The following is a 72,089-nucleotide window of genomic DNA, read 5'->3' on the forward strand; positions in this document are numbered from 1 at the left end:
GAAGCATGACGTCACCCTAATTCGTGGACGGCATAATTCCAGCAAATCGCTCGGAAAAATCGAAGCGTTTAAAATATGCAGCCCACGTAGGGCCACACTACCAGTTCGCCAAAACCACTACGACCTGCATAGCTCGCTCGATTGTTTCGACCACAAAAACAAGATCCGCTCATTGAATCCTCCTTAAGTCGGTCTCAATAAGTGGAAGGACTAACCATATGGGTTAAAATTTATCTATAGAATATTTAAGCTAAGATAATAGTAGAGAAAAAGTTCTCAAGTTGTCGCTTGTCGAAATGGCCCAAGAAAAGACGAAATTTGTGGTCGAAGAGTCAACAAAGGCCAAAGTCGAAGAGTCGACAAGGGTCAAGGCCGAGGTCGAGTACCTTTGACAGAGTTATAACGGATAATTTCAAGATAGGATATCAAAGAGAATATTCTAGTGGATATTCTCTACATTTGTACTACTAGAGTTTTTTAGGAGCATGTTCCCTATAAATAGAAAGAGACACAGTAATAGGGGACATGTGATATTCATTTGTAAAAATACACTTTGAATTGAGAAAGAGAATCGGATCTCATTTGCTAAGATGCAAACATCACCTTTTCACCAAGATTCTTATCTATACTTTTCTACTAGATCCGAGAATAACTCATCTATTCAAGGGATTGTCTATCATTCATCATTGTCATAAAGAACATCCACATATTTCATCCCTTCTTGGGTCACCCATTAATTCTATTTACTTAAATGTCATTTATTGTTATTCATTGATATTGAATGCAACATTATTGCTTCTTATTTCTAGAATATTTATTGTATGTCACCGCCGCTGTCCGACCATATTTACATAATATTTTTTGCTTCTTTAAGCGCTCCATCTGAGGATATTATTGTTAGCTAAGGTTAACCCTTATTGATATAAGTTTAGTTATTTGAACCAAGATCTATATTTTTTGGTAAAACAAGAATAAAATTAGGACATTAGGTCGTGAAATGCCTTTTGTTATTAGAAACAAAGTGAATCTTTTGAGAAAGTGAACACAATTTTGAAGTCTCCAAGATAAGAAGTAAGATATTACTCCCTCCCTTTCAAAAAGATTGGCACTATTTCCTTACTAGACTGTTTTAAAAAGAATGACACATTTTAATATTTTCTTAATAAGAATTATTTATAGTCACACCAATGCTATCACATGTTTCATACCACAACTTTCAAAAGTTTTACAACCATACAAATGCTATGGCTTACTTCAGACCACATGGCTCAAAAATCTTCCCTTCTTTATTAAAGTTTGTGTCTCAAACTAAGACAATTAATATTTTTGAAATAGAGGGAGTAATAATTTTCTATACAATCCAATACAATTCTAACTCAAACAATACCAGACCAAAAAATTACAACCGGCCCAACGGCCCAGCCAATAAACAAAACTCCATCCCCCACTCCTCAGTAACCCATTCCACGCGGCCCCAACCCAAACATAACGCCAAACGTAAGGCAGGAATGGGGCCTAATGAAACTGACGCTAACTTAATCCTTGGGCCACTCATTGGCACCTACAATGAGGCCCCTCCCCTAGCCCAATCCTTGACGCAAAAAATGTCAAACTTGGGGCATTGGATCACCAGACTGGTTCTGAACAACCAGTTGGAGCTCACACCCAATTGGAGACACCTAGCCTAAATAATCACCCCTACGCAAATACCTACATATCCCATACCTCTCTTTTAAAGAAAGGCTCTAATGGGGAAAACTCACCACACTCCATGAACACTCAAGTGCCTCACCTGAGAACCCACTCAAGCTCAGGTGAAAAGACACACTCCATCCACTCTAATAGATACCACATTAATTCTGAATCCCCCTCCCTAGATACAATAACTGATGCCTTTTCCATTGACTCATATTTGACACCAAGAGACACAATTATGAATCGGCTCATTAACATAATCCCCCCATTACCCAAAGTAGCAAATCCAAAAAATACAAAAATAAAAAAAAAAACTAAAAGCCACCCACCATTGTAACATCGTTACCACTACCACCAGACCACTTACCAGCATCCTAGCTGGAGGTGGCGTTACAGGGACAGGGTCTCGCCTATAATTTCACCATGAGAAATCAACCAGTGACATTGATTGTCCAGAATATGGAGCATCTAGCGAGGGTAACAGTGGAAGCCCTAAACAAGGCCTTCACTGCCTTTGGTCCATACCTATGGCAAACAATGACAAGAAATAGCAACATGCAACAAAACCTCGACCTCCATTGCTCAACACCTAATTTCCCAAGTGTTCCAGTCAATATCGTTCTTTCTAGATCCGACAACGGAAGACCCAGCAGTGTCTCCGGTCTTTGTGACCGTTGAACCCCAATTCCACCAGGCTCTATCATCTTCTATTCCACTAGAGAAGAACCAGTCACCACCGCTGGGAAACATTACAAGGAAAATCAACAAAGACCTAGATGTTCCGAAAAGGAAAAGCCCACCGTGAATAGAAGGAACAACCTATGGTCCCCTTCGTATAAACTCTCTACTACTAGACTCAGTCAGGACGATAGAGTTCAGTATGGAGACCAGCGAAGTAGTGGTGTTGTTGTGTCCAAAGACAATGACCAAATATGGAGTGAGCCTAGTGTCTCACCACACCTAGGGAGTGACCAAGCTGCTCTCAACTGACACCAGTCCTCAGCATGAGGAGAAATAACCAAGCTATTCTAACGAGGACTCCACAGGGAATGGAGAAACCTCAAAAAAGCCAGTCCCCACACCACCAACCACCCTTGATGAACTACATCATATGAAACGTTAGAGGTGGCAATAATGCTGAGTTTAAGAGGAACTGCATGGATATGGTTCAGCTCCAAAAGCCAACCCTACTAATACTGCTAGAAACTAAGATGGATGACCATAAAAAGCTGGCAGAGGAGATGCATTTTGACATGCTACTCCAATCTTCGGCTATTGGCCTATTTGGGGGATCGTGCTGATGTGGAGAGAGGATAGTGTTAGTGTGGAAGAGATTTCCACCACCCTTCAGGGCATCCATGCCATGGTAAAGGTACTCATTGACCACACCCCTTGGTTATTTTGTGCTATTTATGCTAGTAACATGTTAGCTAATAGAAAATTACTCTAGAAAAGCCTAGCCACTATCTCCAAAACCTACCTAAACAACTGGTTTGTGGGTGTGACTTCAATGAATTCCTAAAAGCTAGGGATAAATTTGGGGCAACCCAATTAACCCAAGTCGGAGTAACTTATTTTAGAATTGCCTTAATGAATGCAAGTTATTAGACTTAGGTTACAAAGGAAGTAAGTTCACCTGGACTAATAAAAGATACAAGAATAGGACTAGTCTGATCCTTGAGAGAATAAATAGGTGTTTTGCCAATGAGAGTTCGACTTCCCAGTACCTTGAGGCTACTGTGATACATATTCCTAGGATCCACTCTGATCACTGTCCCATTCAAGTTGTGCTAAAAGGGAATTCCCTCAATAACTCTAGTAGACCTTTTAGGTTTGAATCGATGTGGACTAGCCACCCATCATTTCCTAGTATCTTCAACGAGGCCTTCACCTTTAACTCCACCCTAATCCAATGTACTGAAACTTTTAAGAGGATTGTGACTCAACGGAATAAGCACATTTTTGGCAATATATTCCATAAAAAAGAAGAATCTTAGCCAGAATTGCTGGAATCCAAAAATCACCTAACTACCAGTTCATCAGCTACATGTTAAACCTAGAAAGCAACCTGACCAGTGAGCTTGATTATATCCTCAAAATGCGGAAGATTTCTGTAAACTCAAATCTGGGATTAACTGGCTAAATAAAGGAAATGCCAAAACTAGATTCTTCTATACATCCACTCTCAACAGGAGAAGAAGAAATAAGATCCTCTCTATCAAAGAGGAGAGTGGAAACTGGCTCTATGACCAATGGGACATTAAGATATCCATTTTGTCCTTCTTCAAGAATCTCTATACCTCCCCACACACGCAAGCTCCCATCTCCACTACCAACCACATGGACATGCCCTATATCCTATCTGACTCTCAAAGGAATAGATTGGATATGCCTTTTGAGATCAGTGAAATAAAATGACTATCTTCTCCTTCAAGCCTTTCAAGGCCCATGGGCCTGATGGTCTCCATCCCTTCTTCTATCAGAAGTACTGGAGCATTGTAGGAAACTCAATAATTGATTTCTGCAGGCAATGCTTCAATACTAACTCCATGAATGAGACTATGAATCAAACTTTGCTCTGTCTCATTCCCAAGTGCCCCTAAGCTTCCATGCTAAAAAATATCAGACCAATTGAACTTTGTAACACCATCTACAAGTCCATCACTAAGATTATTGTCAATAGAATCAAGCCAATATTTCCTGACATAATTGGCCCAATCCAGGCCAGTTTTCTTTCAAATAGGAGGGCTTCTGATAATGCTATCATTGTGCAAGAGTATATTACCCATGTTAGGAAAATGTAGGGGAGGCAGGCTCACATGATCCTCAACATAGATCTAGAAAAAAAATTTGACAGGCTAGACTGGTCCTTCATTACGGACACATTCTATGCTTTCAACTTCCCCCCTCGCCCAGGCTGACTAAGCTAATTATGTCTTGCATTAGCTCATCCAGCATCACAATTTTAGTGAATGGAGGTAAAGTTGAACCTTTTAAGCCCTCTAGAGGCATCAGACAAGGGGACCCCATATCCCCTTACCTATTCATTTTGTGTATGGAAAGACTCTCTAGGTTAATTAACCAAGCTGTACTAGACAACCAGTGGCAGCCTATCAGTATTAGTAGGTCTAGCCTGAGAATTTTCCACCTTTTCTTTGATGATGACCTTACCCTGTTTGCCAAGGCCAACAATAGGAACTGCACTACCATATATTCTATCTTGCAGACTTTCAATGAGAACTCTGGCCAAAACGTTAACCTCACTAAGTCCAGAGTTCTCTTCTCCTCTAATGCTAGCCAGGACACCATAAAATGTCTCACAAATGCACTGTCAATCCAAGCTACTTCTTCCTTTGGTAAATACCTTGGATTCCCTATGTTCTATAAAAGACTCACTAGTTCTGATTTCCAGTTCATAATAATAGATAATATGCAATTCAAGCTGGCTGGCTAGAAAATAAATTGTCTCAACATGACTTAAAGGACCATTCTGGCCAAGACATCCCTCAGTAGTATCCCTAGCCATGTCATGCAATACATTAAATTGCCCATAAAAATCACAAAGTAAATTGATAAAATCCAGAATTTTTTTAGCTGGGATAAGGTCACTAAGAAGAATATCAATGGTGGTTGGGCCTACAAAAAGTAGAGCTTAAAAATAAAGCTGCTCATGCAAGTCTGTCTTGGAGGATCTATCATAACACTTCCAGCTTATGGGCTAGAGTGTTGATCTCTAAGCACTGTAATTGGAACCATACCCCTAGGAAACCTAAATCTCCTATCTGGTAATGCATCCTCAAGGGATGAGATATATGCATGAAGGCTAGTAGATGGGTGGTCCATAAGGGCAACAGGGTAAGCTTCATGAATGATGATTGGATCCCTAACTAGACAGCCATTAGAGATATGATTGCATGCCCCCTAAACCCAAATGACATAGCTATCAAAGTAGACTCTGTCTACGATCAGGGATCTGGGACCTCTCTTCTATCTCTATGAACATGCCTGAAAGTATCTCCAACATGATCAATTCTGTTTTCACCCCTTCCAACACTATCAAGGAGGACATGCTAACATGGGGGTTGACTCCAAGTGGGTCCTTCACCAACAATTTAGCCTACACATTCTTTAGCAAAAACAAAGAGCTTTTTGGAAATAGGGAGGAAGGGACCTTCACTTGAATTTGAAAATTAAAAGCTCCTAACAAAGTTAAGAACTTCATCTGGCTTCTTGCCCAAAATAGGTTGCATACCGGAGCCTACTTGCGCAGAATTGGGGTTAAATGTAACCCACAATGCTGCTCATGTCAAAGCAACCAAGAAACTAGTGACCACATCTTCTTTGAGTGCATAAATGACACTCAGTTCTAGCAGGAGTTACTATCCAAGGCTTCGACTGAAAGGAAGCAGCTGAATCCCGTTTTCTCAGCCCAACCATGGCCATCAACATGGAATAAACTTAAGAACATACTCTTTAACGGAAACATTCCTTAGGAGAACACCATTCCCTTCTGTTTCTGGCACATTTGGTTAATTAGGAATCACAACCTCTTCAACAACAAAAAAAAGATAGCATCAGCATCACCAACACCATCTCAAAAGCAACAAAATACTTTATGTTGGTGAAAAATGACACCATCAAGAAGTCTTTCCAAACCAATGTGAAATGGGATCCCTCCAAGAGAGGACACTATAAAATGAATATGGATGGTGCCGCTAGGGGTAATTCAGGTATTGGAGGAATCGGTGGAGTATTTAGGAACCATAACGGGGATTGGATTATGGGGTATATGGAGAATATACCACATACCACCAATACCATGGTTGAGCTGAAATCTCTTGTGAAAGGGATACAACTAGCTGAGCAAAATGGATGAATCCCTCTAGACATCAATACAGACTCGGCTGAAATAATTCAAATGCCTTTTACGGGTAACTTAACCTATGATCCCATAATTTGTGAATGAAGGTTGTTAATGCAAAGGATGAACAAGGTCACGGTGAGGCACACGTACATGGAGCAGAATAGGGTGACCGACACACTGACAAAAGAGGCAGCAAAGTCAAGTTTTTGGGACGAACCAGCTTACTAGCAGTTCCTCCGATGTTTGCAAATGAGTATTTTGGGCAGACATTTTAGGGACTGAAGTTGTTAGAAAATTTTTGGCATGTAATATTGATACAGTAGAACAAAACATTGCAGTATTGGGGGAATTACAGTACCCCGCGGCACAGACAGTACTATGCATTGTATTTCCTAGTTTTCTTGCTTTATATATAAATATCCCTTCTAACCAAAAAAAAAAAAGACGTCCACAATTAAGCGTATAAGAACATGTAAAGTTTGAGTTATAAATGTTTTAAAACTGGATGCTCAAATTCTTTCAAGTAAGAAATATTTGTTGAATTTCAATTATTCAAATAAATGGATGTCAAAAAGATACATTTCTCAATTTTATCTTCCACTCTTTTCTTTAGAGTTTATTTTTAAAAAAAATTACATATTATTTATATTTAAATTGTTTTAACATTAAACTTTTTATTTTACCCTTAGTAACATGCTCTTTTGATCATATGAATGTCATGACATATTTAAGATCACAAGTTCAAAGTGTATTTTCTTTGACAATTTTTTTCTTTTTTTTTATTAAATTCCGTATCTAATAACATATCACCATATAAAATGAAACCAATATTATTTTTGCTTAACTTGGAATGAGGATTAAGTGTTCTGATTTCCTAATTAAAGATATGAGGAAAAAATCACCAATATTTTCACCAATTGTTCTAAAGGACGTCATCACTTCATCCTTCATGTTGCGTAACTATGTTCTGCTTTCGTTCTTAAAATTTACGTGCAAAACTAAGACAACATTTTAAACTCTTTTCAGCATTCCTAGGCCCAACGTTCAAAATAATCTGGGCCAAGATTTCCGGGAGAAATTCAAAAAGAATCAGATTTACAAGTGGTTGTTCAAAAATAGCCACAGTTTCAAAAGTAATCGAAATTTAGCCACTTTTCATGTAAAGATAAATTTGAACGAAAATACGGTTCAAAATCCAGAAAAATACTCCAGCATAATATACTGGAGCTCCAGTATAATATACCGGTCCAGCATAATATACTGGAGTTTGGAGCACCGGTGCTCCAGTCTCCAGTATATTATACTGGAACCAGCAAAGTATACCGGTCCAGCATAATATGCTGAAAGTTCATACAAAGGTGTACCGAACTCCAGTATATTATGCTGGACCGGTCTCTGTTGCAGCAAAATAGTGGCTATTTTTCATTGACTTGATAAACGCTGGCTATTTTTGAATGATCAGTCCAAAAACTGGCTAGACCGTGTTATTTTTACAAGATTTCTCTATAAATAATGGGCCTTCTACTTTGATAATATTGGGGAGCTCCCTCTCTTAGTTCTTCCCTTTCTAACTCCATTTGCAATGTCACTGGCTCACTGCCTACTCTTTTCTTTTAAGTGCCTACTCTTTTCCCGTAAGCTGCCCTCTTTCCTTCTCTCTTGTATATAGTTTTTCAGTTTTTTATTATTACTACTACCACTAGTAGTAGTAGTAGTATTTATAAAGCAATGCTACTAAATCCTGATCAATTCACAATTGGTTCATATTTAAGAGCTAATTAATTTTGAAGAATTTTGCACAATATTTTAAATAAAAAAAACATAGCCTTTTAATTACTTATACATACGAGTAGTATTTCTGCAAATTACTCTATACCTCTAGATGACTAATTGGAGCACAAATTAAGCGTGAATTTGAAAAGAAAGTAGTGATAAATGCTTCTTATTTTCTAAAATGTCAAATATTTTGAAGCAAATTAATTTTGCCAAGACGATTAATATTTGAGAGCAGAGGAATTATCTTCTAAATTCATTTGCTTATCATTTCTACATCGAACACGTTGAAACATCGTAGCTTCATGCAAGCTTAATTAAGAGAGACATGTTTTCGAGGCATCACGCAACTAAATGCTAATATCAGTGCAAAGATCCTTCTATCTCAAAAAGAAGCTGGAAAGTATGCAATTTGCCTCATTCCATTTGTTATTTTCAAGCACTGGTTCGTTACTTGATGGTTCAGAGCTTGATCCTTCCTATGCTCATTACATCTGTAGTATAGCATTATGTTTCCTTTTGCCTCTTTGTTGGATTTTGGTATTCAAGACCAAATTAGGTAGTGCTGGAGCAGCATTTCAATAGGTTTGTCGCATTCATTGAATGCGAGCTTGCTCTTAAAATATGTAAACCGTGTAATTACTAGTCAACCTGTAAAAGGACTCATCATCATACTCTCTTTCTAGTCCAATTTATGCCACACTGTTGTACTTAAATAACATCTTAAAATACTGAATACTATTTAATTTCGAGTACTTTAATTATTTCTTTTACTAGCATCTATATTACAAAGATAAAATTAATATTTTCAATTTTGAACCAATGAAGATAGTATAATTGGTATGAGACCAAACGATGAAAAGGTATAGTCGTAGAGCAAGTTAAGAGTTCGGATCCTCCGTTCATGTTCCTATTTATTAGCCTTCGTACCGTAAATATTCCATAAAAAATGACAAGTAGAAAAGCAAAGACTGTCAGACAAAATAACTTAGCTCTCAATGTTTAAGCTCAACCGATTAACGATACAAGCACTAGGAGAAAACATTACAGTAGTAAGCAAGCACAAAAGCTTGTGCGCAAATAACTGTAACCTACACATATGAATTGAATACCATGTAAGCTTCACCAATATCAAGTGTACATGGATGGACTTAATTCTTCACAAGGTGCATTATTCAAGTAGACAGTCCAATCTTCAGCAGTGTTTATCCAAGCTGCCAAGTAGTTATTTGCATAGCTGCCTCGTGATATACATACACGCTATTACCACCGCAAACTGGAACACCACACATACATCGGATATATTATCAGATCAGATATATTATCCATCCATCTCTAGATCACATGACCACCACTCTTTCCCACTCTCAGCTTGATTGTTCCTCATTCACATTCATACCTGGTTTCCAGAAATTATTGTAGTACAAGATTTCAATGCAGCGAGCAGGATTAAACTTCTATTTTAGAAGATATTCATCCAAAGGAGTATCAAGCAGCAAGCTCTTCAGAATTTTAATACTTCAACAGCTCGAGGTGAAGATAAGAATAGACCTCCACCAACAGAGCCATTAATTTTAGCAGATGACGATGGATCAAAACAATCAAGTCCGAATGTACCTTCAATTTTCTGTATTCACGCTAAACCTCTGTCTGTTTGCAGGTCCTTGTCGATATCGACCTGCGTAACGGGGCTCTGAATGCCTTCTCATTGGCATCTTTACTCTTTCCATGCTCTCTTCCAGTAGTGCTGACTGTTTTCTTGCAGAATACCTTGGTTTTGAGGAGTTCGATTTCTTCTGTCTGTCTGTTTCATATGACAAGGGCTGCAGCCCTTGTAAATCTTGCTCAGGAACATATCCAACTGGCCTTTTAGATTCGTCCATTCTTCTAAACGTGATTGAAATCCTATATAAAGTACCGGTTAACAAGATGTTAGCATAATGTGCAAGGACACAGAAGATTTAACTATGACTCCAGAGCTCTGAACATTCAGTGTGTACCTTTTAGTAGGCACAGCTGGCACACAGTGTTTAGCTACATCAGCTCCATTTCCATTCAAGACCAGTACAGATCTGGAGTAATATAATGTCAGTTATGATCAATCTTCCTAATTTCAGTAGTATGAGAAGAACAGCACACTCTCACTTACCCCACTGGCAACGGTATTGCAATTGCACCAGCAAACTCACCGGGACCCACTATTTTCAAGTTGGAACCGAACACAATGTTGCACTCGCTAAGGAATGAAACGGTACAAAAGGGGCGCACAAAATCATGATTGTCAATATGCAGTGGTATGCAATCTCCCTCTTCATAAATGTTGATAATACAGCTATCTGGAACACAAGTCGGAGGCATCACATGCCACTTTACAAGCCTTCTAATCATGACCTTCAAAAGATCAGGCAATGGATCAACAGTTTCACTTTTGAGGATCCCTGGGGGATTCCCAATCTTATCCTGCCATAAAGAAAATTCAGTCATTATGCTATGCATACATTCCACTTCCTTTCAGTGATTAACCCATATGCTACAATCCTATCAAAGAAGAAAGCTGTGAATTAGGGGAAAAGAAGTCTTTACTAGATTGTCACCTAATAGCCAATAGTTTAAGGCACTCCATTTACTGTTGTGAGCCACTGTATGTGTACGTGGGAGGGGGAGAGGGAGAGAGGGGGGGGGGGGAGGGGAGGGGGGTTTCTTTGTGGAGAGGGAGGGATTAAGATAAGATTGTAGAAGACTTACTGGTGCATAGTTGTAACAACAACCAAATTGGATTGTCACACGTCCTTTGCCCCTCATCCACTTTGCTGGCGCAGTATAAGTCCTCTCTAAACAATCAGCAAAGGCATGTAAGAGCCATGAGATAACTAAAAATGACTGAAAGAACTTAACAAACAAATTTAAATGGAAATTTAAGGAGGAAGCTAAAAAAACATCTTCCGCTTCACACTCTTCACAAGTATAAAGGAAAAACAAAACCAGATCAAACTAATTGATGAAGGGAGCCACGAGGAAGAGAAATGGCCATTGAACTATAGTAGAATTACTGAATTAGAATGAGTGGGAACTACTTTAGGAAAATCTTGAAAAAGAAGAGGTGCATGTCATTCTTAAAAAAAACCACAATTTAGTCAACGGAGTAAAATGTGCACCTTGTCAACTACTTCCACATTTTCCAATGAAAAGTCATAGTTATGCCTCAATTTTTACTTTGAAATTCTTCTTTCCTATACCATACTCACAAAATTCTATGATACCCTTGTTAACAAGGGAGAAATTTCTAAGCTGAATCAAGAAAAATTTGATGGTAAAACTCTAGATGTATTGGTATTACCAACATAGAAGCAGGCTCTTTTTTTATGAGTATAGGCACATTAAACAAGGAAAATTTCCTAATCATTGGATTTCTCATTTTGGCACACCATTAAACATAATCTATTAGAAATCCTATGCAATTAATCCAGGTATGTATAATGAATCTACACACATCTGACAGTAACACAAGCCATTTTTTTAATTCACATCAAATCCAAAAAAAGACGAAACAGATTTCTCATGCAGCATATTACCACCTTAAAAAGATATCACAATCTATTTTCCTGTTGACAGTTAATCTTATACATTGAATTTTAACCAGTTCTTTTTCTCAGCCCATCTCTTCTTTCATCTCTTTAATGTCTGGTAATTAACATAGAAGACATTGTGCTATCACTAAGAAAAAACTAAAATAGGATAAATTTACTAAGACAAGATTCCCCATTTCAACACTTGGAAGTCTGGGATGCCCAGACCAGCTTAGCTTTAACATACAATGATGAAATGTTTCACGTACTGTAACTCTCAATAACAGACAAAAGGAGAAATAACTAATAAGGTATTTGAAAGATACACAGCCACTAACGTTGAATCTGAGATCCTCTCGAATAGGTAGTAAGTTCTCTTACATAGGAGTCTTATAGTAAAAGATACTGATAGGTAGAAAAGGTGCAAGCCGATGCAATAGCTTCATCCTCTCTCAAGCAAAGCCGAATTCGTTTCTTACTTTTCCTATAGTTAAACTAATGCAATAACTTCATGTCAATCACCCTACTTGAAAAACATTAGCATCTAAATAGCATAGGATGCAAACTGGATGACCATCTGCCAAAATGAAGATAAAGGCATGAACAACAATAGTAACATTGAAAACGTAATTCCAGATCGGAATTGTTAGAAACACATATGCATTTGACAAATAACCTTGGTATCTATGCTAGAAATACAAATTATTTAGCCCTCTGGTCAATGAATTGGAAAAAAGAAGGGAATCCGCTAGCTTATACCAATCATCGAACACTCTACTAATTGTCTAATGTTAAAACAAGTCTAACAACAACAAAGTGGATAAATATGTGTGTTCTGGTTCACAGAAACACCTGCTCCATTACATTTGAAGATCAAACATCAACACAGCTAGACGATATCAATCAAGCAACTATGCCTGTCTTAAACTAGTTGGCCCCACAAGGGATGCCAATCCTTGTATCACTGCTGTCCAAGCACACATAACTCCGGACTTCTTATGTGATCCAGCAGATAAGTGCTGGTATCATCGCATCCCTCACATAATAAGATTATTGTATGTTGGCTGTCTAGCTAGTAGCTATTGCTCCCTGCTCCTTAATCCCGGCTTGGACTCACTATGCTTTGCCAAGCTCAATATGACAACAACATTCATTTGAAAATAGAAAAAAAAATGATTAAGAGAGTTGTATAAAGGATAAAATATACCTTTCAATTCACCATTCTTCCCCATCTGATCAAGCTTCTCTACATATTTAACTATTCTAATTTGCTCAGCAGCGCTAAAGACACCCTTATGCAGCTCCAATCCATCAAGTATGTTCACGAATTTCCCATTCACCCTCTCCAAACATATGAAATCCTTTTTCCTCTTCACATTGCAGAATCTAATGTACTCTCGTTGTTCCCTTGACAATTCTGTTTTTGGCTTACTCTCCGGAGTAGTAATTTCCTCTTCAGACACACCATTCACCTGACTACTCAAGGCAATTGACTCACTCACTTCCTCTGCTTGAAGCTCATCCTCCTGAGCCATATCTGCCCATGACATCTTCATTTTCGGGGTAGTCACAGGTAAGGATGAGCTGAATGCTTCACTTGTAGTTGCCTCTCCAACAGGCCGAGAAACGGAATCTGCACCATCTATACAACTGTCAGATGAATGCCTGTCCACGGAAGGCTCCTCAAATGGCTCCCCCCCACCAGCCCCGTCTTTCCAACTCCCCAATGAGTTTGTATCTGCATTATCATTCAAGTCGCCACAATCATTCCAACTTCCAAGTGAATTGTTGTCACAATTCTCTTGACTCCCATTGCATCCATCCGAGTCACAACGTTCCGGAGTCAAAACACTGATATTCTTTGGTTGCTTCAAGCATTCTGCATCACCACCAACTTCTGCAATCATACCAACAAAATCTCTGATCAGAAAAACTCACTAAATCAACAACTTTCACACTTCATCATTAAAGTATATCCAAAAACATAAGCAAGACAAAGCAGAATTCAATTTTGTTTGGCCCATCGTTATCTACCAAAGAAACTTTAACTTTGCATATGGTATCTACAACAATCTTCAAAAGTAAGTAATACCTCCCCAAAAACAACAACTTTAATAATAAATTTAATCAAAAGCCAAATAAATAAGCAAACTTGAATTAAGACACTGTCTCTAGAGGAAAAACTCGTCCAAGCACAAAAAGCAGGGAACTTAATGCAAATTGTGAGAATTAGTACATGAGCTACAGAGTTTATATCAATTGATTACACATGCATTAACACATATTAATGTAAAGAATACAAAAAATAGAGAAAGAGAAAGAGAAAGTACTAAAATTGAGGGATCGGATGCGATCGGAGAGGGTGTTGGTGCAGGAGTGGCAGAGGTCACGGGAGAGAAAGGGAAGCCAATTGGACAGAAACTCTGATGCGATTCGGAGTTCTTCGGGATTGTAATTGAGGAGGAACGGATCGTCCTTCTGAGTTCGCTGCTGGTCGGACTCGGACATGGCTGACGAGTCAACTCAGTGAAATGAAAGAATGTGCGAATTGTTGTGTTCAGTATAGATGCGGATTGTGGAATGGTGGAATTTGCGTGTGAAGCGCTGCAGCCTTTGAGAAGAAGAATAAGGTTTGTTGTTATTCTGTCGAATTAGCAGGGGTGTATTTGTCAATACATAGTGACAAAGATTAGACGGTTGAGCTTCCGAAGCCCAGTTTGATAAGCACAGTATTCCTTAAATTTTCTGACCGCAGACGCAACTACATTTTAGTTTTTAGACAATACGAGCAGGCGCCTTATAAAAGGAAATTTTAGAAACGGAAAAGACCGAAAAATGTCATTCTAACTTTTTGAAATGATTTATGTATGCCTTCCGTTAAAAAAATGCTATTTTTATGCCATTGCAGGTACAGAAATCACCAATCTATGTCATTATTTGACTAACGGCTGGAATTGTTTTTAAAAAATATTTATAAGACTTGAATTTCCACATGTCATATCGTCATTGGTCCGAATTAACCCATGCCCCATTTAATTTTACTCTTGGTTAGGTCCATCTAATTTTAACCTTACCCCAATAATTAACACAACCCAACCCTTCCAAATCCCTCTCCGGTCGTCTTCCCCAAATCAAAAATCCCTAAAACCTCCATTAAATTTAATTTCTGCCTAATCTGTTATGTTTTCTTTCTGAATTCAAAGTTTGCAGCTTCAGATGAGCACCTGAGGCAATTCATAAACATGCCAGAAGATGCACTTCAGATGGTTCTTTCTCAAGTCACAAATCAGAACTTAAAGCACACCTTACAATTTGAAATTGGATTGCACCGTGCTGGACTGAATGATAAAAACAGATCATTGGTCGATGAACTATTTGCAAACAACAAGATTGAGGCAACTAATCATCTGAAAATTTTAGATCTCTAGGAGCAATAATATACTGAAATTGAAGCTTATATTTGAGTCATTTTGGCTGCAAATTTCTAGTCGTTTGTCTGTACAAGTACGTTAGCATGGGGTGTAAACCTTCCTGCACATTTGATTATTATTAAGGTACGTGTCTGTACGTAGTCTTATCTGCTTTCTAGAATTTGATCAAAGTCAGGAATGTTAAAACCTCCATTGAATTTAATGGAAGTTTTAGGGATTTTTGATTTGGGAAGACAACTGGAGAGGGATTTGGAAGGGTTGGGTTGGGTTAATTATTTGGGTAAGGTTAAAATTAGATGGACCTTACCAAAGTTAAAATTAAATGGGGCATGGGTTAATTCGGACCATGACGACATGACACGTGGAAATTCAAATCTTATAAATATCTAAAAAAAAAATCAACCGATTAGTCAAATAATGGCATAGATGGACCATTTTTGTAACGGCAGTGGCATGAAAATAGTATTTTTCTAACGGATGGTATAGATAAAACCATTTCAGAAAGTTGAGTGACATTTTTAGGCCTTTTCCGTTTTAGAAATTGAGAAGAAAATTTAGAAAAAAGGAAGTGGAAGAAGTAATTTTGAGTTTTACTGACAGCACGTGCGAAGAATTTTGAATGTTCGCCAGCACTCCAATATCCGCCATGTTTGGTATGACAAGAAAAGAAATAGTTTTCCAAAAATAATTTCTAAAATAAGACTTATTTTTTTACAACTTATTTCTAAAGAAGTTTTTAAGTGAGTGGACAAAGAATAAAAAGAAAATAATTTTCTCACTTTTTTTCGCCTAAATCATTTTCCTTCATAAGTGTCTCAACTTATTTTTCAAAAAATATCTTTCATATTTCGTCATACTAGACATATTTTTAACATGACTTTTGTATAATTCTATTTTCCCTAGCATTTCTGTTGTTGGTAGAATTTTTTATTTAGTTATCACTTTTTAAAATATTTAACTTTAAGCAGCATATATAAGTGAGAGCATGTGTGATCACTAACACTGTGATCAGCATAAAATTCTAGGAGGAACAACTATCTAAGCAAATTTTTCGCATAAATTCTGTTTGACCAAAATTATAGATCTTAGTTTAACTAATTAGATTTAAATAAAGAAAAGTCAATTTTAGCTAATAATAATATCCTAAAGACAAAGCTATCGGTTTTATGACAAATAATTTGTATGTTTGTCCAGATGACAATGAACGTAAACAATAATGTCAATATTCAATGATCCAAAAAGATAAAATATGGCATTAAATAATAACACGCAACAATAAATGACATCTATATATAGTTGCCATATGAAAGCTATAAAGTTGCCATATATAATTGATTATGTAGTTAAGCCAAGTGGCAAATTAATAAATATCAATAGTATATGGTAACTTTATTCTATATTTGACTATGTTAGTCAAATATATATATATATATATATATATATATATATATATATATAATAAAGTTTTTAAATTTGAATTAAAATAAAAAAATATCTTTTATTACCATGTTATCATACTTAATTCGGTTAGTGGTCATATGCAATTATATTAGGAACTTTTGTTATCTTAATTCAAATTATGTAAATACTACTTCGCCTCTGGCAAAAAAAAAAAAAAATAATACTCCATATAACTATAAACTCTTTTACATTTAAATCCTATAATTATAATTATTTAAAACACTATAGCTATGTTTGAATAAAGCGAATTTCTTTTAAAATAAATATAATATATAAGGTACACGTCTATTTTTATAACAAAAAAAAAAGTTTAAATGTTGATAAAACTTCACTTGCATATATAATGAAGTAAACCTACATGCTAGACAAAGAACATTACAAAAATCAATCAATATTCAACACAAGTTGTTTTTTTCTTTTTGAATAATGTTTGTTTGAAGAGTCAATTTATATAAATGAACATCAAACAAATAACAAAACTTTGACTATATAATTAATTAATTTCTATTTAACACCTTCTAAGAATTGAAGAATATAAGCCGAAACATCTTCATTTAGTTGCAGTCAACCCAACATTGCAAGGGTATAGTATTTTTTTCATTGAAAAATATTAGTTTTGAATCATTAGATTATGTGAAAGATTTTTTTCTCGAATTCAAAATGAGGGATACTGGTTTCTAATTAATAGTTTCTATAGCGATTTTCAAGTGTAACGAAAAGTATATTTAAAAAAATTGGTATGACGTGAAATAGTTATTTTTAAAATGTAAACAAATTATTTCGAAATGGGATTATTTTTTAAATTATAATGTAATTTTTAAAATAAAAGATAAGATATTTTAAATTTTAGTAGAGAGTTTTTAAAATAATTATAATAGAAGTCATATCATGGATAAAATCAAGAAACCAAAATCTTATGGATTATTACATAAATATCCGACCAGATTTATTATTTACCTTTTATAGCTAATATACATAGATGATATACATATTACACACGATTATACACATGTTACATATGAATTATAAATAAATTACACATCCTCAATTTTTTAGTTTAAGTGGTTGGGTGAGCTCCTGTTTAAGTTGATAAGATAAAGCCAAAAGAAAAATATGACAAAATTTCAATGAAAGATTAAAAATATAAATAGAGCTCACATGTAGACAATTTCTATTAAAACTCATCATTTTATTACGAAATAACTTAATTTTGTGTAACAAAACAAAAGAAAGAAAAACATAAAAAAATAAGATAAAAGATAATAAATATAGAAAAAATGTATGAAAAATCTAAAAACCAGAAATAAGAGACGACAACGAATTTCTTCTTTTGTTTCATCTTTGTTGAGCCGAGAGTCTCCTGGAAATAGCCTATCTGCCCCTCGGGGTAGAGGTAAGGTCTGCGTACATATTACCCTCCCCAGACCCCACTTGTGGGATTACACCGGGTTGTTGTTGTTGTTGTTGTTGTTTGTTGAGTGTAAAAAATTTGGAAGATGATCTCATTGATTTCAAATATTTTTTTTCAACTCAAATATATAGATTATAAGATAAGACTATCTTAGAATATTTTTTTTATTTACATTGTGTGTCGTTTTAAAAAAAATCACTATTGCTAACAAAGTGATATGATATTCGAATTTGAATTTAATTGTAATTTAAGTAGTTTGCATTGAGGTTAAGCCAAGTATGGTGAAAAATGTGCAATGTTATATAATAGGCGAAATACATAAACAGCCCCTCCAAGTTGTCCATAACGGCCATTTGAATACCTTAACTGATCCCTTTTTCATTTTAGCATTTCAAGTGGCTATTAAATGTATCTTGTGAACACTCGAGTCTCGCAGACTATATGTGTGAATTGCACTCGCCAGTGACATGTCAAATGAACTAATTAAAGAATGACATGTGTAATATAATAATTTTTTTGATAAATATAAACTAAATACATTAAAATAATCTTTTTATTATTAACCAACCCCCCTCCTTCATCTTCTTCCTTCTCACTCCCCTCTCTCGCCCCCTTCCCCTTCCCCTTCCCCCCCAAATAACCCCTCTCACTGATTTTCTAGCACCTTCCATGAAATTGGATGATGAGTTCAGTTGAACGAATATCTTTCCACTTTTAAAGATCGCTGCCATAAAATCAAAAGGAGAAAGTTTCTCTGATGTAAACTCCATTTTTTTTATGTAATCAAGAATTCAAACTGAAAGTGGAAAATTTGAACTTTATGTGAATTTTGCTCAACTGGGTAAGCGTTAATTACCCAGTTGATGAGATTAACGTTGATGATTCAACCGACGACAAAACTGGAGAGAAGGCGATAAAAACAAGGGCAAAAAGAATGACAAAGTAAAAGCTTTTGGTTTAGAACTGAAAGTTTTTTGGCTGGTGAATTTGGTTAGGTTTGGAGAGACTTGCTGAGGAAATTAAAATGAGAGGGGGAGAGCAATATATGGAGGAGCTGAAAGGGGAGTGATGAATGAAGGAAAGAAGAGAGAAAGGGGAGAGCAATATTACACTTACAAGCATCGTCGACAACAGCCTCGCCGAGATCCTCCCTCTCTCCGACACCCTCCATCGTTGGCAATAACCTCCCCGTCCAGAATCGTGGTTATGGGGTGGTGTAATAGTGGGGTCCACATTGATTTTAGGGAAAAAAAGAAGATAAGCCTAATTTAAAGATCTTCACGCGCTTAAATGTAAGTGTAACACACAAAATTTGCCATATCAGCGTAAGGGGTTTAAGAGAATATACTTCTACCAAGCAGAGGTGTATATCTGGTCACATGACAAGTTAAGGTGTTCAAATGACCGTTGTGGATAACTTGGAGGGGCTGTTTATGTATTTCGTCTATATAATAATAATCAATTAATCTAACATTTAATGATTCAAAGAACAAAAAATCTATATATGTATAGGGTATTCAAATTTGAAATTTGTGGCTAGAGATATCGATAAATTCAAAATGGAGTCATACTGAAATAAAATTTACCGGCTAAAGAATCATTTAAATTTTTAGCTAGCCGATTAAAGTAAATTTTAAATTAAGGATAATATCTTCACTTGCATCATTATAAAAATAATTATTTTATTGAAATATATATAATGTTGTAGAAATTGAAATTTCAAAATAGAAATATTTTTTCAAACATAATAGCATACTGTGAGCACGTGATTTTTACTTCACAACAATTACTCCAAAAGAAATAAAAAAAAAAAGAAAGTAAAATAATTTTCCTTTACATGCAATTTTTGAGAATTTTTTGTGGTATTTTATTAATTATTTGCATTTTTGTGCGTGCATGTTTATATTTTCTTAATTAATGAAAAATACAAAAAATAATATATGTGTGTGTGCATTTAGTAATTAATTTTGCATTTTTAGAATTAATTAGTCATATAAAAGGAAAATACAAAAAAAAAATTACCTTTAGGATTTAATTTTATAATTTGTGGTTTAAAACTTAAATCATAACTTATTTGGCAATAATCGGAAAATCATAAAAAATAGGCATTTTGTATTTTTTGTGTTTAACTGTGATTTTGTACTTAAACTAATATTATTTAAGTTAATTTGGCTTTTTATAAATTAGAATAGGATTTTAGGCTTTTTAAAATTTCGAAAATTAGTTTGAAAAAGAAAAAGAAAAGAAACAAATTAAAAGAAGAGAAGGAAATTGGACCAGACCCAATAATCATCAGCCCAATTCAAACATCCCTTTACCCGGTCCAATTGGCCCAAGCCTCACAGATGTCCCAAACGACGTCGTTCCGTCATGCCCCATCTTGACCATTGATCTCGCTTGATCAACGATCCCGATCGTCCAACCCTCACCCATATCCATTATCGACCCTGACCCGTTACTAAACCGGACCACCCCATCATTTCTTTTAAATCAGATCCGTTGGATCCCATCACCCAACGACCCAGATTAAGCGACCAATTTTTAATGTGTCAAAAGACCCCCCAAACCCCTTTTACCCGTCTCATTTCCAAACACCCTCCTTTTCGTCTCTGAAAGAGACGAACCAAACGACCTCTGAACCCTAGCGCCGCCCTTCCACCCCCTCACCATAAACCCGGCGGCAACGACGTCGGAGACCGCCAAATTAACACCACGGAACCTCCATACCTTCCTCTTCCCAAATCCCGGACCCTTGTACCTCGAATCATCCCCCACCGTCTCGAATCTTCATTTGAAGATTTGATCGGAACCCTAAAGCCACCCCAACCAATCCCAAACTCACACCACGGGACCCCCGGACCTCCCCCATCTCTAGAACACTCTGGGTTTTGCTCGAATCATGCTAGAACGGTTCGAATCCCAAATTGAACCAGGGAACCCTAACGAAGACCAAAACCGGAATTGGTCCAAATTAGAAGAAATTTGGGGTTCATAATCGACCTTAGTCGAGTGTTCTCAGTCTAGAACACTCGATTAAGGTCCATTTGACCTCAAAATATTAGAGTCGGTTCAAGCCTTAGCCCGTTTGGTTTTTGATTTTTGTGAGGTATTGCTCCTTTCTCTTTTGCTCTATTTTCTTTTTGTGTTTAGTTTGTTGTATCAGTTTTTGGTTATTTTGTGATTTATCTTCTTCTCCTCCATTTATGGATCTTTTCTTTGGTCCGAATTTTTCTGACTATTGATTGTATGTTATAAACTACGTAGTCGATTAATTAAGTTTCGTCAATTAAGTGTTTGTAGTTTGTTTGTTCCCTTTGAAATGTTTGGTGCCAGTTTTGTTTATGTTGACATTTCCTGATTCAGAGTTTCAAGTTAGTTCGATTCTGCTGTCTGAATCCATTGGCATTTGAATTCACACTAGTTTCGAATTGAATTACAATTAATCAAGCACTTAGTTTGGATTGATATTGAATTGATAGCCTTGTTTTATGCACTTTAGATAGAATTATTGGCCCTGTTTATTCATTTTAGATTTTGGACATCAGAAAGCATGTGAATTGTAGTTCTTTAATAAATAAAAGGTAACTTGACAACATGTGCTGTCAGAGTATATTCATGCTGCCCATACTTGTTTAGTTTAATAAAAGGAATACCATTTTTTATAATGAAAAAGAGGGTTGTCAGGGGAATCTGATGGGAATACATTTCTGGTTGAGTCTTGAGTGAAAAAAACAGAGGGAATAACATGGAAGAGAATCAGTTTTTAATTGACTAAGTGCTCTAAGAGCTGGAAAATGAGGCCTGTTGTGATATATAAAAGGGAGGGAGTTTGGAGAGGAGGAGGAGAGTTTTTTTTAAGAACCTAAGGGAGTCTATTTTTGAACCAGTAAAGAGAGTTCATTCCGGACTTCAGTTCTACATAGAAAACAAACAAAAAGCAAAAGAAAAACCTCTGAAAAACTCTAAAATTCCAGAAAAAGACATTGTTCCATTGTTAAATTCACAGTTAGTTTGAGATTTAGGCCCAATCGAAGCTACTCTAGGCTGTTTGTTTAAGCTTTTGGTTTCAGATTTGTCCCAGCTGATTTCGAGTTGGTGTTTGGTTTATTTCCAATTGGTTTTGAGTCGATCTGTTTAGCTCTTTTGGTTTTTCTAAAACATTTCTGGATCTCTGAGTTTCACTGAGCTTGGTTCTTATTGTCCCATACTGCTGATTGTGGTGCTACTGCTGTTATTTGTTATCTGCTGCTGCTGATTTACCTCTCTTTCTTCTCACTTTCCAATTCAGGTACTTTTCCTTGGCTTTGTTTGAACTATGAAGGATATATGTGAATTTACTGATTTGGAGACTAAATGATGAAGTTTTGGAGTTGATTGTTGAATTACTTAATTCCTGTTTGGTATTGAGAAGAAACTTTCATGCTTATGTAAATTGGTATTGTCTGTAATGATTAGACTGCCTGACTGTTGTTTTTGGATCCATGATCAAGGTTTGAATGCTTAATTTAGTTTCAGTAGTTATAAAACAGGTTCAATGAGTCTCAATGTGTCATTCAGTAGTTCTATTAGAAATTGTGAATCATTGAAATGGATTTGAATAGCATATCGAAAAAATGATGGCAAACCGTCTTAGCTCTCAAATGTTAGTGGCTAATATTAGTTTTTTTATGAAGCTTGTAAACACTGATTCGACATAGGAATTGCAAAAAAACAAGTTCGAAGGTCCTGTGTCCATTAATCCAGTTAGATGTAAAATACCAAATTATTCGATTTGACTATCATTTGTCTTGTTCTGATCACTTAATGTCTCCTTTGTTAGCATAAGTAGCTCAAACCATGTGGAATAACCCTCTAATTCTGTACTGATCTGTGTGTTTTATTAAAATTAGAACTCCAGCAGGAATTATACATCAAGATTGGCCTTGAGATTTAAAGTCTCCATACACGCCTGGGCTAAAAATTTTGGCCCAAATACGGTTGAAATCTGATTGTAGCTATGAAGATTCAAAATGAAGTCTTGTGTAGTTTTGGCCTCAAGCTATCTGAAACAAGGACCCAGGTCTAGTGTTAATTTCCTACACGTTTGGGCCTGGGACAATGCCTAGTTTACCTCAGTATAATAACAAAGTATTTAGGACTTTTCTTGTGTTTTTTTAGAGACAAAAAATAATTAGAAGAATCATAGTTGCTTTAGGATCGGCCTTTAAATAAAAAATGAGACGAGCCTCGCCAAATAAAAATGCAAATTGTGGGGCCCTCAATAATTGGTTATATTAAAATACATAGAAAATCGGGATGGGCCGTTTAGCGAATTTCAGTGCCTTCCCCAAAATAATAACGCGTTAGACTCTTTAGGCGCGATATTAATCAAATTACATTCTTAAATACGGGTGTGCATTTCATGCAACCCAAAATCCAAATCCTAAAATGTTGTATAAAAAATGTGTCGAGGATCCGGGTGCATTTCATGTGACGTGATCCAAAAACACGTTTTTTTAAACAACGTTCACTTTCTTAAAAATTAACCAAAAGCGGTAAATGATTTAAAATTGCACTGTAGTATTGAACATTTATTAAAATCAGATTTTAGCCATTCATAACAATTTAAGCGACCGTGCTAGAACCACGAGATCCGTGGGTGCCTAACACCTTCCCTCGGGTCAACAGAATTCCTTACTTAGAATTTCTAGTTCGCAGACTTCATTTGGAAAGTCGAAAATTTTCTCGATTTGGGATTCAAGATAAACCGGTGACTTGGGACATCAAAAGCCAAACCTTTCCCAAGTGGCGACTCTGAAATAAATAAATAATCCCATTTTCGAATAATGTCACTTAAAATGGAAAACTCCCTTATACATTATCCTTCGGGGTGATTGTGTAAAAAGGAGGTGTGACAGCTCTGGCGACTCTGCTGGGGATCCAAACCCAGAACTTCGGTTCAGGGTTCAAGAATTCGAGCTTAGAATAACTGTTATAGTTGGCTTGTTTTATCTGATTTTTACATGTTGAGCCTACTGTGCTAAATTCCGCTTTTACCGCTTTGATATTGTTTGGACTGTATATAAATTGCTACGAAACCCTCCTCTCTCTGAGTCTTCTAAATCATCTGGGAAGTGTGCACTTCGTGTGACTTCTTTTCTGTTAGAGTCTTATCCCAATTTTAGAACGAGGTTCGGACAAGTTGCAAAGTCGGTGAAGCATCTGTATTCCCGGTACACTGCCCCCCTCGGCTCGAGCTGTCTGCTCGAGTAAGCCAGGTCTAGAACAATAAACCCAGGTTTTTAAACCTAGTATAACAAGCCTCATGCCGGATCCCTAGTAGGAACGTTTGTTTGCATCATATGCATTTGACCTTGGAGACTCAACACAGGGGTTGGGTCTGTCTAGGACAGGTGTACCCAAATAAAAAAGACCATCCTGACGCATCTTACGTGCTACTTGCGCATCTGTTTGTTTCGGCTTGCATGTTGACCGGCTTTCTAGAACAGAGGAAGAAAATCAAAATAAAAAAAAAATAAAAAAAAGAAGAAATAAATAAATAATAATAATAATATAGGAGTGAGAGGTAGGTATTTAGAAAATTCCGAAATCTCCAAATGAGCCAAATTTTTCAACTGCCATGTTCTGTCAAAACTGGCGAACTACGCAGGTCTAATTCTCACCGGATGTGAGATACGTAGGCAAACCTCATCGGTTCCGGTCCACCATTTTCAAAAACATCCAAAAATATTTTCCTTTACTTCCTTCTTTAGAAAAGTCTTTCTTTAAGACCTTAATTTAAAAAAAATCCAAAAATAATTTTTTAATTAATTTCTTCTCAAAATTCAAAAATATTTTCATTCTTCTTTCAAAATTGGAAAGAAAATGCAAAATTCAAAAATATGTCATTTTTAGAAGTATTTCTTTCATAAGAAGGTGATGTCATTCTTGTCTAAAATAGTTGAATGTCCCCAAAAGGACGCGGGAAGGCCGTTTTTGCAAGAACAACCACCTTTAGTAATTTTTTTAGGTTTTGGCCATTTAGCAAACACAACCTTAAAATCTTCTTCCCCGAAGTGCTAAAAGGCCGTATTTGCAAAGCCGGATTTTTATGGAATTTTGATAACCTTTTCTTAAGTCCAAATGAGTCATAACCTTTTAAATTAAATCACCCTAATAAATGTGCAGGATGAGCACAGATGAAAACGAATCCTTCGCAGCTCTTGAAGAGATCCCCTTATAGCTCCACATGTGGTGGAATTACCTAGGAAAAGGTAGCCGAGGAACTGTGATAAAAGTTTTGGGTGGTCTTGTCAGACTTTTAAACATCAAGCCAAGATTGGACGTGATTGAAGCCCTGATACCTTTTTGGGATCCGACTCTCAATGTGTTTCGCTTTTCTGATTTTGAGCTCACACCCACACTAGAGGAATTTGCGGGTTACGCCAGCCTTAGTGGAAACCTTAGAAGTTGGTACCCGGTATCACCAAGACCAGTATCTCCTCACAAGTTTCTAGATATGTTGAGTATTAGCTGGGATATTCAAGATGGGAATTTATCTGGAGGGTCTTGCACTTTCCAGTTCCTGTACCAACGCTATAACAATCCCCAAGGTTTCGAAGCACTGAATACTGGTCTGACCCATGCCGGAAATAAAGATAAATAGGAGGCAAAACGGGGTTTGGTTTTTATAGTAGCATTCTTGGGTGTTGTAATATGTCCGCGGAAAGACGGCAACATAGAATTGGGCCTCGTGGGAATGGTGGATGTCGCAATCAAGAAAGCTAATGGCACATTAGTTCCCCTGATCTTATCTGAGATTTCCCGAGCTTTGACCATCTGTCGAGAAGGGGGAAAATTCTTCCAGGGCTGCAACTTACTACTACAATTGTGGTTACTGGAACATCTCTGCCACCGTGTCGGGTATATGAACTACGACATGACCTGTTTGGATTGCATCGATGAATTTGAAATCCGAGTGGCGGGGGTTGAATTTCCAGAGGGTACCGAAGCTTGGTTTGCCCACTTGAGTTCTTTAACTTCGGATAAAATTGAGTGGACGTTTGGATGGCTCCCTGCCACCGAAGTCATGTACATGTCAGCTAAAGTGTGCTACTTTCTCCTAATGGGCATCCGGAGCATTCAGCCATATGCTCCTCACAGGGTTTTGCGCCAACTAGGAAGATTTCAAACCGTCCCCCATGATGAAGATTTGAGTATACATGTTGTCAAATTGGGCCCAAAGGCTGTATTTCCAGAAGGAAGAGTTCGCCAAGTTTGGAATGAGTGCAGATTTCTCGAACCCAAGACTATGGTGCGGGATCTAGCTAGAGGTGAGGTGGACCCCAATTATATGGTTTGGTTTGGCAAAAGATTTCAAATTCCTCAAGAGCCCGAGAGACTTGCTAAGAGACCTCATGTCCAACAATTCACTAACGACTCGCAGGAGCAGTGGGGCTGGTTGGCAAAAGAAGAAAGCTATAGGGCTAAGATAGGTAAATTAGAGGGACAAATTAGGGACCTCAAATTTGGCCACAGTATCCAAGCTGCCGCAGATGAATGGGAAAAGAAAAAGCTAACTCAGGAAAACGAAGCTCTCAAAACTCAAATCCATAAAATGAGAATAGCTGCTAGAAACCCGGAAAGAAGCCGGGCAGATGAAAGGCTTATAAGCGGTCTGAGAAGGAAAGTACTTGAGTGTCAAGATGACCTAGAAAAATCCGAGGCTAGTCTAGAAAACGTACGAGCACAATTGGCAGAGAATGCAGAAGGGCGGGCAGAGTTTGTGCGACAAATGAAAAGAGAATATGAGGGGACAATCGCCAATTTAAAGAGAAAGCTAATCACCCTTGAAAATGAGGTGGACAAACAGGCCAGGAATTTTAAAGCCGATAGGGAACATTGTTATGCTTTGATGGCCCAAATGGACGAAGATATACAACAATTGCAGAATCAAAATCATCATGACACTCAAGTGTTGGAAGCCCGGAATCAGCAAATCGGGCGTTTGCTTCAGGAAAAGGGTATTGTCCGAGAGAGGGTTAGAGTCATTGCCGACTACATCGTCATGAAATGCCACGCATGTGAGGATATGACTCATACCACTTTCTTCGCTGCTGTAATGACATTTGTCCGCCAGGTAATGAGTGATTTGAAGCGGCTTCAAGGGGATCTTGCACGTAGGCCCGTGAGACCGAATGATGTCCCACATGCCCCAGGAGTCGAAGCATTGATGTATTCATGATTTTTCACTTATTGAGTCTGTATTTTGGAAATTATTTTTTTTAGTCTGTTGGTAGTTTCAAAATTCCAAGAAGATAAGTGGTTTGAGGTCTTTTGTAACAGAAAGTTTAGGAGTTTTATTAATGAAAATTTGAAAATTCCCAAAATTGTTTCATTATTTTTCGCACTTGTTTCTCTTGAACTACGTAATGATCTAAGTCACGCGGCGTCGTGATACGTAGGCAATCCTCATCGAATCCGGTCACATTTTTTGTAAATAACTTCAAATAAGAGAGGGATGTGAAAAACAGAGCCAAAGAAAAACCAAAAGAAAAATGAAAAAAAAGGGGGGGCAAGGAAAGAGAGGAAAGAAAAGAGTGGAAAATGGAAATAAAAGGAGAAGTACAAAAGCCAAAAGTGAAAAAAAAGAAAAGAAAATTGGGAAAATAAACAGAGCCAGGATGAAACATGCAGCCGTTGCGAAACATGTAGAAATACATTTAACTGTATAGGTGCATCACACCCCAACGTGCGATTTCCTATGTGTTAATTGCTTCAAACTAACTGGTTTGTTGTCCCCTTTTCCAGAGTTTCTATAGTAAGGTGGTTGGTTTTGTGGTAGTCTGGCTTCACATTCATACTTCACAAGGTCAAAAGGAAGTGTTGAAATGTCTTCGGAAATTCCTTTGCCAACAGTTCCTATTCCAGAGGATAGTCTGATCTCGGTCATCCAAACTTCTGAGTCAGCAACGACTGAGGAAAATAGAATTTTGCGTCTCCGCATGATGGAAATGTGGGATGCCTGGGCCAATGGAAAAGAACCGCCAAGTGCGATCCCTGGATTCCCTGAGCTTTTTCCCAGGGAAAGTGGGACCTCCAACATCCCCATAAGTTATCCAAATACCCCACTGGTATATCCTACCATTTCAGCCCACTTTGCTGGAACACCTTCTGAGTCTCGCCCCCAGGTGTTAGCTTCAAGTGTGGCTTCAAACATATTCACCGCGCCACCTTGTTCAGCCACGACACAACCTGCTTTACTCAGGCCTAACTTTGATTCATCTTCCTTCACATTTCAAGCACCATCTTTCCCAGTTGAACCTCATCAGTTTCCTACTTATACTTACCCTCAACCACCCCAATTTGAGTTCACTGCGGGGCAAGAAAAGACCACCAAAACTTCTTAACAAGAAGAGATTGTGAGGAAAATGAGGAGTATGGAACAGAGTTTCAAAAGCATACAAGGCTTGAGTGGACAGAAAAGTGTATCCTATGCCGACTTATGCATGTTCCCTCATGTGCACCTATCATTGGGATTCAAAACCCCAAAATTTGAGAAGTACGATGGGCATGGTGATCCTATTACTCATCTCAAGAGATATTGCAATCAGCTGCGAGGAGCCGGTGGAAAGGAAGAACTACTCATGGCCTATTTCGGAGAAAGTCTGATTGGCATCGCATCTGAGTGGTACATGGACCAGGATATATCCCACTGGTACATCTGGGATGATCTTGCTAGAGATTTCGTCAGGCAGTTCCAGTACAACATTGATATTGATCCAGATAGGAACTCATTGACAAACTTGAAAAAGAAATCCTCAGAAAGCTTCCGAGAGTACGCAGTTAAATGGCGTGAGCAGGCATCCAGGGTAAAACCTCTGATGGATGAGGTTGAAATTGTCACAGTTTTCCTTCAAGCTCAGGAAGCTGATTACTTCCAGAATATGATGTCCGCAATGGGTAAACAGTTCGCTGAAGCTATCAAAATTGGCGAAATGATTGAAAATGGGCTAAAAACGGGTCGAATTCTAAGCCAATCTGCTATCAGAGCTACCTCCCAAGCCATTCAGGGTGGGTCTGGAGGAATCACAAAGGGAAAGAAACGGGAAGAAACATTCATGGCAGTGTCGGGTGCAAGGAGAAACTATAATCCCAGATCCCTTTTCTCAGAAAGGACCCTGCAGCACTATTACCCTCACCAAGATTTGGTCTATACTCCTCAGCCATACTCGGTCATGAATGCTCAGCCTTATGTCCGGCCACAACAACAAGCCAGCAGAAATCAAGCTCCATTTCCTAGAAACCAACCTCCTTACCAAACCCACTACAACCCCCGTCCTCCACAAAATAATTTCCACCCTCATGAACCGCCCAAGAGGCCAAATTTCACACCAATTGGCGAAACCTACTCCAGCCTGTTACCAAAGCTTGTTCAAATGGGTCTGTTACAGCCTGTTCCTCAAACCAGACAAAACCTAGCATCACCCGCTTACAGAGCCGGTACCCGATGTGCTTATCACTCGGGGGCAGAAGGGGATGAAACGGATGATTGCTGGACTATAAAGAGAGTCGTGGAGAACATGATAGAACAAAGAAAGATAGTACTAAGGGATGAAGATGTTCCCAATGTGACCAACAACCCACTGCCAGCCCACAACAACGGGCCGATAATTGGAATGATTTGTAAGGATAAGGAATTTGACCCAACATTAAAGGCCATCATTGCCATTGCTGACAAAGAAAAGAAACCAAAATCTACCTCGAAGCAAGATAAAGGGGAGAAAAATAAAGAAACCACCCCTCCAAAGTCAGAGAAGAAAATTGAAGTTGAGACCGGGGTAACGCCTCCCAAAGATGTTGTTCTCTACATCCCTCAAGGCCGTAAAGAAAAGCAGATGACGTTGAGTCCTCCCAGGAGATTCAAGCTAAACAAAGCAACCCAGATGTATGTGACCAAGGGGGTTTATGTGATGTGGGGGCCAATTAAGCCATCGAGGCTGAATGAGCCCGTGGTTATTAGACGCGCGCCACAGAAGCCCATGAAAGATCCTACTGCTGTGCCCTGGAACTACAACAAAATGGCGGTGACCTATAAAGGCAAAGAAATCCCAGGAGAAGTTCAAGAAAATAACCCTGTTGAAAAGTATTCCAATTTGGAAGAGGTGAACAACGCTACTAGAAAGCGCTTCCCACTTAAGAAGCCCGTGAGTGCCGAAGAAGCGGAGGCTTTCTTCCAAAACATGAAAATGGCAGATTATGAGGTGATTGACCAACTTCGAAAATTTCCCGAACAAGTCTCCTTGTTGGCTTTGTTGATGAATTCCGCCGAACATCAGAAGGTATTGATCAAGACCCTTAACGAAGCATATGTGCCTGTTGACATTTCTGTAGAGCAGTTGGAGAAAATGGCAGAAAGATTTTTTGCAATCAATCAGATCACTTTCAGCAAAAATGATTTACCCTCAGAAGGGGCCGCACATAACAAAGCCTTGCACCTAACAGTCAAATGCAAAGGGCACTACGTGAAAAGGGTGATGTTGGACGGGGGCTCTGGAGTAGACATTTGCCCGCTTTCAACTCTACAGCGCATGGAAATTGGGACCGAAATAATCCAACCCAACAATGTCTGTGTACGTGCCTTCGATGGCATCAAAAGGTATGCAATTGAAGAGATCGATCTAATTCTGACCATCGACCCAGTAGACTTTGAAGTAACCTTCCAGGTTCTAGACATGGACACATCCTACAACTTTATTTTGGGGAGGCCATGGATTCATGCAGCGGGGGATGTACCCTCTACTCTTCATCAGATGGTGAAGTTCGAGCATAAGGACCAAGAGATCGTGGTCCACAGAGAAGATGAGCAATCAATTTATCGGGACCCATCAGTCCCATGTCTTGAAGCAAGAGAGGGGAGCGAGCACATAGTTTATCAGGCTTTTGAAATTGTGGTTGCAGACCAGTACAAAGAAGGAAAACCTTGCCCCCAAACTTTCCTTTCTAATGCATCAATCATGGTGGCCAAAGAAATGATCCGACATGGCTTCAAACTGGGGAAGGGACTTGGGAAATCATTTGCAAGGGATGGTTGAACTTATCACCCTGCCCACCGTTGAAAAGTCCTTTGGGGTAGGCTTCCGATCCACTCTAGCTGATATAAGATGGGCAAATGATAGAAAGAATGACGGTTGGGTTTTGCCTCAGCTGGTTCCGCATCTTTACAGAACATTTGTCAAGCCAAAATACCAGAAGAAAGAAGAAGATGAGGCCTTTACTGCCGAAGAGATTGAAGAGATCTGTGGGGCAATGAGGAAGATACTATATGAAACCCACATGGTCCAGTCAGGGGAGGGTTCAAGCACCGCTGAGGTGCTATATATGGGACTCAATGCCAAGCTGCAGAATTGGAAGGCTACGCCATTCCCAATCAGGCGGGAGTCCCGGTAGACCTGTCCTGCTACTTTTTCTACATCACGAGTTATTCCAGGGTGTAACTCGGATGTTTTTCTTTTAGTTTCCTGTCTTTTAAGTACTAATGTGAACCCTGTTATCTTCAAAATTCAATGAAATGAAATTAATATTTCATCGTTCATCTCTTTTCATTCTTTCTGATTTTGTTAATTTTTCTTATTTCTTCTTTCAGTTCTAATAATGCGGCTTTAAATAACATGACATGCTTGCGGACTTCATGCCCAGATCCAAACACGCTGTCTAATTGCGAAATAATGAACCAATAACCCGAATATGATGAAGAAGAGGCTTTTAAGGAAATAAATCGAGAATTGAAACAATTTGAGAATAAACCTAAGCCAAACTTAAATGAAACCAAGCCAGTTAATTTGGGTAGCTCTGAAGAAGTCAAAGAAACCAAGATAAGCATTCATACAGATGAAAGAACCAGGGACGCATTGATCCAACTTTTGTTTGAATTCAAAGATGTGTTTTCTTGGTCATACGATGACATGCCAGGATTAAGTGTCGATTTAGTGGTCCATAAGTTGCCAACCTACCCCGATTATTCCCCTATCCAGCAAAAACAGAGGAAGTTCAAAGTTGATATCAGTGACAAGATTAAAGAAGAGGTCACAAAACAATTAAATGCGGGAGTGATCCGAGTGGTCCGATACACCACATGGCTGGCTAATATAGTTCATGTGCCAAAGAAAGATGGGAAAATACGGGTGTGCGTTGACTACCGACATCTGAACAAAGCAAGCCCCAAGGACAATTTCCCTTTGCCAAACATCCACATCCTTGTTGATAACTGTGCCAAACATGAAATACAGTCTTTTGTGGATTGTTACGCAGGATACCACCAGGTGTTGATGGATGAAGAAGATGCAGAAAAGACAGCTTTTACCACACCTTGGGGCACTTACTGTTATAGAGTCATGCCATTTGGTCTGAAAAATGCCGGGGCAACCTACATGAGGGCCATGACTGCCATTTTTTATGATATGATGCACCAAGAGATAGATGTGTATATGGACGATGTAATCATTAAATCCAAAACCCAGGACGACCACGTTCGGGACTTGAGAAAATTCTTTGGGCGGCTGCAAATATGATTTGAAGTTGAACCCAGCCAAATGTGCATTTGGAGTACCATCCGGCAAACTCTTGGGATTCATAGTCAGTCGGAGGGGCATCGAGTTAGATCCAACAAAGATAAAGTCTATTTGGGATTTGCCTCCTCCAAGAACCAAGAAAGATGTTATGAGTTTTTTGGGAAGATTGAATTACATCAGTCGTTTCATCGCTCAGTTGACCTCCACGTGTGAACCCATATTTAAGTTGTTAAAGAAAGATGCGGCAATCAAATGGACAGTTGAATGTCAAGAAGATTTTGATAAAATCAAGGAATATCTGTCGAATCCGCCAGTCTTGGTCCCACCTGAGCCAGGGAGGCCTCTGTTCTTGTACCTAACCATCTTGGAAAATTCTTTTGGCTGTGTCCTCGGGCAACATGACGTGACCGGAAAGAAGGAGCCGGCCATTTACTATCTGAGCAAGAAGTTTACTAGTTATGAAGCCAAATACACTTTATTGGAAAGAACTTGTTGTGCTTTGACATGGGTCGCTCAGAAGCTGAGGCATTATTTGCAAGCTTACACCACCTACCTCATAACCAGGCTTCATACTTGGCGATTAAAGTACATCTTGCTCACGGAGTTTGACATAGTCTATGTCACTCGCACGACAATGAAAGCCTAGGCATTAGCGGATCATTTGGCTAAAAACCCGATTGATGATGAGTACCAACCTTTGAGAACTTACTTCCCAGATGAAGAAGTAAATTCAGTTGAGGCAATATCTGAAGACACTCATGCTTGGAAAATGTTCTTTCATGGGGCGGTAAACGCAAAGGGTGTCGGAATTGGGGCAATTTTGATCTCACCCACTGGTCAGCACTATCCAGCCATAGCTCGGCTTCGTTTCTTCTGTACAAACAACACCGCCAAGTATGAAGCCTGTATTATGGGTATAAACATGGCAATCGACCAAAATGTCGAAGAGTTGTTGATCATGGGAGACACAGATCTGATTATCCGGCAAGCAAAGGAGAATGGGAAACCCGAGATGTTAAGCTTATCCCTTACAAGAAGCAAGTGGAAGACCTCAGCAAGCGATTCAAGTCAATGGAGTTCAGGTACATTCCTCGTTGTCACAACGAATTAGCCGACGCACTTGCTACTTTGGCCTCAATGCAGCCGTATCCAGGCAATGCTCACGTAGACCCCTTGGAAATTCAAATTCGGGAAAGGAATGGTTATTTTAATACAATTGAAGCAACACCAAATACCCAACCATGGTACCATGACATCAAAAGGTTTCTGAAAACTCAAGAATACCCTGAGCAAGCCAGTGGAGACCAAAAGAGAACCATTAGGCGGCACGCGAGTGGTTTCTTTTTGAGTGGGGATGTCTTATACAAGAGAACTCCGGACCTCAATTTGTTAAGATGTGTTGATGTAGAAGAGGCGAAGAATCATGCATGAGGTACACGCGGGAGTATGCAGTCCCCACATGAACGAGTACGTTTTAGCAAAGAAAATCCTTCGAGCGGGTTATTACTGGATGACCATGGAAAAGGATTGTTTTAGTTTCGTTCGGAAGTGTCATCAGTGTCAGGTGCACGGTGATTTGATTCATGCACCTCCCACAGAACTGCATCCCATGTCTGCACCTTGGCCATTTGTTGCCTGGGGCATGGACGTCATTGGGCCAATCGAGCCAAAAGCCTCAAATGGACACAGATTCATACTAGTTGCCATTGACTACTTTACAAAATGGGTCGAAGCAATCACTCTCAATTCTGTCACCAAGAAGCTGTGGTAGATTTTGTGCACTCCAATCTTATCTGCCGTTTTGGCATTCCTGCAACTATTATCACAGACAATGCTGCAAACTTGAATAGTCATTTGATGGGGGAGATATGTGAGCAATTCAAGATAATGCACTGGAACTCTACTCCTTATCGGCCTAAAGGCAATGGTGCCGTTGAAGCAGCAAACAAAAACATCAAAAAGATTTTGAGAAAGATGATTCAAAGTTCCAGGCAGTGGCATGAAAAACTGTCGTTTGCATTGTTGGGATATCGCACTACTGTGCGCACATCAATTGGAGCCACCCCGTACCTTTTGGTTTATGGCACGGAAGCTGTAATACCCGCCGAGGTCGAAATCCCCTCTCTCCGAATCATTGTGGAAGCCGAAATTGAAGACAGTGAGTGGGTTAAAACCCGTCTGGAACAATTAACCTTGATCGATGAAAAGCGAATGGCTGCGGTCTGCCACGGGCAGTTGTACCAGCAAAGAATGGCTCGTGCCTATAACAAGAAAGTGCGACCTAGAAATTTTGAAGTGGGGTAACTCGTTTTAAGGTGTATTCTTCCCCATCACCAGGAAGCAAAAGGAAAATTATCTCCTAATTGGAAGGGCCCATACGTCATCAGAAAGGTATTGCCGAGAGGAGCATTGTATCTGGGCGATATCAAAGGAAATGATCCTGAAGTAGCTGTAAATGCAGATGCAGTCAAAAGGTACTATATTTAGTCTTTCTGTAACAACAACATTATTCGATTGGGAGGACGAAGGCTTTTATTCTCGCTACCCAAACACTATCTACCCTTTGCAAACCCATTTGTACCGGTTACTCTTCTTTGATTGCCCTCTTTGGAACTTGAAAGTGTTGAAAAAAGAAGAAGATGTTTTTTCCTGAACTACGTTCGACTTGATTCCGAAAGGATACGTAGGCAGCCTCTCTATGGGGTTCAGTCACACCAAAATAAAAATCCAAATTCCCTCAAAAGTGAAACTGGGGCAGGTTTTGTAATGGTCCTGCGATAATCCCGTTTGAATGGTTCCAAAGTTGTAATTTGATCCAAATCATTTTCACCCAAATCCTTTCAAGTCCTTCCGATCAATCAGTGAGAATGTTCAAGGATCAGAGGATACAACTACTTGGATCTGATGCAATAAAAATGAGAGAAATAAAATGAGGGAGACTTATTGGTGAAAACTCACACGGGCACCATAAGGCGACGGTGAGCAGAAAAATTGAAAATGAGAGAGCCTGTTTAGTGAAAACTCGTAAAGAGTGCTATCAGGCGACGGTGAGAAGAGAAATGAGAGAGGTCGATTGGCGAAAACCCGCAAAGGGCGTCGTCGATCGAAAAGAAGACACCCTCACCACTGAAAGTGTCCTGGCCAGGTTTCTCGATTTGGAGATGTGGTTCACAATGAGTTGGATAGTTGTGCATATCGGGTATCCAGTCCAAGAAGCATGTCATGTCTATTGAAGTCTGCATGCACCCTAGATAAGTCCTTCTTTCCCCCAAAAGGGACGCTTCTCCTTAAATTCATTTTTTTCTTCTTCTTGTCCTTTCTTTACTTTTCCTTGAATCCCTTTCGGTCTAACTCTGTTCCGAAACTAATACAAAGAAAAGGTGGCAAAATTGGTTTTACAAGGTTTTTGCTTAATAAAGCCAAGTCCAAAGAAAGTACCCAGCCTCATTGGATGCATCAAGTCGATCCCAACTGGCCATGATAGCCGATTCTCTGAAATCAGAGTTATTGAAAATGAAAAGAAATCCAAAGTCAAAAGCCCCTAGAAGCAGATTAAAATGAAAAGGTTAAAGCCTTATACGGTTGAGCCGTCATGATAAATTTTGAAAAGTTGAGTTCCTCAGTTTTAGGAGAGAGACCAATCTTTAATAAAAGCCAGCAAGCGGCAGAGTTTCTCGCCAAAAGAGTTGGGCCGAAATCAAGTGATCAAAAATAATAAAGGCCACAAAATCGACCACCGTTTCAAACTAACAATTGTTCTTTGTTTGAAAATTGAAACAGGTGCAATCCAAAGCAATAGTGCAAGAAGCAGGTGTAACCAAAATGGAAAAAGAAATGTGCAAGCACTAGAAATAGCTTAGCAACAATAATCAACCCAAAAAGGAAGTCTCCTCCAAATTCTTTCCTGCATTTTTGTTACTAAAAAATAAATTGAAAGAAAATAGATAAGAAGAAAAAAAAAGAAGGGTATTTTAGAAGCCCCAAAATCAATCTTCGCCTTTTACCAACAATAGGGCTCCAATACCTGAGTTTAACCTTTTTAGACATAGGGCCTCCATTCCCTAGTCGCCTTTTACCAACATTAGGGCTCCAATCCCTGAGTTGAGATTTTAGACATAGGGCCTCCATTCCCTAGTCGCCCTTTACCAATATTAGGGCTCCAGTCCCTAAGTTGAGATTTTTAAACATAGGGCCTCCATTCCCTAGTCGCCTTTTACCAACATTAGGGCTCCAATCCCTGAGTTGAACCTTTTTAGACATAGGGCCTCCATTCCCTAGTCGCCTTTACCAATATTAGGGCTCCAATCCCTAGGTTGAGATTTTAGACATAGGGCCTCCATTCCCCAGTCGCCTTTACCAATATTAGGGATCCAATCCCTAAGTTGAGATTTTTAGACATAGGGCCTCCATTCCCTAGTCGCCTTTACCAATATTAGGGCTTCAATCCCTAAATTGAGATTTTTAGACATAGGGCCTCCATTCCCTAGTCGCCTTTACCAATATTAGGGCTCCAATCCCTAAATTGAGATTTTAGACATAGGGCCTCCATTCCCTAGTCGCCTTTACCAATATTAGGGCTCCAATCCCTAAGTTGAGATTTTTAGACATAGGGCCTCTATTCCCTAGTCGCCTTTACCAATATTAGGGCTCCAATCCCTAAATTGAGATTTTAGACATAGGGCCTTCATTCCCTAGTCTCCTTTACCAATATTAGGGCTCCAATCCCTAAGTTGAGATTTTTAGACATAGGGCCTCCGTCCCTAGTCACCTTTGCCAACATTAGGGCTCCAATCCCTGAGTTGAGCGATTTTCCTTTAGCCGACATTAGGGCTCCAATCCCTAAGTTGAGTGATTTTCCTTTAGCCGAAATTAGGGCTCCAATCCCTGAGTTGAGCGATTTTTCTTAGCCAACATTAGGGATCCAATCCCTGAGTTGAGCGATATTCCTTAGCCGACATTAGGGCTCCAATCCCTGGGTTTAGCGGTTTTCCTTAGCCAACATTAGGGCTCTAATCCCTGAGTTAAGCGGTTTTTCTTTAGCCAACATTAGGGCTCCAATCCCTGAGTTGAGCGTTTCCTTTAGCCAACATTAGGGCTCCAATCCCTGAGTTGAGCGTTCTTCCTTTAGCCAACGTTAGGGCTCCAATCCCTGAGTTGAGCGATTTACCTTAGCCGATATTAGGGCTCCAATCCCTGAGTCGAGCAATTTTCCTTTAGTCAACATTAGGTCCCCAATCCCTGAGTTGAACAGCTTTCCTTTAGTCAACATTAGGGCCCCAATCCCTGAGTTGAGCGTTCTTCCTTTAGCCAACATTAGGGCCCCAAACCCTGAGTTGAGCATTCTTCCTTTAGCCAACGTTAGGGCTCCAATCCCTGAGTTGAGCAACTTTCTTTAGCCAACATTAGGGCTCCAATCCCTGAGTTGAGCAACTTTCCTTAGCCAACATCAGGGCTCCAATCCCTGAGTTGAGAAACTTTCTTTAGCCAACATTAGGGCTCCAATCCCTGAGTTGAGCGGTTTTTCCTTAGCCAACATTAGGGCTCCAATCCCTGTGTTGAGCAGTTTACATTAGGTCTCCAATCCCTGAGTTGAGCATTTTCATTTTGTGAACATTAGGGCTCCAATCCCTGAGTTGCGCCTTTTAGATTTGGGGTTTCCAATCCCCTCATCGATTCCGCGAATTTTTATTGCAAATAACTCATGAAAATTTCCTAGTAAAACTGGGGCAGAAAAATTTTGTTTGGTTGTTTATTTTGGTGCTTGAGTAGCTTTGACCTCGAGGCACAGGGATCGAGATGACCTGCGGAGTGAGTCTCAATCCAGAATAAAGAAAAGAAGAAAAGAACAAAAAAAATGAATAAGCTCAAATATTGGAGCAATCAAAGGTGCGAATTGCTCGAAATCTGATAGAAGTCACAAGCTCCGCCAATCCTGTCGTACTCAATGCTGCAGAAATAAAAAAACACCTACAACTTGCGAGCATCAAGATTTAGATCAAAGTCTACAGCAAAATCAGCTAAGACTCAAGATCAAGTTTCAAGAGAATTGTAGATAAGAATCTTGTAACTCATAGTTGATAGGCATAGCTAGCTTAACTTCGATTTTCCCTTTTGGTGTAATGAGGAGGTCAACAAGCAGTAGTAGCAGCAACAACAGCGGTAACAATAAAACCACAACTCCTGTTAGTCCCAGCTACCAAAACTTTCCGAACTACATTGACCTGATTCCTTTTTAGCCAAGGATATGTAGGAAACCTTTGAAGCAGAGGTTCGGTCAAATCTTGCTTCACACGGAGTAGTCAAACGAACAAAAATCGCTCGTATCTGCTCACTTTATCTTTGTACGGAAACTCTTCGTGTTTTCGAACAAAGAGGGGCAACTGTGAGCACGTGATTTTTACTTCACAACAATTACTCCAAAAGAAATAAAAAAAAAGGAAAGTAAAATAATTTTCCTTTACATGCAATTTTTGAGAATTTGTTGTGGTATTTTCTTAATTGTTTGCATTTTTGTGCGTGCATGTTTATTTTTTCTTAATTAATGAAAAATACAAAAAATAATATATGTGTGTGTGCATTTAGTAATTAATTTTGCATTTTTAGAATTAATTAGTCATATAAAAGGAAAATACAAAAAAAAAAATTACCCTTAGGATTTAATTTTATAATTTGTGGTTTAAAACTTAAATCATAACTTATTTGGCAATAATCGAAAAATCATAAAAAAATAGGCATTTTGTATATTTTGTGTTTAACTGTGATTTTGTACTTAACCTAATATTATTTAAGTTAATTTGGCTTTTTATAAGTTAGAATAGGATTTTAGGCTTTTTAAAATTTCGAAAATTAGTTTGAAAAAGAAAAAGAAAAGAAACAAATTAAAAGAAGAGAAGGAAATCGGACTAGGCCCAATAATCATTAGCCCAATTCAAACATCCCTTTACCCGGTCCAATTGGCCCAAGCCTCACAGACGTCCCAAACGATGTAGTTCCGTCATGCCCCATCCTGACCATTGATCTCGCTTGATCAACGGTCCCGATCGTCCAACCCTCACCCATATCCATTATCCGACCCTAACCCGTTACTAAATCGGACCGCCTCATCATTTCTTTTAAATCAGAGCCGTTGGATCCCATCACCCAATGGCCCAGATTAAGCGACCAATTTTTAATGTGTCAAAAGACCCCCCAAATCCCTTTTACCCGTCTCATTTCCAAACCCCCCCCCTTTTCGTCTCTGAAAGAGACGAACCAACCGACCTCTGAACCCTAGCGCCGCCCTTCCACCCCCTTACCATAAACCTGGCGGCAACGACGCCAGAGACCGCCAAATTAACACCACGGAACCTCCATGCCTTCCTCTTCCCAAATCCCAGACCCTTGTACCTCGAATCATCCCCCACCGTCTCGAATCTTCGTTTGAAGATTTGATCGGAACCCTAAAGCCCCCCCAACCAGTCCTAAACTCACACCACGGGACCCCCGAACCTCCCCCATCTCTAGAACACTCTGGGTTTTGCTCGAATCATGCTAGAACAGTTCGAATCCCAAATTGAACCAGGGAACCCTAACGAAGACCAAAACCGTAATTGGTCCAAATTAGAAGAAATTTGGGGTTCATAATCGACCTTAGTCGAGTGTTCTCAGTCGAGAACACTCGATTAAGGTCCATTTGACCTCAAAATATTAGAGTCGGTTCAAGTCTTAGCCCGTTTGGTTTCTGATTTTTGTGAGGTATTGCTCCTTTCTCTTTTGCTCTATTTTTATTTTAGTGTTTAGTTTGTTGTATCAGTTTTTGGTTATTTTGTGATTTATCTTCTTCTCCTCCATTTACGGATCTTTTCTTTGGTCCGAATTTTTCTGACTGTTGATTGTATGTTATAAACTACGTAGTCGATTAATTAAGTTTCGTCAATTAAGTGTTTGTAGTTTGTTTGTTCCCTTTGAAATGTTTGGTGCCAGTTTTGTTTATGTTGACATTCCCTGATTCAGAGTTTCAAGTTAGTTCGATTCTGCTGCCTGAATCCATTGGCATTTGAATTCATACTAGTTTCGAATTGAATTACAATTAATCAAGCACTTAGTTTGGATTGATATTGAATTGATAGCCTTTTTTTATGCACTTTAGATAGAATTACTGGCCATGTTTATTCATTTTAGATTTTGGACATCAGAAAGCATGTGAATTGTAGTTCTTTAATGAATAAAAGGTAACTTGATAGCATGTGCTGCCAGAGTATACTCATGCTGCCCATACTTGTTTAGTTTAATAAAAGGAAAACCATTTTTTATAATGAAAAAGAGGGTTGTCTGGGGAATCTGATGGGAATACATTTCTGTTTGAGTCTTGAGTGGAAAAAACAGAGGGAATAACATGGGAGAGAATCAGTTTTTAATTGACTAAGTGCTCTAAGAGCTGGAAAAGGAGGCCTGTTGTGATATATAAAAGGGAAGGAGTTTGGAGAGGAGGAGGAGAGTTTTTTTAGAACCTGAGGGAGTCTATTTTTGAACCAGTAAAGAGAGTTCATTCTGGACTTCAGTTCTACATAGAAAACAAACAAAAAGCAAAAGAAAAACCTCTGAAAAACTCTAAAATTCCAGAAAAAGGCATTGTTCCATTGTTAAATTCATAGTTAGTTTGATATTTAGGCCCAATCGAAGCTACTCTAGGCTGATTGTTTAAGCTTTTGGTTTCAGATTTGTCCCAGCTGATTTCGAGTTGGTGTTTGGTTTATTTGCAATTGGTTTTGAGTCGATCTGTTTAGCTCTTTTGTTTTTTCTAAAACATTTCTGGATCTCTGAGTTTCACTGAGCTTGGTTCTTATTGTCCCATACTGCTGATTGTGGTGCTACTGCTGTTATTTGTTATCTGCTGCTGCTGATTTACCTCTCTTTCTTCTCACTTTCCAATTCAGGTACTTTTCCTTGGCTTTGTTTGAACTATGAAGGATCTATGTGAATTTACTGATTTGGAGACTAAATGATGAAGTTTTGGAGTTAATTGTTGAATTACTTAATTCCTGTTTGGTATTTAGAAGAAACATTCATGCTTATGTAAATTGGTATTGTCTGTAATGATTGGACTACCTGACTGTTGTTTTTGGATCCATGATCAAGGTTTGAATGCTTAATTTAGTTTTAGTAGTTATAAAACAGGTTCAATGAGTCTCAATGTGTCATCAGTAGTTCTATTAGAAATTGTGAATCATTGAAATGGATTTGAATAGCATATCGAAAAAATGATGGCAAACCGTCTTAGCTCTCAAATGTTAGTGGCTAATATTATTTTTTTTTATGAAGCTTGTAAACACTGATTCGACATAGGAATTGCAAAAAAACAAGTTCGAAGGTCTTGTGTCCATTAATCCAGTTAGATGTAAAATACCAAATTATTAGATTTGACTATCATTTGTCTTGTTCTGATCACTTAATGTCTCCTTTGTTAGCATAAGTAGCTCAAACCATGTGGAATAACCCTCTAATTCTGTACTGATCTGTGTGTTTTATTAAAATTAGAACTCCAGCAGGAATTATACATCAAGATTGGCCTTGAGATTTAAAGTCTCCATACACGCCTGGGCTAAAAATTTTGGCCCAAATACGGTTAAAATCTGATTGTAGCCATGAAGATTCAAAATGAAGTCTTGTGTAGTTTGGGCCTCAAGCTATCTGAAACAAGGACCCAGGTCTAGTGTTAATTTCCTACATGTTTGGGCCTGGGACAATGCCTAGTTTACCTCAGTCTAATAACAAAGTATTTAGGACTTTTCTTGTGTTTTTTTAGAGACAAAAAATAATTAGAAGAATCATAGTTGCTTTAGGATCGGCCTTTAAATAAAAAATGAGACGAGCCTCGCCAAATAAAAATGCAAATTGTGGGGCCCTCAATAATTGGTTATATTAAAATACATAGAAAATCGGGATGGGCCGTTTAACGAATTTCAGTGCCTTCCCCAAAATAATAACGCGTTAGACTCTTTAGGCGCGATATTAATCAAATTACATTCTTAAATACGGGTGTGCATTTCATGCAACCCAAAATCCAAATCCTAAAACGTTGTATAAAAAATGTGTCGAGGATCCGGGTGCATTTCATGTGACGTGATCGAAAAACACATTTTTTTAAACAACGTTCACTTTCTTAAAAATTAACCAAAAGCGGTAAATGATATAAAATTGCACTGTAGTATTGAACATGTATTAAAATCAGATTTTAGCCATTCATAACAATTTAAGCGACCGTGCTAGAACCACGGGATCCGTGGGTGCCTAACACCCTCCCTCGGGTCAACAGAATTCCTTACTTAGAATTTCTGGTTCGCTGACTTCATTTGGAAAGTCGAAAATTTCCTCGATTTGGGATTCAAGATAAACCGGTGACTTGGGACACCAAAAACCAAACCTTTCCCAAGTGGCGACTCTGAAATAAATAAATAATCCCATTTTCGAATAATGTCACTTAAAATGAAAAAACTCCCTTATACATTATCCTTCGGGGTGATTGTGTAAAAAGGAGGTGTGACACATACCAAATAAGAATTTAAGTAGTAGTAAAAGAGTCACGTCGTAACCAAAGAATCGTTCATATTGTGCCAACCTTTGTGCTTTTCCAAAGCTCATGAATACGAGTTATTATTTCGTGACTATTGTTTAGGTTCCAATGACACCAATAAGAATGGTGCAAAAATAAAATTATCACTACGAGATTTGAGAAAATGTTAGCCTTTTTTCATGTAGTGTTTCATAAACAATATCTAACGATTATCTATAATTACCTAGAACGTTTAAATTTAAAGGTTATTTACATATAATTCAAATAACTCACATATTTAACATGGTTAATGTCAAATATCAAAATAGAGTCATACTAGAAAGAAAATCACTAGCTAAAGAACTTTTTAAATTTTAGATAGCCGACTAAAATGAGTTTTGAATTAAGGATAATATTTTCACTTACATTATTATAAAAATAATTATTATTGAAAAATAAAATTTTAGAAACTGAAAATTTAAAATAGAAATAATTTTAGAATATATCAACACACCAAATAAGAGTTCAAGCAATAGTAAAAGAGTCAAGTCGTATCCAAAGAGTCCTTCATAATCTCAACCTTTGATTGTTTTGCCATAAATATGAGTTATTATTTTACTTCTTGACTATTTTTTTGATCCAATGACACCGACGAGAATAGTACTAAAAAAAGAAAAATAGAATTACAACTAGGATATTTGAGAAATGTTTAATCATTTTCATGTCTTAATTAATATTCAATGATTATCTATATTTATCGAGAAAGTTAAATTTTAAGATTTTTTACGTATAATCGAAATAACTCAAATATTTAACATGGTTAGTGTCCGCGCATCTGCACGGGTGCTAATACTAGTTAAAGTAAATAGAAACGTGTGAGTCACCCGAAAAAGGATGAGATTTGTGGATATTTTCTCTCACAATGATGAATGATATCGATCTTGGATCTAGTGGAAATGCTAGACAAGAATCTTAGTAAAAAAGTTATTTTTGTATGTTTGTAATAAGACCATATTCTCGCTATAAAGTCAACGTATTTTTTATAAATGAATATCTCATGTCCCTGTCACGATCCCGGTTCTCCCTCCGTGAACCATCGTGACCGCACCTAGTCTCTACGACTAAGTAAGCCTAAAACGCGGAAGATAAACCAATTTGCGGAAGAATACAATTTAAAACAGAAATAATATAATAAAACAATGTTTAAAAGTGTCGCTCGGCATACGAAATATAACTCTCAAATCTAATATATATCTCTCCCAAAACCCGGAAACCCATGAATCACAAGCTAAGAGATACATAAAAAACTCTAACTCCAGAAATGTCTAACAAAAGGGAAGTATTGAAGGGCTATACTATTACAGAAAGATAGAAAGGGACTCCTCGGTCTGCGGACGCGGCAGATATACCTCGAAATCTCTACAGAAGCGCTTTGCCTCAAGGATGATAAGACCGAGTGAAAGTACCTGGATCTGCACATGAAAAACATGCGCAGAAAGGGGCATGAGTACACCACAACGGTACTCAGTAAGTGCCAAGCCTAACCTCGGTTAGGTAGTCACGAGGAAGGTCAGGGCCCTACTGAGGTTAAATAAAATACAAAGTATAACAGTGTAGAACAAGACAATATAATTAAGTGTAACAGTAAGAAATAACATAGAATAAAAAGAGCAACAACAACTAGAACAAAGGCAAAATACTCACCGAGGGAACACAGCTCAACACAGAGATAGTAACCGGGGATCTACCAGGATACCGTCCTGTAGCCTCCAAATATAAATGTCCAGTGGATCTCCCGAGTGTCGTCCTGTAGTCCAACTCATAATGCGTCGGGGATCTACCGGAATCCCGTTCTGTAGTCCCCAAATGTAAATATCCAGTACTGGGGGAATCTACTGGGTGCAGTCCCGTAGTTCCATATAACTGTGCAGGGGGATCTACCGGAATCCCACATCCGTAGTCCCAAATAAATAGAATAGGGGGATCTACCGAAATTCCACATCCGTAGTCCCAAATAAATAGGCAGGGGGATCTACGGAATCCCACATCCGTAGTCCCAAATAAACAGGCAAGGGAGATCTATCGGAATCCCACATCCGTAGTCCCAAATGTAAATACACAGCAGTAACGTGGAAATATATTAAGCAAATGTCAGTTTCATATTAAGGCAAACAGGTAATTCTAGTCTAGCATGCTGCACAGAATTCAGGTAAAACAGTTTGAGCAAATAAAGCAATTAAATCACTTAGACATGCTTTCCTAAGCTAACAACAGGCTTAAAGTGCAAGTAATATAAACAGGAAAGGAAACATACTAGTAATTACTTATGAAAATCAGATTTTCAACAATTAGCACAAGTACGCACTCGTCACCTCACGTACAAGGCATTTCAATTAACAATAATACCAAATCTTAAGGGGAAGGTCCCCCATACAAGGTTAGACAAGCCACTTACCTCAAACCGGCTCAAAATCAACTCGAAACCACGCTCTTGCCACGAGTACTCGACTCCAAATGGCCCGAATCTATTCAATTCAATTTCATAATGTAAATAACAGTTCAAATAGCTGATTCTAAAAAGAAATTCTAAGCTAATATGTGAAATTAGATAAAATGACCAAAACGCCCATCGGTCCCATGTCTCGGAACCGGGTAAAATTTATATTTTCAGAATCCTCATAGTCTCACGAGTTCATGCATACCAAAATTATCCAAATCTAAGGTCAAATTCCCAATCAAAAGTCGAATTTTAGGTCTAAGAACTTTCTTCACATTTTCCCTCCAATTTTCATCTCCAATCCAAAATTAAATGATGAAACTAACTATAGATTGATGGAATAAAACTAGAAAGGGTTAAAGAATTGTTACCCAATGATCTCCTCTTCAATTTCCACCCAAAATCGCCCTCTCCTGAACTCCAGGTCGAATTTTCAACTTTTGAAACTAAACCCTCGAAATTTCATATTTTTGCCCAGCTATTTCCGCATTTGCAGTCAAATAATTGCATCTGCGATACCGCTTCTGCGGTTCTTACTTAAAATCCCAATCTCGCACCTGCGACCTCAAATTCCGCATCTGCGGTCATGCAGGTGCGGTTCCTTATACCGCTTCTGCGGTTCCTGGCCCCTTCCTCATTTATTCTTCTGCGACTACTGAGCCATTTTTGCGGCGCCGCACCTGCGGGACCCAAACTGCAGGTGCGGTTATGACAGATAACAGCTGAAGCTGCAATATTCAAACTCCAAAAATCTTTCTGTCAACTATCCGAAATCACCCTGAAGCCCCGGGACCTCAACCAAACATGACAACCAATCCTAAAACATCATTCAAACTTGTTCCAACCTTCGGAATGCTCAAAACAACATCAAAACACCTATTTTTCATCGAATTCAAGCCTAAGAATTCCAAAAACTCTAAAAATACATTTTCGATCAAAAAATCTACCAAACCTCGTTCGAATGACCTGAAATTTTGCACACACATCACATTCAACACTACGGAGCTACTCCAACTTCCGGAATTCCATTCCGACCCTCGAATCAAAATCTCACTATCGAAACAGAAACTTTAAAATTCGACCTTTCGGCATTTCAAGCCTAAATTAGCTACGGACCTCCAAAACATAATCTGAACATGCCCTAAGCCTAAAATTACCCAACGCAGATAATGGAACCATCAGATTTTCATTCCGAGGGCCTCTTCAGACTGTTACAACTATGGTCAACTTTCCAACACTTAAGCTTTCATTTAGAGACTAAGTGTCCCAAAACTCTTCGAAAATCAAAACCGAACATCCCGGCAAATCAAAATAGCAGAAATAAACTCGGGGAAAGCAGTTAATAGAGGATCGGGGCGTAAAGCCCGGATGGGTCGTCACATCATCCTACACTTAAACATTCGTTTGTCCTTGAACTAGCATAGAGTCATACCTGAAGTAGTGAAAAGATGAGGGTAACAGTTGCACATATCCTGCTCGATCTCCCAGGTCGCCTCCTCGACCAGCTGACCCCCTACTGAACCTTTGTCGATGCAATGTTCTTTGACCTCAGCTTTCTAACGTGCCTGTCCAATATTGCCATTGGCTCCTAAACATAAGATAGATCGTTGTCCAACTGGACCAAACCCAAATCTAACACGTACGATAGATCGCTGTGATACCTCTGGAGCATTAAGACATGAAATACCGGATGAACTCCTGCCAAGCTATGAGGTAAGGCAAGCTCATAAGCAACCTCCCCAACATGCCTCAATATCTCAAAAGGCCCAATAAACCTCGGACTCTACTTTCCCTTCTTCCCGAATCTCATAAACGCCCTTCATAGGCGAAACCTGAAGCAGAACCCGCTCTCCAACCGTATAGGAAACATCACGAACCTTCTGATCCGCGTAACTCTTCTGTCTGGACTAGGCTGTGCGGAGTCTATCCTAAATCACCTTAACCTTCTCTAAAGCATTCTGAACCAAGTCTGTGCCCAATAGTCTAGCCTTACCCTACTCAAACCAACCCACCAGGGATCTACACTACCTACCATATAAAGCCTCATACGGTGCCATATAAATGTTGGACTGATAGCTGTTGTTGTAAGCAAATTCTGCCAATGGAAAGAACTGATCCCAAGACCCTCCAAACTCAATCACATACGCACAGATCATATCCTCAAGAATCTAAATAGTGCGCTCGTACTGTCCGTCCGTCTGAGGGTGAAATGATGTACTCAACTCCACCCGAGTACCCAACTCATGCTGAACGGCTCTCCAGAACCGTGATGTGAACTGAGTACCTCTATCTAAAATGATGGAAACTGGAATACCATGCAGGCGAATAATCTCCCGGATATAGATCTCCACCAACCGCTCTGAGGAATAAGTAGTACACATAGGAATAAAGTGAGCGGACTTGGTCAGCCGATCCACAATCACCCAAATAGCATCAAACTTTATCAAAGTCCATGGGAGCCCAACTACAAAGTCCATGGTGATCTACTCCCACTTCCACTCCGAAATCTCTATCTGCTGAAGCAACCCACCGGGTCTGGTGCTCATACTTCACCTACTGATAGTTGAGACACCGAGCTACGATTCCAACTATATCTTTCTTCATCAGCCTCCACCAATAGTGCTGCCTCAAATCCTGATACATCTTTGCGTCACCCGGATGAATGGAATACCATGAGCTATGGGCCTTCTCCAGAATCAACTCCCGAAGCCAATCAATATTGGGTACACAAATCCGACCATGCATCCTCAATACCCCATCATCACCAAGAGTCACATCTCTGGCATAACCGTGCTGAACCTTGTCCTTGAGGACAAGCAAATAAGGGTTATCATATTGTCGCTACCTGATACGATCAAATAAGGAAGACCAAGAAACCACGCAAGCTAGAACCCGATTGGGCTCCGATAGATCCAATCTCACAAACTGGACGGCTAAGACCTGAACATCTATTGCCATAGACCTCTCCGATGCTGGTAAATAAGCCAAACTCCCCAAACTCTTTGCCCGACGAATCAAAGCATCGGCCACCACATTAGCCTTGTCCGGGTGATACAAAATAGTGATGTCTTAGTCCTTCAGGAACTCTAACCACCTCCTCTGATGCAAATTTAGATCCTTTTGCTTGAATAGGTACTACAAGGTCCAATGGTCAGTATAAATCTCACAGGGAACCCCGTATAAATAATGGCGCAAAATCTTCAGGGCATGAACAATGGCAGCTAACTCAAGGTCGTGGACAGGGTAATTCTTCTCATGTATCTTCAACTGTCGGGACCCGTAGGCAATCACCCTACCATCCTACATCAACACCGCTCTGAGGCCAATCCTCGAGAAATCACAATAGACCGTATAAGACCCCAAACCTGTAGGCAATATCAGAAGTGGGGCCGTAGTCAAAGCTGTATTGAGCTTCTGAAAGCTCGCCTCACACTCTTCCGTCCACTGGAACGGAGCACCCTTCTGGGTCAGTCTGGTTATAGGGGCTGCAATCGATGAAAACCCCTCAACAAAACGGTGGTAGTAACCCACCAAGCCAAGGAAACTTCGGATCTTTGTAGCTGAGGATGGTCTGGGCCAACTCTGCACGAACTCTATTTTCTTTGGATCCACCTGAATACCCTCACTCGACAGCACGTGGACTAAGAATGCCATTGAACCCAACCAGAACTCACATTTCGAGAACTTAGCATATAACTTCCTCTCTCTCAAGGTCTGAAGCACTGTCCCCAGGTACTGCTCATGATCTTCCTGACTTCGGGAATACACCAGAATATCATCAATAAAGACAATGATGAACGAGTCAAGATACGGCCGGAACACACTATGCATCAAATGCATAAAGGCTGCTGGGGCATTGATTATCCCAAATGACATAACAAAGAACTTGTAATGACCATACCTAGTATTGAAAGTAGTCTTCCGTATATCTGGCTCCCGAATCTTCAACTGATGGTAACCTAAGCGCAAGTCAATATTAGAAAACACCCATGCGCCTTGAAGTTGGTCAAACAGATCATCAATACGAGGCAAAGGGTAACGGTTCTTAAATGTAACCTTGTTCAACTGGCGATAATCAATACACATACACATAAAATCATCACAAACAAGACATGAGCACCCCAAGGTGATACACTAGGCCAAATAAAACCCTTATCAAGTAATTCCTGTAATTGATCCTTCAACCCCTTCAACTCAGGATAAGCCATACGATATGGAGGAATATAAATGGGCTGAGTGCCCTACAACAGATCAATTCCAAAATCAATATCTCTATCAGGCGGCATGCCAGAGAGATCAGCTGGAAACACATCGGGAAAATCCCGTACTATTGGAACTGAATCAACCGAAGGGGTATCAATACTGACATCTCTCACATAAACTAATTACGCGTCACACCCCTTCTCAAAAATACGCTAAGCTTTAAGAAAAGAAATAACTCTACTGGGAGTGTGATCTAAAGTACCCCTCCACTCAACACGTGGTACACCTGGCATGGCCAGCGTCACAGTTTTGGTGTGACAACCAAGAATAGAATAATGGGGCGACAACTAGTCCATGCCCAAGATAATATCAAAATATACCATGCTGAGCAACAATACATCGGCTCTGGTCTCAAAAGCACTAAGAGAAACCAAACACGACCAATAGATGCGGTCCACAACAAGAGAATCTCCCACAGGAGTAGAAACATAAACATGAGAACTTAAAGAATCTCGAGAAACACCCAATGCGGAGCAAAATAAGAAGACACATAAGAATAAATAGAGCCTAGATGGAATAGAACCGATGTATCTCTGTGACAAACTAGTATAATACCTGTGATGACAGAATTAGAGATAACAGCCTCGGTACGGGCAGGAAGGGCATAGTATCTGGCCTGGCCTCCCCCTCTAAGGCAACCTATACCTCCCCGACCTCCACCTCTAGTTGGCTGAGCAGGTAGGGTAGCAACTGGTGTGGTGATCATAGCCTGAGAACTCTACGGAGCGCGTTGTGGCTGAGAAGTCTATGGAGGTGCACTCCTCCCAAGTCTAGGGCAATCCCTTACCACATGACATATGTCACCACACTCTAAACAAGCTCTGGGAGGACATGACAGTGGAAACTGTGCAGTATAGGTACTCCAAGACCCTTGAACACCTAAAATACTATGTGAAATCTGAGATACAAATTAAGCTGGCTGTCCCACAAAACCTCTACCATGCCGTACTCTTCCTCCGAAATAAGGACCAGTAGGTCTCTCCAGTCTACGAGGTCTCCTTACTTCCCTATAATCTCTCCCCTGACCTAGTCTGTCCTTTCTCTCTACTGGACCCACTCGTCCTCTACTCGGCGAGAGGTCCTCACCACCCGCTGAACTGGGACCATAGGCTGTGTCGCTATGACACCTACAACCCGACTAATGAGAACTCGCTACTCTAGAGTGGGGGTAACGGAAGTCTGGGTCCCTTCCCCGACCTATGAGGTAGTTGGTACAACCTGAATCAACACCGCCTGAACTAATGCACCAAACATGCTCAGGAACTGTGCTAATGTCTCCTGAAGTGCTGGAGCAGTAGTAGCAGTAGGCACATCCGGTGCCTGGACTCCGTCTGGAACTACTGGTGGCACTTTGGTCGCAGCTCGCATAGGTGCTCTGGTTGCACCATGTGCGCGTCCTCGGTCTCTACTCCGGCCTCGACTTCTGGCGACTCTCGCAAGGGCGCGGGTGCCTGATCATCTCTGATAGCAAGTGTCCTCACCATCAGTGAGAGAATAGAAGATACAAGTTTAGAATTGTGATGTCAAAATATCGCATGACAAGGAAATCAAATAAAGTGAAATTTTCCTAACAGTTACATAGCCTCTCATAGATAAGTACAGACGTCTCCGTACCTATTAGCAAGACTCTAATAAACCGGCTTGTGATCCATGACTCCTATGAACCTAGAGCTCTGATACCAACTTGTCATAACCCTGGTTCGCCCTCTATGAACCATCGTGACGGCACCTAGTCTCTATGACTAGGTAAGCCTAAAATGCTAAAGATAAACCAATTTGCGGAAGAATACAATTTAAAACAGAAATAATATATTAAAACAACGTTTAAAAGTGTCGCTCGACATACAAAATATAACTCTCAAATCTAATATATATCTCTCCCAAAACCCGAAAACCCATGAATCACAAGCTAAGAGATACATAAGAAGCTCTAACTCCAGAAATGTCTAACAAAAGGGAAGTACTGAAGGGCTATACTATTACAGAAAGATAGAAAGGGACTCCTCGGTCTGCGGACGCGGCAGATATACCTCGAAGTCTCTATAGAAGCTCCTCGGCTCAAGGATGATAATACCGAGTGAAAGTACCTGGATCTGCACATGAAAAGCATGCGCAGAAAGGGGCATGAGTACACCATAGCGGTACTCAATAAGTGCCAAGTCTAACCTCGGTCGGGTAGTGACAAGGAAGGTCAAGGCCCTACTGAGGTTAAATAAAATGCAAAGTATAACAGTGTAGAACAAGACAATATAATTAAGTGTAACAATAAGAAATAACATAGAATAAAAAGATCAACAACAACTAGAACAAAGGCAAAATACTCACTGAGGGAACACAGCTCAACACAAAGATAGTAACCGGGGATCTACCAGGATACCGTCCTGTAGCCTCCAAATGTAAATGTCCAGTGGATATCCCGAGTGTCGTCCTGTAGTCCAACTCATAATGCTTCGGGGATCTACCGGAATCCCATTCCGTAGTCCCCAAATGTAAATATCCAGTATTGGGGGAATCTACCGGGTGCAGTCCCGTAGTTCCATATAACTGTGTAGGGGGATCTACCGGAATCCCACATCCGTAGTCCCAAATAAACAGAATAGGGGGATCTACCGAAATTCCACATCCGTAGTCCCAAATAAATAGGCAGGGGGATCTACGGAATCCCACATCCGTAGTCCCAAATAAACAGGCAAGGGAGATCTATCGGAATCCCACATCCGTAGTCCCAAATGTAAATACACAGCAGCAACGTGAAAATATATTAAGCAAATGTCAGTTTCATATTAAGGCAAACATGTAATTCTAGTCTAGCATGCTGCACAGAATTCAGATAAAACAGTTTGAGCAAATAAAGCAATTAAATCACTTAGACATGCTTTCCTAAGCTAATAACATACTTAAAGTGCAAGTAATATAAACAGGAAAGGAAACATACTAGTAATTACTTATGAAAATCGGATTTTCAACAATTAGCACAAGTATGCACTCGTCACCTCACGTACAAGGCATTTCAATTAACAATAATACCAAATCTTAAGGGGAAGGTCCCCCATACAAGGTTAGACAAACCACTTACCTCAAACCGGCTCAAAATCAACTCGAAACCACGCTCTTGCCACGAGTACTCGACTCCAAATGGCCCGAATCTGTTCAATTCAATTTCATAATGTAAATAACACTTCAAGTAACTGATTCTGAAAAGAAATTCTAAGCTAATATGCGAAATTAGGTAAAATAACAAAAATGCCCCTCGGGCACACGTCTCAGAATCGAGTAAAATTTATATTTTCAGAATCCTCATAGTGTCACGAGTTCATGCATACCAAAATTATCCAAATTTAAGGTCAAATTCCTAATCAAACGTTGAATTTTAAGTCTAAGAACTTTCTTCCAATTTTTCCCCAATTTTCATCTCCAATCCGAAATTAAATGATAAAACTAACTATAGATTGATGGAATATTTCCTCCCAAAATCTCCCTCTCCCGAACTCCAAGTTGAATTTCCATCTTTTGAAACTAAACCCTCAAAATTTCATATTTCTGTCCAGTTATTTCCGCATCTGCGGTCAAATAATCGCATCTGCAATACCGCTTTTGTGGTTGGGGAACTGCTTCTGCGGTTCTTACATAAAATCCCAACCTCGCACCTACGACCTCAAATTCCACATCTGCGGTCACACAGATGAGGTTCCTTATGCCGCTTCTGCAGTTCCTAGCCCCTTCCTCATTTTCGCTTCTGCGACCACTGAGCCGCTTTTGCGGCGCCGCACCTGCGGGACCCAAACCGCAGGTGCGGTTATGACAAATAATAGCTGAAGCTGCAATCTTCAAACTCCAAAAAACTTTCCGTCAACCATCCGAAATCACCCCGAGGCCCCCGATACCTCAACCAAACATGCCAACCAATCCTAAAATATCATTCAAACTTGTTCCAACCTTCGGAACACTCAAAACAATATCAAAACACTTATTTTTCATCGGATTCAAGCCTAAGAATTCCAAAATCTCTAAAAATACGCTTTCGATCAAAACATCTATCAAACCTCGTCCGAATGATCTGAATTTTGCGCACACATCGCATTCAACACTATGGAGTTACTCCAACTTCCGGAATTCCATTCCGACCCTCAGATCAAAATCTCACTATCGAACCGTATACTTTAAAATTCGACCTTTCGGTATTTCAAGCCTAAATTAGCTATGGACTTCCAAAACACAATTTGAACACGCCCCTAAGCCCGAAATCACCCAACGGAGCTAACGAAACAATTGAATTTTCATTCTAAGGCTGTCTTCATACTATTCCGACTATGGTCAACTTTCCAATACTTAAGCTCTCATTTAGGGACTAAGTGTCCCAAAACTCTCCGAAATTCAAAATCGAACATCCCGGCAAATCAAAATAGCACAAATAAACTTGGGAAAATCAGTTAATAGGGGATCAGGGCGTTAATTCTTAAGACGACTGGCTGGGTCGTCACAGTCCCCTATCATTGTGTCTCTTTCAATTTATAGGGAACATGTTCTTAGAAACCCTAATAGTATAGGTTCAAAGAATATCCACTAAAATATTCTCTTTAGTGTCCTATCTTGAAAATAATCGTTATAACTCTATCAATGATATTCGACCTCGGTCTTGATCTTTGACAACTCCTTGACCTTAATCCTTGCTGACTCTTCAACCGCAACTTTTATTGTTTCTAGAACCACTTCGACCTTGGGCAAGTCTCTACTAGAGTTGCATTGGTGATACACGGCGGACTGTGAATGCCTCATTGATGCTAATATGACTTAATCATATTAGAGATAATTTTGACCCATCAATTAGTCCCTCCGCTTATTGAGGTCGTCCTCGCATATGAACTTAATAAGCAGATAATTGTCGTTTTCGATCGAACTGATCGAGTAAGCTACAAGAGTCGTAATCATCATTCCGAGCATGACACTTGGCTCTCTATGGGCCACAAAATTCAAATACCTTTTGTTTCCTAAACGATTTGTTGGAGTTATCCTATATAAGGAATATAATAACGTCATGGCGTCAAGCACCATTATGACGCATATTTCTGATGTGTCACCTAGATTCATGTGTGACACTTAATTGGATCTGCCGTTTCGATTCTGGTGCCAATGATGATGAGTCGTTTTTGGGCTCAGTGCCATGATCTCTAAAAATTGAGGTTTTTGGACTTGAGTTTGAAGTTTGCTTCTCCTAACTTTTTTCTAGAGGTTTATCTTTCTTGACATTTTCTTCTCTAAACTTCCCTCTTCACTCTGCTTCCTTATCCCATCTTCATTCTTTCCTATTCTTTATTATTCTTTACTACTTTCCACCATGTTTGACTTAACATCAAATGATGGTGAGGGGAGCCATATCCCTCCTTTGGAAGTTGTGTTTCCCCCCTCATGGGGAGGGTGCTTACGCTATTGTTGATGACAAAGTATTCCCGTTAGTGGAGGAAATAATCCCTTGCAATCCTGACTCTAGGTCTGACCTTACCAAATTACCTGACGCTACACCTGAAGTCTTTCAATCGACAATGACACCTAAGGAATTGGCAGAGCTCAATGCCAAATTCGGCCTTCCAAACCATGTCAAACTGATCCCGGTTGGTAGAGACGTGGCACAGGTTTACCGCCCTAGATACTGTGCTTTATATGCTTATCCTTTCCTCAAAGATAATTCATTCTCCCTCCTCCCATTAGTGGAGGAATTATGTCGTGACTATCGCAATTATTAGGATGCTGACCAAATTTGCCAAGCTAGCTAGAGTCGAGCTGACGTTGCAACATTTGGTTCACATATTCACCCCTAGATTTTATAAGGGCGATGCTGAATCTTCGATATCGTGGAGGAAAGTGTTTGGTGGTGAAGATGGACGATAAGGCCAGTCGCCAATTCTGGCTCAATTTTTTCTACGTTAGGAGGGAGGAGGTTGGTGGCTAATGTTGATGGCTTTCTAGAGGCTTGGAATTACACATGTAAGTTCTCGTTTCTTTTTCTTTTTTTTATTCGCGTTTATTTTAATTACTTGGAGTTAGTTTAAGGACTTTTTCTTTCTTTGTAGCCAACACTCAACCTCTCCTTCTAGTCACGCCCATTTTTGACTGGGTTGAGCAAATCCTCCCCCACGTCATAGGGATCCGCGACTAGCCGAGCTTCATCAAGAAGTTCACACCGGCTCTCTCTTCGATAGGTAACTTTCCTTATTGTCCCGTGGTCGTTCCAATTTTTGTTGTATGTAGAATCATTTTGGTGACTTCGACATTTATTTCTTTCTTAGGCTAGGGGTCTTCTAGAAGGAGCCGGGCACCGGTGCCATCCTTTCGGAGGAAGGCTTATGCCCATTCGATTTCTGCTGCTATTGTGATTACTGCAACTTCTGTGCCAACACCTCCTTCGGCCGCCGCAGCCCAAGACTGATTGATGAGGATGATGATATCTCTCATGATGATAGTAGTCTAATGCCTTGTAAGAGGAGAGCCGTGGATACGGGAGGAGAAAAGCCAGTAGTTATCAACTTGGAAGAATGTGAATTTGTTCTTCGAGAGACGGCTACCGTGCATATTGGAGAGAGTCCTGAGGTGACTTCTAAAGTGCCGCACTTGGAGGAGATGAACACGAGTGTATCAATGCATCCCCCAGTGGAGACGGTCGAGGGCAGGATGTATAATGACGGCCTCACACTTTTGAGGCAAGATGAGGCCTTGTCTTCTAGGGTCAGTGGATTGCCCCTCTGCGGCTAATGATAGAGAGAAGGCCATTACTAAGGAGGATGTTGGATCTGACTCCGATATGTACCTGTATGAGTTGAGGATGATCAATGAGGGACTCACTCAACTTGAATTAAGGTTGGAAGGAGTCTCCAAGACTATTGCGATCCTTGCTATTCATTTTTTTTCATAATTTTCTTGTAGACACCGAGGAAATAGTCCCTTCCCTCAGTCCTTTTTGTTCTAGATTGAGGGTACGACCCTCGAGATGATAAACAACAGTATTCTATTAAACAACATTACTGGTCTTGCTCTCCGAGTAAGTACGACTGTCATCTGTTCTTTTCATTATGCTTCGATTTCTTTCATAAGTTCTAATTCTTTTCTTTATTTTGTAGACAGTTATTATAGAGATTAAGGGTGATCATCGAGAGAAGAGGCATAAAGACATTTACGTGAAGTTGAAGGATAAGTATCAAGGTGCCTTATGAAGTACCGAGAGCTCCAGTGTCGGCTTCACAAAGGCAGCGACGTGCGGGTCCTAAGGGAGGACCTGAAGAAAAGGTACGAGGAGCTGATGCAGGTCGTGGAGAAATGCAGCGTCCTTGAAATGACGTTGAGGAGAAAAGAGGAGGATCTTGAGCTTAACAAGGGCGTAGAGGCCCAATGCAGTGATCTCCAAGCCCAAGTGGTCCTGCTGCGAGGCCAACACGAAGAGTGCTAGTTCAAGGCGGATGCTCTTAGTGGCGAGGTGACCGAGAAACAAGAGGAGCTTGATAAGGTAGAGTCTGCTTGATCGGAGGCACAGAGGAGGGTAGAGTTCCTTGAAGTGGAAAATTGAAAGCTTCATTCTGAGAGAGAAATGACTTGTCGATGGTGAGGCTTAAAGAAGAATAGTTTGATGAAAGGGTTGGGGAGTTGGAGAAAGAAACCTATGGTATTTATGATCAAGTTGCCGCTCTGGAGGTCGAGGAGGCCAAACTACTTGCACGACCTTATTCATCTACGACTTCTGGCTTCCCCAACATTCCTTGTGATCTATATGAAGAGTGGATTCATGTCGAGGCCTGATTGGATGTGCTTCATGAGTTGCATATGGCGAATTTCATTCTTGTCGCGGACTTTGAGGATGTTCGGGTTGCTTGTGGCTACAACCCAACTACGCCTCGTCCTGGTGAAGAAGATGAGGACAGTGAGGATGCAGTAGATTGCCTTGAGGATGAGGCCTAGGTATGATTCTATATACCCTCAGGGCGAGTAGGGAGAGGGCGTTGAAGGTCGGGCCGATGAGGATGTCATGGGTCGTGATGGCGATGGCTAGCAATAGTTTTTTTTCCTATCATTTTTGTGTATTTTTGTTGGCTTTTTCAAGAGCCTTTGTAAGAAACTTTTGTTTATAAATATCAAAGTTGGTTTTTGCTTTCATTTTCACCTTTCTTATTTGTTGTGGTTTGTTTCTGCATTTTGCGTATTTTCCTCCTTCATACTTTTGTTGTCGTTTTGTAAATATCAAAGTCCTTGGGTCGAGTAGCTATGGGTCGAATTATCCTTTTGCCCATATAGTTCGAGTATGTTTACAGACCAATCAGCTAGGTTTGAGCTTGGTCGGACTTGTCTTGTTTGGTTAAGTTTAACCTTTTATTGAAACGTGACCGAGGGATGATAGGTGTTATTCGAAATTGGTTGAATTTTAATCTCTTTATATCGCGGTCGAGGGTCTGTAGGTATTGTTCGAACTTGGTCGTATTTTAGCCTAGGCCGAGGGCCGATAGGTGTCATTCAAACTCGGTCGAACTTAACCTTTTATTAAAATGCGGCTGAGCACCGAAAGATATTGTTTGAGCTGGGTCTAACTTAACCTTTTATTAAATTGAGGCTAAGGGCTGATAGGTGTTATTCGAACTTGGTCGAACTTAACCTTTCATTAAATCGTGGTCGAGGGACGATAGGTGTACGAACTTTGTCGAACTTAACCTTTTATTAATATGTGGCCGAGGGCCGAAAGGTGTATTTTGAGCTGGGTCAAACTTAACCTTTTATTAAATCACGGCAGAGGGACGATAAGTGTTATTTGAACTTGGTCGAACTTAACCTTTTATTAAATCACAGTCGAGGACCGATAGGTGTTGATCAAACTTGGTCGAACATAATCTTTTATTAAAATGAGGTCGAGGGCTGAAAGGTGTTGTTCAAGCAAGGTCGAACTTAACCTTTTATTGAATCGTTGCCGAGGGCCGATAGTGTTGTTTGAACTTGGTCGAGCTTAACATTTTATTAAAATGTGGCCAAGGGCCGAAGGCGTTGTTCGAGTTGGGTTGAAATTAACCTTTTATTAAATAGTGGCCGACGGCCTATAGGTGTTGTTCGAACTCGATCAAACTTAACCTTAACACAAAAAGGTGTTCTGATAAACTTAAGTTTCTTATTACTTTGACGTTGTTGCTCTGGTTACATGATTGGAGAAAGTTACAGATTCTGAGCGTTGGCTAGAGTTCTAGTTCCAGTTCTAGTCTATCTAGTCCCTTCATTGTTTGACTTGGAGAGTATTGAGGAGTCGCACAATGAAAGAGAAAAATAGTACTTCCCTCGCATACTTCGACTCAAAGTGTCCCCTTCGTCACCTCGCTAAAAACCTCCTCGAGAAAACCTTAATGGGATAAAACTCAAGTGAGGGTTAAAGAGTATTGACGAGGCCAATGTGTATAGGATTTTCCTGCTCGTGCTTTGTCAAATTCTAGTATAGTTTATGATATCGTCCCACAGAAATTGGAACATCTATGCTACAGACTTTAAATACTTCAACTACTATTTGAGAGAATCAATTTGATGAAAAGTGAGTGAGGTGTAAAGCTTGTTAATTACTTAAATAAAAACCAAGAACTTTCGGAAGATTTATAATTTAAAAGAGTTGGGAATTGTTGAATTCACTTGATAACATATTACAATAAAATTTCAATTTTTACATGTATTTCTCTAAAGGATAATTGCTTATTTCTAATACAATTATATCTTATCACACCAAGAAGTAATCAACTAATATCACTCAGTGAGGTTATGTAATTAATTGAGTTAAAACTAGTGACGGTTAAATCGAAATATCTTCTGGTCCGAATTGTGCTAGAAGATAGTAAAAACTTCGTGAGAATATTTTTACTAAATCAATACTCCTGCGACTACAATTCCTCCGTAAGAATTAAAATTGAGGCAAGCAAGATTACCGACTTTTAATAATAGCTTACTAATAATTACTCTCACTTCAACATATTATTCAATAGTTACTATATATTAATTTTGCTCCGTGAGAATTACAAAATTAATTTGAGATTAACTTAAAGATAAAATATATAGAAGTGACAACAACGATTAGTTAAAAACTATTATTATAGCACAATATAAAATATAAATAGAAAGTTCCAAACCAAGAATGTATTAAAACTGAGATAATATATATATATATATACTATCCCAACAAAAAAAGATTACTCCATTATGAAGTAAGAAAAAAACTAATTTAGGAACAAAGAACTTATGAAGAAATATTATTCTTCTAAAAGACAAGTAGTAGAAAATACTAAAGAAAAGAGAGAGACCAAAGAGTTGTTTCTCCTAGCAAGACTCAATTTCTACTTTACAACATTCACTCTCTATTTATAGAGTTTTTTTGCTTAAGGTTCTCCATAGTTGCAACTATGGAAATTGTAGTTGCAACTATGGCCTTATCAATTGAGCTTCATTTTGCAGAGAAGGGCTATAGTTTCAACTATAGTTCTCTAGTTGCAACTATGTGATTTCCTTCATGATTCCCAATTGCTATCGTCGCAACTATGGTGCTTTAGTCCATTTGCTTCTTCATTCCTGTCACGACCCAAAATCCACTAAGGGTCGTGCTGGCGCCCAACACCGTTGTCAGGAAAGCCAACGCGGAAGTATTAGTAAATTCTTATTTTACTTACCCAAATCTATTACAACATTTCTTAATTTGCAATTAAAACAGGTGATGATTGTCACACCTCCTATTTTACCTACACCCCCGTAAATGGACGTAAAGGGAGTTTTTTCCAATTAAAGGACAATCGAAACGAGATTTATTATTTAATTCAGAGTCACCACTTAGGAGATTTATGGTGTCCCAAGTCACCCGGTTGAATTCCGAATCGAGGAAAAGATTGACTCTGTATTACAGTCCGCGAATCAGAAATCCGAGTAAGGAATTCTGTTAACCTGGGAGAAGGTGTTAGGCATTACCGAGTTCCATGGTTCTAGCAAGGTCACTCAACTGTCATATTCGGCTTATTTATCTGGTTTTAATACATGCTGAACCTATGTGCAAATTTTAACTGTTTACCGCTTTTATTATTATTTTTTTAACAAGAATTGCAACGTCGTGAAAATACACCTCGAACCACGTCACATCAATGTACCTGTGGTTATCGACACATTCCAACTCCGTTGATATTTGGATTTGGGCCACATAAATGCGCACCCGAGTTTAAGAAAATAAATTATTAAATACGAGCCTAAAGCGACTAGCGTATCATTATTTTGGGTAGGGCCGTGAAATTTTGCTAAACGACCCATCCCAAAGCCTAAGTAATTTTCCCAACATATATAGAGGACCCCGCAGCTTGTGTATTTTTTGTTTGTCGAGGCTCGTCTCATTCACTATTTTCAAAGGAATTTGCAACGTCGTGGAAATGCATCTCGAACCACGTCACAATCAATGTACCCGTGATTAACGACACATTTTGACTTCGTTGAGATTTGGATTTGGGTCACATAAATGTGCACCCGGGTTTTTAAGAAGGTAATATTATCTAAAGTACGCGCCTAAAGAGACTAACGCGTGGTTATTTTGGGAAAAGGCAGTGAAGTTCGCTAAGCGGCCGATCCCGAGTTCTAAGTAATTAATACATATATTCGTGAGAGCCCCGCAGTCCGTGCGTTTTATTTGGCGAGGCTCATCTCGTTTATTTTAAAAGGACGATCCTAAAGTGACTACATTTTTCTATTTACCTTTGTCTCTAAAGATAGGGAAAAGACCTAATTAATTACAAGCGTGTAATGTCCCAGCTTTTGTTGTTCGAACCAACAACTTAATGATGACGCACCTCAACGACAATACATACCTTTATTTTAATTGACAGACGTGAACTCCCAAAATTCCTAAACCAATTTATCATACCCATTAACTATTACGAACTATGGGTTTTAATGAACCGATTTAGTGTAAATGAACCTTTCTTTTCCTGACTTTTAACTGTTTTCAACACTAATCTACCAATAACATTTCATGTTTTGCTTACTATCGAATTCAGAAACTGTTATTCAACGAAGACATCCTAATACACTGGCATGATTAATGATAAAATTACTAGTGAGTAGGGTGAATATTACTAGATCAGCTCATGAATTGGAATCCTATTACAAGTTCATTACCCTTTTAACCTGACCTTAATCTAGATCCGCCTATTACTGATGACATTTGAGTACCTCCTAACTGATTCAACAATCCCATTTCACAAACCTGTTGAACTGACTACACTTCATGCCATTCCAAGGATTCAATTTAACATTTCAATGTTATACAATGCTTAACAGATAACCCACCTTAAAAATAGTTTTGATTATACACATAACTACTATCTATATAACAGGAAAACATCTAAACAAACATCAATTAAAATGCAGGCAGTCCTCAGTTGATCAATAAATGTGTTCGAACATTTCCTTTCAAACTTCAACGAGCTTACATCAATGTGGTTCAGGGTAGTGTACCTGGTATTGGAATACAAGAAGAAGAAGATCAGCAGAGTAGTATGTAACCCAGCAACAACAATAATAACCAGCAACAACCAATAGAAATAACCTAGTAACAGATTTAAAAGGAACCAACAGAATTCCAGCAATACCAACAACAACACAAACACCCTATAACTGACCCCAAAACAGCTTGATAGCAACCAAATACCAATCAAAACACAAGCAGAAACACCCCTAGAATTCAGTAATCAAGGGAAAACTCGAAAATACAATTCCACAGTTAAGCTGGAGCTCTTTTCAGTCTCAATGGAATAATACTAGTTGAACTAGGCTCACTCTTAAGACTCTTCTAGTTTTCAGAATATCCAATACCCTCAAGATTTTCAGAATGTTTTTCTCCTCTGAAGTCTGCCCAAAAGAAAAATCAGCCTAGACTCTCCACCAAAAAAGATAAAAAGAACTGATTTTTAGCTCCCAGAAACCAGCCTAAACTCTGCCTACCCAAAAAAAAACCTCCCTAACAGGTTCCAGCCCCTCTTCTTTTATAGCCAAACTTCAAACCCTTTCCAACTCTAAAGAGCACTTGGCTAATTAAGAAAATATTTTCTGCCTATCCTCTTCTCTAGGACTCCACTAAGGTCTGTTTTTGTCCCCCATTAACCCTTGTCTTTCCTTTATTTTATTCAATGGTTATGGGTAGTGCATACTTTAATTAAATCCCCATTAGGTCTCCCCATGATATTATGTTTTGTTCCCCACTAATACTAAGCAATTCATTAGTTTAATGGCACTTTAGTGCCCTACTGTCAGACCATTCAACTTAAACCCATTTCAAATCTTTCAATTCCCAAATTGCCCTCCTAAAGTCCCTGAAACTTCTGTCCTACCCAATCCCTTTCATTCTGCATTGAACCTTTCAATTCTAACTTATTCAAATCTACCCACTAACTAAGCTGAATTCAACAAACTACAACAGTTATAATCAATCCAGCCTACCAAATTTCTAACAACTAAATGACTAAGGTTGAATTCTAACTGGAACCAACAGACTAAACTTGAATCAAAACCATATTAACACCACACAGACCCCAACAGAATCATTGAAGCTAAAACTAAAACTGAATCAAACATCGCAATGATGCAGGGATTAAGCTAACACAATTCTAACCTAGCCAAAACAGATGAACACTGAACGAAAACAAACTGAACTCATACAAAAAAACATGGTGGATAACAATGAGAAAGGGAAATTGGAACACTTGGAAACAACTGATACCAACAGGCTTACTTCAACACAATATTAGAACAGAGAAGAAACATGAAGGTAAACCTACGGGGATGAACCAAAACTTAAACTCTTATCATGCTAATCTAACATTCAAACATAACAGACTAATCGACGACACTTATTCAATCGATTACACACATTACAGCATACAACAACCGACAACAAACAGAAATAATGATAAAATTGGACCAAATAAAAGGTCTGATGGAGAAAGAAAAGAGTAATTGATAAAAGACGAATTCGAACTCATCTTAAACAAACAAACAAACAAAACATGAAAACAAACAGAGAAACAGAAGAAATACCTCCGAACTCAGACCTATATCTCACTCGCTCTGCTCGTAACTCCGACTTGAGCCTTTTGGGGTAAAAACGGACTTTAATCGAGTGTTCTCAACTGAGAACACTTGACTAAAGTCGATTAGAGCCCCCAATTTTTCTCGGACTGCCTCTAGGTTTAGGGTTTGCTCGTTTGATTTGGGATTTGAATAGTTCCGATGAGATTCAAACGAAACTAGGGTGTGATTTGGGGCTGCGGAGGTCTAGTGGTCAAAAGGTGTGAGTTTGGGAGGGTTTAGGTTAGGCGCTGCCACCAGGGGATCTTGTGGCGGCGCTAGGGTTCTTGGCTCAAAATCGATATTCGAACGGCTGGGACTAGATTCGAAGGAAGGGGAAGGTGGATTTGGAGTAAAGAAGTCAGGGCGGAGCTGTGGTGTGAAATTGGGGGTCATTGGACGAACTAGGGTTCCGGCCTTATTTTCGATCTAATATTCAACTCAAACGGCTGGGATTCGAGGGATAAGGGTTAGAAATTCTGATTGGGGAGGTCGAGGAGAATCAATGGTGTAAAAATGGGGTCGTTTGGACCACCGGAACCGCCGTGAGGCGATTTCCGGTGGGCGGAGGACGGTGGTTGAATGCGGCGGATATGTTTGGTCTCTGAATCTCAGACACGAAGAGGTGAAGGGGAGTTTGGTTTACGGAGGCGTGGGGGTAAGGAATCAAGGTTATATACGGGAGGGGGGGTTAATCCTAGCCGTTGGATCAAGCACGACTAACGGCCTGGATCAATTCATTTAACAGACACGGTGTCGTTTTGGAGTAGTACCGGGGCGGGGTCGATTCGGGTAACGGGTCGGGTGACGGAGGAGTTGATCTGGACCATTGATCATGTGAGATCAACTACCCAGATTGAGAGTGACAAAAACGACGTCGTTTGGACGGTCGTATTGCCAGCCTAATTGGACCGGGTAAAAAGGGTATTTGGACTGGGCCTGAACTCTCTTTTAAAATTGGCCCAGTCTGATTTTTCTCTTGTTTTCTTCTTTTTCTTCTATTTTCATTTTAATTCCTAAAACCGAAATTCCTAAATTGAATTGTAAAAACCAAGATTATTTCAAAAAGATATTAATGAACCCTTAACAACAATTAACACACAAGATCAAAAAATAAAATCGCACAATTAAACAATAAAAACGACAAAGCTACCAAAATTCATATTTTCTTGTGATTTTCATTCTTTAAAATTGGACATGGTTCAATTAATTCCAAAATGCACATGCAACACATATTTTTGTATTTTTCTCATTTAAAGTAGAAATAAACATGCGTAGACAAAATACAAATAAATTCCTAACAACACAAAACCATTTTATTTTGAATTTTTGGGAGTAGTTCTCATAAGGCAAAAATCATGTGCTCACAATGATAAGGAATACTTAATAATAATGATACAACCCAAAAGAACTGTCTACTAATGTGTGTGCCAAGACTTGGTGTCACAAGTAGTGGGCAACTAGTAGAATGTACAAAAGAATAAAACTATCCTACTGTCCGGGATAGAACAGACATCAAAAGTAAAGAAAGACCCCAATCAAGCTGCTGAACGGCACAGGAAGGGAGCAACTCACCCTGGAAGTCTCGGTCTATGAATCAGGGGCGTGCACCAGACTGATAGCTAGATGTACCTGCCTCAGGTCCTGTACAATTAAGTACAGAAGTGTAGTATGAGTACATAAATAATATGTACCCAGTAAGTATCCCGTCTAATCTCGAAGAAGTAGAGACGAGAGGTCGACGTGACACTTACTAGGGTCAAATAATATAATAAAGTGTTCTACTAGGCATGGTAGTCACAAATAATCAACAATCTGTAGCAAGAGGTAATAAGTCAGATTCTTAACAATTTTACAGTTGACCGTATACATTTCAAGTATTCATCAGAATAAGTCATGGATAAGATTTCACACACACACACACACACACACATATATATATATATATATATATATATATATCATGCGCACATTATACCTCGGTCGATGGCCTGATCCAACATAAAATAAATTGTTCACTACTAGAGGATCGAATGGTGCGAACTATAGATACATCTATTTCTACCGAGGCGATCGGCCCGATCCACAAATATCAATTAATATCAAGAAAACACATGAATGCGCATTTAATTCCAAGTAAATTCATACAAATGTCCAACAAGTGTATACATTCGCTTATATTCCTTTCCAAGTCTCTAGCATGCCCTAATTGATCACATTAGCAAGAAAATATAGAGACATTCACAAATATAACATGATACGGGTCCTAGACTACCCGGACAATTAACATACTAGTAGCTACGAACGGACTCTTGTCACCTAGTGCGTGCGTAGCCCCCACATTTAGCAGCAAATTACTCAATTATTACACCTATGGGGAAAATTCCCTCTTACAAGGTTAGAAAGGAGACTCACCTCGCTCCAAAGTGCACTTCAAGTACCACGAACGAGCCCAAACCCTCAATTCGGAGCTGAACGATCCAAAACTAGTTAAAAGAGGTAGTAACTAGTCAATATAAGATCACAAGATCGAATTCTAGCTATTTAAGCTATTTCCCAGCCATTAATACAAGTTTCCTAAAATCCGACCCCGGGCCCACGTGCCCGGATTCTGAAATTTTCCGAAGAAAGTTGTTCTCTATAACCTAAGAATCAATAATATATGATTTCTAATCCATTTCATAACCAATTTCGTGGTAGAATCTATATTTTATTAAAACCCTAGGTCTAGCTCTAACCCCTTGATTTCTCCAAATCTTTAAGTGTTAATCTACCCAAAACTCGAGTGTTAAACTTAGAAATAAGGGGGATGAACTTACCTCACGATGCTATGTGGAAATCCCTTCTCAAGATCTCCAAAATCGCTCAATACCCATATGCCAGATGGTTAAAAATGACTGGAGCTCGACTTAAATGAAGCACACTGCTTCAACAGTTTTTGCATCTGCGGTTAGGGGGCCGCATCTGCGTCCCACATCTGCGAGAGGAGACCGCATCTACGAAATTTTCTAAAAGGGCCGGGACCACTTCTGCGGTCTTGAAGCCACATTTGCGTAGCCGCTTCTGTAGTTTGGTCTGGCCAGCTTTGGGCCGCATCTGCGAGGTTACGACTGCTTCTGCGGTCTCGCACCTGTGGTCGACCAACCACAGGTGCGGTTATGACAGAAGCAGATGCTTCATCACTTCTCGAAATTCTCAACTTCACTCGAGCCTCGTCCGTTTGATGCTTGGGGCTCCCGGGCCCTACCCAAACATACCGACAAGTCTGAAATCATGAGACGGACCTACTCGAACTTTTGAAATGCCCGAAACAATGCTAAATCTAAGAGTTACCCCCTAAAACTAAATGAATCAAACTTATGAACTTCAAATTCTTAATTTTCCTCCGACGAGCCGAAACGCCCTAAAACTACTCGGATTGACACCAAATTTTGCGGGCAAGTCTTAAATGATATATCGGGCCTTTACCGGGATCTGAAACCAACATACGAGCCTGATACCCATGGAATCAATCATTAATTAGTTTCTTTAAATCTTTAAAACTTCAGATTAACAATTTCTGATAAAAATTCATTACTCGGGCTAGGGACCTCGGAATTCGGTTCCGGGCACACGCCCAGGTCCCATATTTTCGTACGGACCCTGTGTGACCGTCAAATCATGAATCCGGTTCCGTTTGCTCAAAATGTTTACCAAAGTTAAACTTAGCCTTTTAAGAAAATCCTAAGGAATCAAATGGTCATATTTCACTCCAAACTCTTCCAAATCCCGAACCCACCATCCCCGCAAGTTGTAAATTAGTTAAAGCAAGACCGAGAAGTTTTATTTAAGGGAACGGGGTTCTAAAAGGCAAAATGACCAGTCGGGTCATTTCATTCTCCACCTCTTAAACAAACGTTCGTCCTCGAACAGACATAGAAAAGTACCTAAGCTGCTGAATAAATGTGGATATCTGCTCTGCATTCCTCCTCGGACTCCCAGGTCGCCTCCTCGACTGGTTGGCCCCTCCACTGGACCCTCACCGCAGAAATCCTCTTGGACCTCAACTGGAGATCCTGTCTATCAATAATGGCAATTGGCTCTTCCTCATAACCCAAACTCTTATCCAGCTGAATAGTACTGAAGTCTAACACATGGGATAGGTCAGCATGATACTTCCGAAGCATCGATACATGAAAAACCAGATGAACTCCCGATAAATTGGGGGGGGTAAAGCAAGCTCGTAAGAAACCTCCCCAACTCGCCTCAACACCTCAAATGGGCCAATAAACCTTAGGCTCAGCTTGCCTTTCTTCTCGTATCTCATAATGCCCTTTATTGGCGAGACTTTCAAAAGGACCTTCTCGCCAACCATGAATGATACGTCATGTGCCTTCTAATCTGCGTAGCTCTTCTGTCTGGACTGAGCTGTGCAAAGCCTTTTCCGAATCAACTTCACCTTGTCCAAGGCATCATGTACAAAATCTGTACCATATAACTTAGCCTCACCAGGCTCAAACCACCCGATAGGAGAACGACAACGTCGACCATATAAAACCTCATATGGAGCCATCTCTATGCTGGACTGATAGCTGTTGTTGTACGCAAACTCCGCCAAGGGCAAGAACTGATCCCACTGCCCTCCAAAGTCAATCACACATGCTCTGAGCATGTCCTCCAAAATCTGAACTGTCCGCTCCGACTACTTATCGGTCTGTGAATGAAATGTCGTGCTAAGCTCCACGCGGGTCCCCAACTCACCCTGAACGACTCTCCAAAAATGCGAAGTGAACTGAGGGCCTCTATCTGATATGATGGAAACAAGCACACCGTTCAACTGGACTATCTCCTGAATGTAAATCTGAGCTAGTCTCTCCAAAGTATAAGCAGTCACTACCGGTATGAAGTGTGCCGACTTGGTCAATCTATCGACAATGACCCATACTGAATCAAACTTCCACAAAGTCCGCGGCAACCCAACTACGAAATCTATGGAAATGCGCTCCCACTTCCACTCTAGTATATGCATTTGCTGAAGTAGTCCACCCGACTTCTGGTGTTCATACTTTACCTGCTGGCAATTCAAACACCTAGCCACACACTCCACTATGTCCTTCTTCATCCTCCGCCACCAATAATGTTGTCTCAAGTCACGATACATCTTCATAGCTCCCAGATGAATGGAATACCGCGAACTGTGTGCCTCTTCTACAATCCTCTCCCTCAGACCATCAACATTAGGAACACACAGACGACCCTAGAGTCACAGAATACCATCCTCTCCCATAGAAACCACCTTGGCACCTCCCTGAAGCACTGTCTCCCTGAGAACCGCCAAATGTGGATCATCAAACTGTCGGGCTGTTGATACCCAATTTTTCCCTAGGTATTTCTGTACCCAAAATACTTCGAAAATAGCATGTATGTTCATATATAAGCACACCCAAGAGTTTTAGTATTTTTAACGATTTTTAAACCGATTTATCACCTATTATAATACCACAAAATCCAATAACTATTCTCAAAATTAACATTTTTGGTGAAAAACTTATTGCATTCCCGTATTTACACCAAAATATAATTAAGGTGATTTTTGCATTTTTTTTACAAATTTATTTGGCATTTTTAAAGCTAAATTGCATATAATTGCAATTATAGCCTATTTTGTAATTAATAGCATTTTATAACAATAAAATTTGCTCCAATATTTTTAAATTAATATTTATATAATATTTGCCTACCTAGTATTTTTAATTTGCTTTTAAAATCGTTATTACTATTTTTATAAAATAAAAAGGGAAAAAGTGGCTATTTAAAACCTAGCCCCAGTTGCATTTCAATTACAACCCAAATTGCACCCCAATTCGACCCAATTTCAATCCCCAAATAAAATGACCCAATGTCAATTTAGCCCGCCCCTAACCCAACTAACCTAACCCGCCCGACCTCCCCTTTTAATCCAAGCCGTTGATCATTCTGATCAACGACCACGATCAGTTCTTTCCTTTTTAATTCCCACTTACACCCTAACCCTAAATCACTTCTATCAGATACGCCGCCTCTAAACCCTCATCCTCTCAAACTCTCTCTCTAAGCCTTCTCCGAAACCCTAATCTTCCCCACCGGTTTCTACCCTGTTTCACCGGAACCCATGGCATCCCAAGCCCTGGGTGACCTGTACTCACCTCCATGTGCTCTTGTACACTTGCTGCTTGACGAATCGAGGTCTGACCTTGAAGGTTTTCGCTCAGATCTCCGCCGATTCAAGTTTCACGGCCATCTCCGGCTTTGCTCCGGCATGTCCTGGTCCTATGAGCCTATCTCTGACCGACTCAGATCAGACCTTTTCCAGGCCTTTCTCGCCTCTAGGGTTCTTCTGAAACCCTAGCCTTTCGAGGTTCTCCTAATTTCTCTAGATCTATTATAGATCTATGTTTATTTAAGGTTTTCAAACGATTTGTCGAAGTTTCTTTCAAAACTTTGCTTTCAAAACCGTTCATCTTCTTCGACTTAGGGTTTCTTTAACTTTACTTGCTCTACTGTGACTCTCATGTGTTTTTACTGTATTTGTTCTACTGTGATTCTTGTGTGTTTTTCTTCGACTATACTTTCTTCTACCGTTTCCTTATGATTTCTTTTAATGTATCTTGTTCTTTTATTATGTTTTCATGAAATGGGTAAGGTCTTAAGTTCCTTTGGGTTTTCTGAACTTATTTTGGTGTTATTCCTGCCTGATTTACTTGCTTTCGTCTCTACACTCGATTAATGGTAAAAACCCTAGAATTTGGGGGTTTCATTCGAGTTCTTGAGGCCACTTATTACGTGACTTGTTTGCTTCCCATCTCTGAACTTGTTTGGTTTCAAATCCCTAATTTCTGAGTTCCTGAAGTTGTTTCATCTTTGCCTGACCTTCTGCATGCTCTCTGATATTCCCTCTTGCCTATAGTCCACTACTCACTGATTTTTTATTGCATGACACTTTTATTTGTTTTAAATCAACCTCGCATATTTAAAGCTTATGCACTCTTTATAGGTAGAATTTCCCGCTCAGAATAACCTCTGATTTTGGGACTGATTTCAGACTTCCTTGTGTAAGCCTGATTGATTCATTCCTTGTTTAATTTGAAGACACTCTCCAACCTTTCGATTCCCCTATTTTCTGACTCGGTTCATTAGTGATTTTGAATCTTTGATTCCCTGATTTACTATGTACTAGTTGATTTACTCCTTGCCTTATTTATTTAACCGTGTATTTCAAATTCTCCCCTATGTATTTACCCCTTTTTCGTATGCTATGCACAATGTGTTACTTGATCCCCTTTCCTTAAATAATTTCTGCCTTTTACCGTTCAAATTTGGACTCCTTAAATAAAGAAATCTCTGCTATTGATTGATTTTAATTGATACATGATTATTTTCTTGCCTTGCTTACCCCGATTTCAAAGTATAAATACCTGTTCCTCTCTTAACACAAACAAAAAAAACACTTCATAATTCAAACACACTTCGAGCACTTCTTTTCACAATTGAACACTATCCAATTTCAAAAACTCTCTCTACTACTACTCTACCTCTAATACTGAGCACTCTGCTCCTCTTCTCTTTTACTGTCTGAAACATTCTTGAGTTCCTTTTGAACTCTCAAGTACTTGCGGAGGAATTTGGATTTTGATCCTGCTTAATTCTGGCTGTTTTATTTACTTTTGTTGTTCTGCTGTTCTAAAACTTGCAACTGGTATGTCACTCTAGTTAAATTATACCATCTCTACTATGTGTTTATTTTACTCCTAGCCTGTTGTGCTTTCTTGCACTATGCATCTACATCCTAGTCTATTATGCTCTCCTTCCTTATGTTTCCGCACCCTTAGCCTATTATGCTTTCTTTCTTTCCTTGTGTGTCTGTAAATGCTTTTCTAGGTGAGTCCCTTCCCTCTGACCCCCTTTTGTGTGAGAGTACAATTCTGAGTCATGG

General features: G+C 39.4%; 2 protein-coding genes across 3 annotated transcripts; one reads left to right on the forward strand and one right to left on the reverse strand.

Annotated features, from left to right (window-relative positions):
• Positions 1 to 9,304: 9,304 nt before the first annotated feature.
• On the reverse strand, positions 9,305 to 14,505 carry LOC104234545 (RNA demethylase ALKBH9B). 2 transcript variants are annotated; one of them, XM_009788120.2, is made up of 7 exons: positions 14,229 to 14,505; positions 13,106 to 13,795; positions 11,078 to 11,163; positions 10,482 to 10,792; positions 10,333 to 10,404; positions 9,950 to 10,237; positions 9,305 to 9,731 (listed from the first exon to the last, which is right to left on the reverse strand). In XM_009788120.2, exons 1-6 carry the CDS (start codon positions 14,404 to 14,406, stop codon positions 9,952 to 9,954), a joined length of 1,623 nt encoding a protein of 540 aa, XP_009786422.1. In that variant the 5' UTR covers positions 14,407 to 14,505; the 3' UTR covers positions 9,305 to 9,731; positions 9,950 to 9,951. The 2 variants fall into 2 exon arrangements, with proteins under 2 accessions (XP_009786422.1, XP_009786421.1); XM_009788119.2 differs by having other exon boundaries at positions 9,305 to 10,237.
• Positions 14,506 to 26,797: 12,292 nt separating this feature from the next.
• Positions 26,798 to 31,215, forward strand: LOC138885113 (uncharacterized). The gene is made up of 4 exons (XM_070166012.1): positions 26,798 to 27,319; positions 27,991 to 28,051; positions 28,966 to 30,905; positions 31,141 to 31,215. Exons 1-4 carry the CDS (start codon positions 26,798 to 26,800, stop codon positions 31,213 to 31,215), a joined length of 2,598 nt encoding a protein of 865 aa, XP_070022113.1.
• The last annotated feature ends 40,874 nt before the right edge of the window (positions 31,216 to 72,089 follow it).

This window comes from Nicotiana sylvestris, chromosome 2 (assembly GCF_000393655.2).
Source record: "Nicotiana sylvestris chromosome 2, ASM39365v2, whole genome shotgun sequence".
NCBI classification, from domain to species: domain Eukaryota; kingdom Viridiplantae; phylum Streptophyta; class Magnoliopsida; order Solanales; family Solanaceae; genus Nicotiana; species Nicotiana sylvestris.

Bases quoted from the DNA above. Each gene is read 5' to 3' on its own strand.
- LOC104234545 (XM_009788120.2), bottom strand. From the start codon at position 14,406: ATGTCCGAGTCCGACCAGCAGCGAACTCAGAAGGACGATCCGTTCCTC. The intron at 10,793-11,077 runs GTAAGTCTTCTA...TCTTTATGGCAG, and splicing joins GTTGTTACAACTATGCACCA to GATAAGATTGGGAATCCCCC. The intron at 10,405-10,481 runs GTAAGTGAGAGT...ATATTACTCCAG, and splicing joins GCAATACCGTTGCCAGTGGG to ATCTGTACTGGTCTTGAATG.
- LOC138885113 (XM_070166012.1), top strand. From the start codon at position 26,798: ATGAGAATAGCTGCTAGAAACCCGGAAAGAAGCCGGGCAGATGAAAGG. The intron at 28,052-28,965 runs GTCAAAAGGAAG...ATATTGATCCAG, and splicing joins TCACATTCATACTTCACAAG to ATAGGAACTCATTGACAAAC. The intron at 30,906-31,140 runs GTTCTAGACATG...TTGTGGTTGCAG, and splicing joins ACTTTGAAGTAACCTTCCAG to ACCAGTACAAAGAAGGAAAA.